General features: G+C 38.1%; 4 protein-coding genes, 2 long non-coding RNA genes and 1 pseudogene across 13 annotated transcripts in view; 2 read left to right on the forward strand and 5 right to left on the reverse strand.

Moving 5' to 3' along the window:
- Positions 1–456, reverse strand: part of LOC136254612 (zinc finger protein 26-like) — a 4,056-nt pseudogene extending 3,600 nt beyond the window's left edge.
- Positions 457–10,519: 10,063 nt separating this feature from the next.
- Positions 10,520–31,389, reverse strand: LOC136255448 (zinc finger protein 431-like). The gene is made up of 5 exons (XM_066048223.1): positions 31,295–31,389; positions 30,841–30,890; positions 28,612–28,730; positions 28,482–28,558; positions 10,520–12,157 (listed from the first exon to the last, which is right to left on the reverse strand). Exons 2-5 carry the CDS (start codon positions 30,859–30,861, stop codon positions 11,031–11,033), a joined length of 1,344 nt encoding a protein of 447 aa, XP_065904295.1. The 5' UTR covers positions 30,862–30,890; positions 31,295–31,389; the 3' UTR covers positions 10,520–11,030.
- Positions 31,390–34,948: 3,559 nt separating this feature from the next.
- Positions 34,949–39,812, reverse strand: LOC136255810 (uncharacterized). The gene is made up of 2 exons (XR_010701115.1): positions 37,874–39,812; positions 34,949–35,153 (listed from the first exon to the last, which is right to left on the reverse strand). It is a non-coding gene; the product is annotated as an uncharacterized lncRNA (long non-coding RNA).
- On the forward strand, positions 37,470–39,554 carry LOC136255782 (uncharacterized). Of its 6 annotated transcripts, XR_010701103.1 has the most exons (7): positions 37,508–38,423; positions 38,470–38,551; positions 38,598–38,732; positions 38,852–39,168; positions 39,225–39,296; positions 39,353–39,386; positions 39,435–39,554. It is a non-coding gene; the product is annotated as an uncharacterized lncRNA (long non-coding RNA). The 6 variants fall into 6 exon arrangements; XR_010701105.1 differs by having other exon boundaries at positions 37,470–38,423; positions 38,603–38,732; positions 38,852–39,296; XR_010701108.1 differs by having other exon boundaries at positions 37,471–38,423; positions 38,470–38,537; positions 38,852–39,296.
- A 1,667-nt stretch (positions 39,813–41,479) lies between the features above and the next one.
- On the reverse strand, positions 41,480–43,698 carry LOC136255420 (uncharacterized). 2 transcript variants are annotated; one of them, XM_066048187.1, is made up of 2 exons: positions 43,248–43,340; positions 41,480–43,201 (listed from the first exon to the last, which is right to left on the reverse strand). In XM_066048187.1, exon 2 carries the CDS (start codon positions 43,192–43,194, stop codon positions 42,073–42,075), a length of 1,122 nt encoding a protein of 373 aa, XP_065904259.1. In that variant the 5' UTR covers positions 43,195–43,201; positions 43,248–43,340; the 3' UTR covers positions 41,480–42,072. The 2 variants fall into 2 exon arrangements, with proteins under 2 accessions (XP_065904259.1, XP_065904250.1); XM_066048178.1 differs by having other exon boundaries at positions 41,480–43,698.
- Positions 43,699–43,864: 166 nt separating this feature from the next.
- LOC136255479 (uncharacterized) lies at positions 43,865–58,470 on the forward strand. Of its 2 annotated transcripts, XM_066048266.1 has the most exons (4): positions 43,865–44,012; positions 48,382–48,486; positions 50,215–50,328; positions 57,347–58,470. In XM_066048266.1, exons 1-4 carry the CDS (start codon positions 44,006–44,008, stop codon positions 58,336–58,338), a joined length of 1,218 nt encoding a protein of 405 aa, XP_065904338.1. In that variant the 5' UTR covers positions 43,865–44,005; the 3' UTR covers positions 58,339–58,470. The 2 variants fall into 2 exon arrangements, with proteins under 2 accessions (XP_065904338.1, XP_065904344.1); XM_066048272.1 differs by lacking the exons at positions 43,865–44,012; positions 48,382–48,486 and adding an exon at positions 50,455–50,483 and having other exon boundaries at positions 50,220–50,328.
- A 2,138-nt stretch (positions 58,471–60,608) lies between these two features.
- LOC136255121 (zinc finger protein 493-like) overlaps positions 60,609–72,089 on the reverse strand; it is a 23,582-nt gene continuing 12,101 nt past the window's right edge. The window contains exons 4-6 of the mRNA XM_066047844.1: positions 63,534–63,814; positions 63,240–63,477; positions 60,609–62,719 (exon numbers count right to left, since the gene is read on the reverse strand). Coding sequence (XP_065903916.1) covers positions 60,702–62,719; positions 63,240–63,477; positions 63,534–63,814 — 2,537 coding nt within the window. The 3' untranslated portion in view covers positions 60,609–60,701. The remainder of the gene's footprint in view (positions 62,720–63,239; positions 63,478–63,533; positions 63,815–72,089) is intronic.

A 72,089-nucleotide genomic window follows, 5' to 3' on the forward strand; every position in this document is an offset into this window, starting at 1 on the left:
GTAGATAAAATGATTTCTACACTAGTGAAGTTACATTTCTGAAAAGAATCACAGCGCTAACCTTCATGGTTTACTAGAACTAAAACCTATGGCAAAATGTACAGTATGGATACGGCATGCAATTATCGTAACATAATGTCTTACCCCCCTGGTAACCAGATGCAGGCGGTGGATGGGAAACAAGAGAATTTATTTGGAGTGGCTTAAGACAAATTTCATTATAATCCTCAGCATATTGATCAAGTAAAGCCTAAAAGTGAAGGGGAGGGAGCTTCAGCCCCCAAATCACCCCCCTCCCCCCCACCCCTTCCCCCCCACCATCCCGGATCTGCCCCTGGGATGATGTAATAATTGTTCCAATCACTTCTGAGAGCAGACTAAGACGAAATCGTACTGATAATGTCTTGGTGACGTATTTGAAACATTGCTGAATGTCTTACTTGACAATTCCGCCATTTCACAAATTCATAACGAACTATAATCGTTCCTGTACCAACGCTTTTAATAGCTCTGTAAAAGATTCCAAGCCCATGGCATTGTTTAACTTTTGAAAAAGCTATCTATTCTAGATTCAGTTCTTTATTGCAATAAGAATTTGAATCATTGGTGTTTATTTCGTCACAAAGTCCGTGAAGCGATCTGATTGGCTCTGCCAACATTCTGGCAGTGGTCACGGAATGTGTGCAACAGTGACCAGATGGTTTATTTGCCGTGCCCACACAAACCGTCTAGCACATGAGACTTGGGAAGGTACTGGATCACTGGAATGGATTGGTGATTTTTGCTTTCAGTGTAATTCATTTTTCAACACTTTGTTAGGAACATTGGCTATTACACTTTCCCCAACACAGTTGTGTCATTATGACTACTTGAGTGTGAGTGTGACATGTCCCAAAACTGTAGTATGCAATATGGGCAGAAATGCCTATTTGGTGTCTTCTCTACCAAATCATTCTATTTTGCAATTAAGATGTGCATATGTACAATGGTGCTAAACCAACTAATACAAACATAAGCACAGCGACCTTCCTTGTTCACTACTTTTTCTTTCTGTGATGTCTAATCGAATTTATAATTCCTTGTAATTGTATTTATACACAATGTGATAGAGTTGTTGTTATATTACATCATATGCACGTAGATCGTGATGTTGAGAGTGTTCCTGACAACTTGAAGGTGATATCACATGATCCACAGGTACATGGCAGAATAGAGCTGTAAGTTGAGTGTGTTGATAGTACTGTACTATATTCTGATTTTTGAAGATGGTAGAATTTACATTCAGTATTCCAGCTTGTGTACAGAGTTGGGGTAGTTACTTTTACAAAGTAACTAATTACTTGTTCCTTTTATCCCATCACGTGTAACTTAGTTGCAGTTACAGTTACTTTTTAAAAGGTAACTAAGTATCTAGTTAATACATATATCCACACAAAAACAGCCAAGCTTTGAAAAAATGGTGCGGCCTTAAAATGCCTTGGTGAAAAAAGTTGTGAAATCAAAGGTGGCGGCCAAGAAATGACTGCAATGATGATAATGCTAATAAATTTTAACAATGCCTCTGTGTGTGGATTTCACTTCTTGTCCAGCTTATAGTTGATTTTGAGGTTTGTTTTTACTCACATTCTTCTTTTCTATGCAGACACAATGATGATTATTGAAGACAGATTTATAATTGTATTGCATTGCATGATTTACTTCAATATTTGATAATATTATTGTAATACTCTAATAAAGTGCACATTTTTATGAGGACTTCTAATACTAGAATGTGGGTAAAAACAAGAATGTGAGTAAATACATAGAATGTTCTAGAACAATCTAGTACTTCTATTAGTAGATCTATGAAATTACAAACGTTTAATCGTAAGCAGATTTAAACTACTTATATATAAAGCAGAAATTAAGTGAGGTAATCATCCAAGATAGCAGTGGTTCAGTGGTTAAGGATGCAGGTGTTAGGTATGGAGATCCCTGGTTCAAACTCTGGCAAGTTTTTTTTGTTTTTTTTTGACATAATTTTTTTTGTACACTTTTCTTTACCATGTGGTGACTGCTCTATTAGAGTATCTCCATCCCGCGATTTTACACTTGTTTGGTTTTTGCTTTACAACTTCGTACCTGTAACTCTACTACTTTTCAAACTATCAACAGGCACTGCTACGATGATCAGCCTATCTACACACCAATTATCAAGTTATTCCTATACTTGGTTTACCCTGTAGCCGTGACAGAAGTTTGATATTTTTTTACGTGAATAAACGCTCATAGCTCCTTGACTATTCCTCAGATTCACAGCACACTTGCTAGGTGAATCCACTGTTACACAGTCTTGTTTGTGCCAAAGATTGAGGCAATCGAGTTACACGTTGGCATTTTATAGCAATTTTTGCAAAGTGTGCGAAAAGAAATTGAACCCCCTGTAGGCCCCCCCCCCGTATGGCATAAGAAGAAAAAATTTAAAATGAAACTTTGAACACACATATCTCATAAATAGCCGTTGCAAATTTAATAAAGTTTGCTGTGTGGCCTACTCTACCTGGCAGACAGCTATAATGAAAAAATGGTGAACTTTGGAGAAGGGGCCATGGAGCTATGCAGCAGCATGCGTGAAAAAGCTGTTTTCTTTCTTCCTGTCAATATACTCATGGTGTGGTGTGCTCGCTTTCTTGGTCGCACAGGTAGTGTGCCTTAATTGATTGGAACCTTGCTATTATATTTGTGACTGGATATGCAAAAACCCGACACAATTGCTCAAGCCTGAATCAATATACTCATGGTGTGGTGTGCTGGCTTTCTTGGCCGCACTGGTAGTGTGCCTTGATTGAAACCTTGCTATTGTATTTGCGACCGGATCTGCAAAAACCGGACACAATTGCTCAAGCCTGAATTATAAAGCATTAAAGGAAAAAATTGGAATAGTTTATTCTTAGTGAAGAAAAGGTCTAACAATAATGTGTATGTATACCGTCTTGTTCACCTACTCAAGAGAAGTATTTTTGGTATACTTTGCCCTATGTAGGGTTCACCAGATGGTTAACATTCTTCAGATTTAACCGTACTTAATAGGTGGCTTCTTTGTTGATGGATAAACCAGATGTGATGAAGTCTGGATCATCACTTGTTTGGTGTCTGTGGACAAAAATCTGTTTTTGGAGTCCAAAATTATGCTCAAATGATGCTGTTTGGATAATGAAGGATTTGGATAATCGAGGTACCTTCTATCCACTCCACTAAAAACCGGGCCTGCGAAAACAGGGCATGTGGGCACAAACTACACCCCGTCACACTACAGGTCATATCTCAGTATTGGAACAGAATATTTGCATTCTGTAACTTGCATTAGAAAGCTACTTTAATGCTTTCTAAGATTTAAAAAGTGCATTGCCATAGCATAGTGGTACAAAATGTTATGAGCGATGACAGTTTGAAAAAGTTGGCAAAAATCATGTGCCCACATGCCCTATTTTCGCAGGCCCAATCATAAAATATGCATCATTTTCAAACAAGCCAAAACATGCAGAACACTACTCTTTTGAGATCTCATGGCACTATAACCTATCATGCTGACTATCAACATTGCTTACATCTACTCATTGCCACTTACTTCAAAGGTTCATAAGAAGAACTGTTTCGTTGTTGTCCAGCAGTCTTCTCTCCTCACAAAGCTTCCAAGTTCAGTGTTTAGAAATGCTACTAAAAGTGACTTGCTAAAAGAAAATTCAATCAAACTGTGAAAATAATGTTCAAATTCCTGCAAGGACTCACGTGATATCTTGCGTGATGTTTCACGTAAATATGAACTGGCGAAGTCGAGGCTACTGTTCTTGCTGAAGCAGTGGGTTGGTGATATAATTAGTCTTGTCGAAATCTGTGCGCGACAAGTGGAGCCAAATCAGCTGCGAGTTGTTGCTGAATGTATGCCTCGGAATGGACATGCCGCCTGACGGCACTGAATGCATCACACCGTGCGCTATTTTCCCAGTGAATTGCCGGGTAAGTTCATGTATACACTGAGCTTAGTCATTGTAAACGGCTATATAACTACAGTCGTAATTTTAGACAGGAATCTCCTATGCCATAGTAGCTTCCTGGGATTAGCTATATACTATGCTTGTGTAGAGCCTCGTAGCTAGCTGGCTTGTTCTAGCTGTACCGTGAACAAGTTGAGCTGAATCCTGAGAAAACAGCTAAAAATGAAAGAGGATTTTTCTCAACATTTCAACCAACCAAGATGGCTGGTGATGACAACAAAGGTTATGGCTTCCTATAATGTATGGTGAAAACTTTGGCTATAAATAATGTGTCAGGCATTTGAATGATTAGTGGGTAAGTAAATACTACAAATGAGTTGATATTTTTGAGGCTCAGCTCAATGCGTACATACATAATTACTATGCATCAATTGATTGATGTGATAATAATATGAGCAGATCTGAGACAACTATGGACCCTACTATATAGTAACTGGGCAGATATATAGAGTTATGTATACTCTGATATAATTGTTGAGTGTTGTAGTTTGCACTGTAAATTGATGGTATGACTCCTGCGGTCACTTAGTATGATGAACTTCACACTTCTGAATTTACATTGTGCCAATGGTCAAAGCTAAATATTACCCATTTAGATACCTTTTTGTGATGTTGAAGGTGTCAGGCAAACTCCAGTTAGGGGCAGGCAATGAAAGATTAGTTTTCAAAACAGGAGAGGAACATGCTTAGGCCCGCAAGGTACGGGCTTAATCTACTTACCCCTGTAGATGCACCATACCATAGATAATGCACGTATCAATGTATTGCCCTACTACCCCCTCGGACATATATGGGGCTACAATGGGCACAACTGAATGTTAAATGCCCCATGGTAGGGCAAACCTATTGTGTCGAATCCCCACAATTGGCTCCAGTTGCAACGTGGGGGATTTGACATAGCGTAGAAAAAATACTTGGATGATTGTCAAATGCCCCATAGTGAAGCAGCAGTTTCATGTCAATTTGCCTTGTAAAGCCCCACTTACATCCGAGGGGAGCGGTAGGGTAACACATTGGTAGGTGCATAATGAGTTTGCATCATAAACCTTGTGTTGAAATTTAGTCTATCTTGCTTTTTTCATGCTTATAGTAGCTAATGTGCTTATCCTCAAACAATAAGGACTGGAAAACTATAAATTGTCTTCTACTTTTATCTATCAACTATCCAATCACTGCTAGTTTATTAAAATTTCCTTTGCTGTTGTAACTTGTTTACCATTATGCTATAACCATTAGTCCCTCCTAGTTTATATGTCTCCTAGCAACAAAAATTGTTATGTCAACAATGTAGGTGAGAACTACAAAAGAAGTTATACTCCAAAATTGTTCATCAACTGCTGCATTATGCTGAATACATTTTGGGAATGGATGCTCACTTTAACAATAATCATAATAGTGGAAGTAAGTGTTTGTTGACATGTTAGTCTGACTATGATTACATGTTTTTAGTTAGCTGTGCCTTATCATACTGTATCCCTTTCTGTATATGCAGGGTGGATACTGATGTTGCGACGGTTGGCGGGTGAGTTTATGGTCAATGGACAAATCACGCAAATAGTGAAGAAAAAATAATACGTGGTACCAAGACCCCACTACTATATTATGAACTCTTGGTGGTACTTCATAGCCAAACACTAGTGTATCTGGCTTCTTGTGCTATTGTAGTCATTTTTTAATTTTATTTTATGGGATGTAAATGTTTACTATTACAATATATCATGCTATCATTAAAGAGTTTCTATAATTGTGGGTGGTTGCACGAGGGTCTATGAAGTGCTGTGACTGAAAGGTGATGCACTGATGCCGCTGGCCTTTTAAGTCAACACTGAAGTTTCACAGGCACTGAAGGGCTGGGGTGGGATTAGAGATGTACACGGGTAATGTAGCAGTAAATTACTTCAACTATCACTACAGCGGGTATGAAACATCTGGCTATGGCTATGTACAGCCCTGCATGGGCCAGAGTCACGCTGACGAGTCAGTGGAGGCATACAGTGGCAAAATTAAAACAAATCAGTGACTGCTCACAATTAAACTAAGAGTTGACAGCACATTGTCTATCAAATCAGCCAGCACGCTATGGCTAATGACCTTGCCTACTTCCACACTGTTTGGGTTTAGGAATTGAGGCGGGTGCCTCACACCTCGATGTCATGGCGGCAAGTTTGAATCTTCAAAGAGCACAAAAGCGATCTCATAAACTAACAAACAACTTTTAGCGAAATTAAATGTACAGATACATCGTGTAAAAAGCCCCTGATAGCCGCAGCCTTTTTACAATACGACTTCATGGTTGAAAGAAAATCGCTTCAATGGGATGCGATGACGAAGAAAATGAAAAAAAGAACGATGCACATTTGAATAAATAATTTAATTAATGCATGGTAAATGGGTGGGCGATGGAACAAACTACTCCAACAATTTGCCTGACTTCGTGTGGTAGTTACTCATTATACAAAGATTACATGCCCCTGGTTTTGAGGTGGAATCTTTTAGTAAGCCTGAGATTTCGCCATGCGGATTTTAAAAGATTGCGTAATCGATCCCTCATGTAAATGACTCACAGTAGTGGTCGCGTGTTTATTATTGTGGATGCACGCTTTGTGCTTCTTGGCGTCACGACTCACTACCGTGAGTCTTGATATACAAGAGTAAAAACATGTTTCTTCTCCAGAACATATGTTTTGAATGGCTTCAGACAACAAAACATGATGTTTATTAAAATAGAAAAACAATTAAAAGGTGGTATTAATCTCTGTATTGCTTTCTCAAAGTGTGTATTAAAAGGAAAATTGAGCCATGTGTTTTGGGGAGTTGTAATTGTTTAAAGAGTGTCAGATTTCTTTATAATCTGTTGTGTCAAATTTTCTTCTGGTGAGTTCCTAATGTCTTACTTTTATTAGAATAAGTACAGTATGCATTGCTTGGTAGATGACATCATTTCCAAACAATATGGAGCTAGATTGGAAAAAGTGTATTATTTGCCAACAGGAACTGTTGAGCCTTTGAAATGCCCATCGCAGGGTCCAGGAACAAGTGAAGATAAATCAGAAGCCTACAGATCCTTTCTGGCCAATGTAGAGCAGTTTCAGGCCATTGGCACACTTCCGACGAATATCTATTTTGAAAATGAAAGTCCTGCTAATTTTTATCACACAGTGCATCTTGGCATAAAAGTTGCCACTTGAAGTACAACAATTCTAAGCTTAAAAAGGCAATGAAAAGAAAATCTTGCATGGATGAGCATGAGTATGAAAGAAGAACTAATAAAAGACAGGCAATTGATATGGATGTTTGCTTGTTTTGTCAGAAAGGAAATGAGGAAGACAATCTTCATCAGGTTCTAACATTTGATGCAGACACAAATATACGAACCATGATTACTGAGCTACAGGATACTATCCTTCTTTCTCGAATTGATGGAGGAGACCTAATTGCAAAAGAAACTAAGTATCACTTGAAATGCTTGGTTAATTTAAGAAATCATTTCAGAAGCCATACCAGAAAGTTAAGCCAGCAACATCAAAACATAGATGAAAAATTGAATGAGTCAAGAACATTTGTAGAGAACTAACGAACTACATTGAAAAATCTGTAGATTCTGGAACTCTCATGTTCAAGCTTTCTGAAATACACTCCCTCTATGTGAATCGTCTTGAAGATCTAGGTATTAACAAACTGGTCAACAAAACCAGACTGAAAGATACTTTGTTGCAGCATTTTCCAGAAGCACAAGAGCAGCATGATGGCAAAAACACCATTATTGTTTTCAAGGAAGGAATGAAAAATATGTTAAAGGAAGCCCTTAAGAAACGAGACTTCTCAGAAGATGCTGCAATACTTGCTAAAGCAGCAGTGATAGTCCGGAATGACATTTTTAACCACCATTGTGTTAGCTTCACTGGTGCATTTCTGCCTAATTGTCAAGAAGATTCTTTGCCCTCCAGCCTTAAATCACTTGTTTCACTAATATTAAATAGTCCCAACTTGAAAGATCAGGACAGACATGAAACACAAGCTTGTCTTACTGCTGCCCAAGTTCTACTGTACAATGTAAAAAGGAAATCACCCTCTAGAAATTATGTGAAAACAAGGCATACTCTGCAGCAAGAGCCACCTATCCCAGTATATATTTACTTGAATATTCATCAAATGACCAGAAGTAAGAAGCTTATTTATCAATTATATCACATGGGAATCAGCATTTCATATGACAGAGTTATGGAACTTGAAGAATGGATTGCCACCTCTGTCTGTGAACAATTTGAAAAAGATGGTGTTGTAGCTCCTACTGGTCTTCGGAAAGGCTTATTTGCTGTTTTTACACAGGATAATATAGACCACAACCCTAGCTCAAACACTGCTGTCAATGCCTTTCATGGCACTGGAATCACTCTTTTCCAATTTCCAACTAAGGCGAACCCTGGTGAATTAAAGCAGACCTCCTGTAACAATACCACCTTCTGGACCCAAGCAGCACTTCCTACCTGATAATTATGCCATGGTCCCAGCTGTAGCTCTGACGGCAAGTGCTATTGATGTACCAATGCATCTAAACAGTAACACAGAACAGCTTCAAACCTACCTGTGTGAGGCTCAATCCAAGGAGAAATTCTGGAGTGAGAATGCACTGACCCTTGTTGAAAAGGAAGAACTTACCAGTGAAGATTGTTTGGTGTGGGCTGCATATCATGCTTCACAGCAACCTCCCATAGAAGATGCTCCAGCTGTGTGTATGCTACTGCCACTTTTCTATGAAAAGGCTGCTACCCCTGCAATGGTAACCCATAACAGATAGCTTAAATCCTAATTGTCCATCCTATCCCAATGTACCACTTGGGATGGGTTGGACAACCTGGGATAATCCCAAGTAGTCCCATCACAGATAGCCCAAATCCCAACTGTCCATCCCATCCCATTTAGGATGGGTAGCATAACCTGGGATAATCCCAAGTATAGTCCCATCACAGATAGCTCAAATCCTAACTGTCCATCCCATCCCATTGACCACTTGGGATGGGCCTAATCCTAACTGTCCATCCCACCCCAATGTACCGCTTGGGATGGGTAGGACAACCTGGGATAATCCCAAGTAGTCCCATCACAGATAGCTCAAATCCCAACTGTCCATCCCATCCCATTGTACTGCTTGGGATGGTATGCCCCAGATTGTCCTTGCCATCCCAAGTAGTACATTGGGATCAATGAAAATCCCGTTGGACATTTGTTGGCAATACTGGACATCCCTCAATAAATGTGACCGGGCCTGTGAAAATAGACCATGTGGGCACATAAAATTAGCCCACTTTCATGTTTCATAACTTCATATGTCATTACACTATGGATGTTAGGCCTGAGTCTAATATGTTCAAAATTTTGCTGAAATTGCTTTCAGGAGTTTCTCAAATTATTTACCCATTATGCTCTTTCAGTTTTCTTATTATGCTTACATTATGCTCCCAAGTTAACAACATTATCTTGGAACATTTTAACAAGTGAATGCTCTATTAGAGTATACTATAAAGTGACTGTTCTATTAGAGATAGGCCTGCACCTATTATGCCAGCATAATTTTCAGAATAATAGGTCACCAATTTCGTGAGAATAATTCCAGAATAATGGGAGGATTCCAGGCATAATTTTAGAATTATCGGACGTTTGCCGGAATAATTGGCGGAAGTAAGGGGTATGTCTATTTTTGATTAGCTATAAGAAAGAGTTAAGTTACTAAGAATCATAATTATATAGCTGGTATTACTATATGAGTGCTGGCTGAAAAGCCTTCTAAAAGAATGCTCAAATAATCTAATAGAGCAGTCAGATCGTTTTATGTTAACTACCTGCAGCCACCAAAAAAAGCCAGGGTAAAAGAGATGTGAAATCCAAGGTGGTGACCAAGAAGTGGCTATGATGGTAGGTTAATGGCAAAAACTTTAAAATGACAATCCAGTGCCTTCTCTAAGTTTCACTAGGAAAATCAGCACTACCTTACCTGAATTGTCATATTGCCGTTGATCTACCATCAAAGCCATTTCTTGATTGCCACTTTGGATTTCACACCCTGGCTATTTAGGGGTCACATCCTTTTTCACAGCTTGGCTGTTATGCTATAGATATCACTTCCTTTTTGTGCTTGGCCAGCTTCGGAGTTTCTTTACTTGTCATTTTCTGTACTGCATAAAGATCAAGAGCTGAATTCTGTATAATGATGCATTTTTAAAAACAATAATTTAATGTTGCATGAAAATTGTTACATGAACTCAGTGAGTCTTCAGGAAGGGAAAATAGCTGACAGTGATGGGGAATACTGACTGAAGTTGAATTTCTTGTTAATCTCTCACATAGGTGGGGGCCATGGCCCCACACTTTTATCGGACAATGCTTGCAAGAAAATGGAGATACTCTAATAGAGCAGTCAGCCACTCTTATAGAACAGTCACCTTTACATTCCTGCAAAACAATTTAAGTGTTTACAAATAACTTTTATATAGTATCTTTGATTCCATGCATAATACAAACAACTGTAGCTATAAATGAAAAGGTAATTGTAATACACAACATTGTGTTTGCCCAGTTGAGTTCTTAAATATAAAGAGCATTGTTATGTAACACATACATTAATATGACAAGTGTGTGGATTGTCTCCTGAATGGATTGAACTTAGTTCTTCCAGGTACGTTCTTCCAGTACTGTGAATGTATATTAACATTAGAGTAACTCTTCTATATGAGTTCTAGAAATATTCATAGATTACCACCTATTGTGAACACTTCACTACAACATTCACATAGGTAACTGCTTCTCTCTTGCATGAGTTCTTAAGTGTCTTCGTAGACTACTTTTATCTGCAAATGCTTTACTACAACATTGACAAGTAAATGGCTTCTCTCCTGTATGGATTCTTAAATGTGTTTGTAGACTTCCAGATTGTGCAAATGCTTTACTACAAACTTGACATTGATAGGGCTTTTCTCCTGTATGGGTCCTCAAATGTGTTCATAGATTACCAGATGTTACAAATGTTCTACTACAATATCGACAAGCGTAGGGCTTCTCCCCTGTATGAGTTCTTAAATGTACTCGTAGGTAATTACATTGCTTGAACGCTTTACTGCAATATCGGCATTGGTATGGCTTCCCTGTTGTATGTGTTCTTAAATGTGCTTTTAGAATACTAGACTGTGTGAATGCTCTACCACAATCTTGACATAAGTATGGTTTCTCTCCCGTATGAGTTCTTACATGTGCTCTTAGAAAACTAAGTGATGGAAATGTCTTACTACAATATTGACATGCATAAGGCCTCTCTCCCGTATGAGTTCTTAAATGATTCTGTAGGGAACCATGTTGCACAAAAGCTTTACCGCAATACTGGCATTGATATGGCTTCTCCCCAGTATGAATTCTTGAATGTGCTCGTAGACTACTAGTAGTTGCAAACGCTTTACTACAATACTGACAATGGAAGGGCTTCTCTCCTGTGTGAGTTCTTAAATGTTTTCGTAGACTACCAAGTTCTGCAAATGCTTTACTACAAACTTGACATTGATAAGGCTTTTCTCCTGTATGGGTCCTCAAATGTATTTGTAGATTACCAGATGTTACAAATGTTTTACTACAATATCGACAAGCATATGGCTTCTCTCCAGTATGAATTCTTAAATGTTTTTCCAGGTCACATTGACGTGTGAATGCTTTGATACAACATTGACATTGGTATGGCTTTTCTCCTGTATGGGTTCTTATATGCATTTTTAGATTACCAGATGTTGTAAATGTTTTTCTACAATAATGACACTGGTACGGCTTTTCTCCTGTATGAGTCCTTACATGTACTTGTAGATTACTACGTGATATAAATGCTTTACTGCAATATTCACATTGGTAGGGCCTCATCTCTTTAGATTTTTTGGTGAGCATCTTTGCTGTAACATTTAGGGTCAGAGACGTTTGCTCATGTTTCCTAATATGTTGTTGAAAGTTGATCAGTGTAGTGAACACTTCTCCACATTTTCCACACTTGAACACTTGTGGATTAGCATCACAACATGATGTACTATGCTTCAAATCAATATCTTTACTCAGAAACTCTGTTTGACAATGTCCACAAGTGCACCGAGGAGCTAGTGTGGACACACATGAATAAGTATGGTAATATGTATGCACTATAAAGGCTTGCATTTCAATGGCTGTCAATGTTATGCTATTTTCAAAAACTAGGATTGCATTTACAGTAACTAGTGTACATATTTGAAAAACCAATTGCATGAGACAAATAGTTTGAAGCTTCATTCAGTTTCATAATATTTAAATGCTGCTTTACCCCACCAAAGCTTCGTTACCACAGACACTAACAAGTTAACTGGTTGAACAAGTATTGTGACTCCTTGTGGAAGCTGCCATTAATCTATATATATATAAGCAGCACCAAATTCACCTGAATTGTCGTTATTAAAATTTTCATCATTAACTTACCATCACAGCCATTTCTTGGCCGCCACCTTGGATTTCACATATTTTTTCACCATAGCCTTTTTGAGGGCCGCACTCTTCTTTTTACAGCTTGGCTGTTTTGGACTAGATTTCACTTCTTTTTGTATTTGTAAGCCAGCTTTGAGGCTTTTTAACCTATGTTTTTTTTCTTTACCACAGGAAGAAGAGAAAGATGAAGCAGATTTTAAATACTTTAACTAATTCTGATTTTATCAATAAACATACAAATTATATATATATATATATATATATATATATAATACATATATTTATTACATGTCAATTATTCCCTATGGATAACTTTTTTTGCAGCTGATCTCTCTAGTGGGTAACTTGAAATGTAGCTGAACTCTCTACAGGATGGTTTGCTTGTAGATGAACTCTCTACAGGTGATTTGTTTCTAGCTGATATCTATAGGGTGACTTGTATCTAGCTGATCTCTCCTTTTTTCTAGCTGATCTCTCTACAGGGTAACTTGAAATGTAGCTGAACTCTCTACAGGGTGGTTTCTTTGTAACTGAACTCTCCACAGGGTGATTTGTTTCTATCTAATCTCTCTACAGGGTTGCTTATCTCTCTAAAGGGTGATTTGTTTTTGTCGCTGAACTCTTTACAGGTCACTGGCTTCTAGCTGATCTCTCTACAGGGTGACTTGTTTGTAGTTGAACTATCTGCAGGGTGATTTGTTCGTAGCTGAACTCTCTACAGGGTGATCCTTCTAGTTGATCTCTCTACATGATGACTTGTTTGTAGCTGAACTCTCTACAGGGTGATTTGTTTGTAGCTGAACTCTCTACAGGGTGATTTGTTTGTAGCTGAATTCTCTACAGGATGATTTGTTTGCATGCAGTTGAACTCTCTACATGATGGTTTCTTTGTAGGTGAACTCTCTACAAGGTGACTTCTTCTAGCTAAACTCTCTTCAGGGTGATTTTTCCGTAGCTGAACTCTCTACAGGGTGATTTGTTTGCAGCTGAACTCTTTACATGATAGTTTCTTTTTAGCTGAACTCTCTACAAGGTTACTTCTTCTAGCTGATCCCTCTACAGGGTGACTTGTTTGTAACTGAACTCCCTACATGATGGTTTCTTTGTAGCTGAACTCTCTACAAGCTAACTTCTTCTAGCTGATCTTTCTACAGGGTGATTTATTAGTAGCTGAATTCTCTACAGGGTGGTTTGTTTGCAGCTGAACTCTCTACATGGTGGTTTCTTTGTAGCTGAACTCTCTACAAGGTGACTTTTTCTAGCTGAACTATCTACAGGGTGGCTTGCTTGCAGCTGAACTGTCTACAATATCAACTGGTTGCTGCTGAACTCCCTACAGCATAATTAGCATTGTAACAGAAATCTACAAACTAGCTGAATGCTCTATTAGGGTGACTGTTCTATTAGAGTATTTCGATGGCTTTGGAATCTTAGCTCAGTGGTTTGTAATCTGATTGCTCTGTACTACTGCAAGGACTTTCTACGATGAGTATTCCAGCTACATACCAATTTTCAGCTCACTGCTCTAAGTAATTTGCCTGGTAGGCATAAAAATTATTGGTACTTTTATTCACGAATCTCAATCGTGCAATTGTTACACACCTTCGGTTTCGCATCATATCTCCATGATCTTTATTTCGATAGCTTTCAAAACACCTAAAGGCACTCCTACTATGGTTGATCTATCTACAAAACAATTTTCATCTCATTCCATGAAGCGGTTTGCCCTGTAGGCGTGACAACAAATTGATCTTGTTTTATGCAAATAATTGGTCATAAATCCTTAACTGTTCATCAAATTTGCACCAAATTTGATACTAGGATTCACCTTTGGACTCCCTATCTGTGTGCCAAATTTCAAGGCAATCGAAGTACGTGTTTGTGTTTTATAGCAATGTTTGCAAGTGTGCGAAAAGACGTATTGTGTGTTTTGATATATATATATATATATCTAATCAAAAACAGCCAAGCTGTAAAAAACGGTGCGGCCCCCAAAAAGGCCATGGTGAAAAAAGATGTGAAATCCAAGGTGGCGGCCAAGAAATGGCTGTGATGGTAGGTTAATGGTTAAATTTTAATAACGACAATTCAGGTGAATTTGGTGCAAAGACCAAGTGGCACAAAATTCACCTGAATTGTCGTTATTAAAATGTAGCCATTAACCTACCATCACAGCCATTTCTTGGCCGCCACCTTGGATTTCACATCTTTTTTCACCATGGCCTTTTGGGGGCCGCACCTTTTTTTTACAGCTTGGCTGTTTTTGATTAGATATCACTTCTTTTTGTATTTGTATACTGCAAAGCCGGCCTATGGCTGGCTTTGAGGCTTTTTTAACCCATGTGTTTTTTTCTTTACCACAGAAAGAAGTAAAGAACTTAAAGAAGATTTGTAATACTTCAATTATTTTTGATTTTATTAGTAATTATACAAATTATATACATATCAAGACACACGGTAGTGTGTCGTGCGGCCCAAGAAGCCGGCGCGCAACCCCGTGAGTATATTGACAGGAAGAAAGAAAACGCAATTTTCGCACCTCCGTAGCTCTGTGCTGCCTTGATGAAACAAGACAATTTTTGCTGTGTACATTCCCTCCAACTTCAGTACTCCACACTCCAAATTTTAGCGAAATCGCTTAAGGCATTCCTGAGATATGCGACTTCAAAAATTGGCTTAGTTTCTTCGTTTTTTTTTTTTTTCTTCTTATTTTTCTTCCTCTTTTCGCACACTTACAAAAACTGCTATAAAACGCAAACGCGTTATCCGATTGCCTTGAAATTTGGCACACAGAAGGGGAGTATACAGGCGCATCTCTGTACCAACTTTGGCTGGAATACCATAAACAGGCAAAGAGTTATGAGCGATTATGCACGAAAAATAACACCAATATGTTGTCACGCCTACAGGGTAAACCGCGTATGGGAAGAAGCTGAAAATCGGTGGGTGAATAGGTTAACTATTGAACCTCAAACCTTTTGTGGTTTGAAAGAAATCGAGCTAAAAACCAGGAAGATACAGCGAAAACATCAACAGTGTGTAACAATTACGCAATCAAGATTAGCTAATTTTTATTATTATTATTATTATTATGCTTGCCGCGCCTACCAGATAAACCACTTGGGGTAATGCTTTGAAAATCGCTGTACAGATGGAGTTATCATCTTAGAAAGGCTCTTCAATGGTGTAGAAAAATCAGACTTAAAGCCACGGAGTTATAACACGAAATCCAACTTGGTATAGCAAGTGCGAGATCGAGATACTCTAATAGAGCAGTCATCCTAATAGAGCAGTCACCCTGAACAGAATTCAAGAGATCAGTTAGAAATAAGTAACCTGTATAGAGATCAGCTACAAACAAATCACCCTGTAGAGAGTTCAGCTACAAACAATTCACCCTGTTCAGACATCAGTTAGAAGAAGTTTTCTTGTAGAGAGTTCAGTTACAAACAAATCACCCTGTTGAAAGATCAGCTAGAAGATGTCACCTTATAGATAGTTCAGTTACAAAGAAACCACCATGTAGAGAATTCAGCTACAAACTAGTGACCCTGTAGATACATCAGCTAGAAGAAGTTACCTTGTAGAGAGTTCAGCTACAAAGAAACCATTCTGTAAAGAGCTCAGCTGCAAACAAATCACCTATACAGAATTCAGCTACAAACAAATCACCCTGTAGAGAGATTAGCTAGAAGAAGTTACCTTATAGGGAGTTCAGCTATGAACAGATCACCCTGTAGAGAGTTCAGCTACAAACAAATCACCCTGTAGAGAGTTCAGCTACAAACAAATCACCTGTAGAGAGTTCAGTTACAAAGAAACCACCATGTAGAGAGTTCAGCTGCAAAAAAAATCAATCACTCTGTTGAGAGTTCAACTAGAAGAAGTCACCTTGTAGAGAGTTAAGCTGCAAATAAATCACCCTGTAGAGAATTCAGCTACAAACAAATCACCCTGTAGAAAGATCAGCTAGAAGAAGTTACCTTGTAGAGAGTTCAGCTACAAAGAAACCACCATGTAGAGAGTTCAGCTGCAAACAAATCACCTGTAGAGAGTTCAGCTAGAAACAAGTCACCCTGTAGAGAGATCAGCTAAAAACAAGTCACCCTGTAGAGAGTTCAGCTAGAAGAAGTCACATTGTAGAGAGTTCAGCTACAAAGAAACTACCACGTAGAGAGTTCAGCTGCAAACAAATCATCCTGTAGAGAGTTCAGCTAGAAGAAGTCACCTTTTAGAGAGTTCAGCTACAAAGCAACCACCATGTAAAGAGTTCAGCTGCAAAAAACTCAATCACCTTGTAGAAAGATCGGCTAGAAGAAGTTACCTTGTAGAGAGTTCAGCTACAAAGAAACCACCATGTAGAGAGTTCAGCTGCAAACAAATCACCTATAGAGAGTTCAGCTAGAAACAAGTCACCCTGTAGAGAGTTCAGCTAGAAGAAGTCACATTGTAGAGAGTTCAGCTACAATGAAACTCCCATGTAGAGAGTTCAGCTGCAAACAAATCACCCTGTAGAGAACTCAGCTACAAACAAATACGCAGTGTAAAAAGATCAGCTAGAAGAAGTTACCTTGTAGAGAGTTCAGCTACAATGAAACCACCATGTAGAGAGTTCAGCTACAAACAAATCACCTGTAGAGAGTTCAGCTAGAAACAAGTCACCCTGTAGAGAGATCAGCTAGAAACAAGTCACCTTGTAGAGAGTTCAGCTAGAAGAAGTCACGTTGTAGAGAGTTCAGCTACAAAGAAACCACCATTTAGAGAGTTCAGCTGCAAACAAATCACCCAGTAGAAAGTTCAGCTATGAACAGATCACCCTGTTGAGAGTTCAGTTAGAAACAAGGAATCCTGTAGAGAGATCACATAGAAGTATCACCTTGTAGAGAGTTCAGCTACAAACAAATCACCCTGTAGAGAGATCAGCTAGAAGAAGTCACCTTGTAGAGAGTTCAGCTATAAAGAAACCACCATGTAGAGAATTCAGCTGCAAACAAACACCCTGTAGAGAACTCAGCTACAAATAAATCTCCCTGTAGAAAGATCAGCTGGAAGAAGTTACCTTGTAGGGATTTCAGCTACAAACAAATCACCCTGTAGAGAGTTCAGCTACAAAGAAACCATTCTGTAAAGAGCTCAGCTGCAAACAAATCACTTGTACAGAATTCAGCTACAAACAAATCACCCTGTAGAGAGATCAGCTAGAAGAAATTACCTTGTAGATAGTCCAGCTACAAACAAATCACCCTGTAGAAAGATCAGTTAGAAGAAGTTACCTTGGAGAAAGTTCAGCTACAAAGAAACCATTTTGTAAAGAGCTCAGCTGCAAACAAATCACCTGTACAGAATTCAACTACGAACAAATCACCCTGTAGAGAGATCAGTTATAAGAAGTTACCTTGTAGATAGTTCAGCTACAAACAAATCTCCCTGTAGAGAGATCAGCTAGAAGAAATTACCTTGTAGAGAGTTCAGCTACAAAGAAACCACCATGTAGAGAGTTCAGCTGCAAAGAAATCACCCTGTAGAAAATTCTGCCAGAAACAAATTGCCCTGTAGAAAGATCAGTTAGAAGAAGTTACCTTTTAGAGAGTTCAGCTACAAAGAAACCATTCTGTAAAGAGCTCAGCTGCAAACAAATCACCTATACAGATTTCAGCTATAAACACATCACCCTGTAGAGAGATCAGCTAGAAGAAGTTACCTTGTAGATCGTTCAGCTACAAACAATTCACCCTGTAGAGAGAGCAATTAGAAGAAGTCACCTTGTAGAGTGTTCAGTTACAAAGAAACCACCATGGAGATTTCTGTAATCAATATATGTGACCGGATTTGCGAAAAGGGGTCTTCCACACACATCCAATTCCGTAACCGTTGGAGACCATAACTCAGTGTTCAAGTAACATATTAACCTAAAAATTTCACCACGTATTCAGCTATAGTGGTGCTCACCACTGTCCAAAATTCAAGGCAATAGCTCTTTCCAATCTGAAGTTATCAATTGTCAAAGTTGGCAAATTGGATGTGTGTGGAAGACCCCTTTTCGCAAATCCGGTCACATATGTATTATACAGTATATATAATTTGTACATTTACTGATAAAATATTTAAAGTACATCTACTTAATCTTTTCTTCTTCCTGTAGTAAAGAAAAAAACATAGGTTAAAAAAGTCCCAAAGCTGGCCATAGGCCGGCTTTGGGGTATACAAATACAAAAAGAAATGAAATCTAATCCAAAACAGCCAAGCTGCAAAAAAAGTGTGCGGCCCTCAGAAAGGCTATGGTGAAAAAAGATGTGAAATCCAAGGTGGCGGCCAAGAAATGGCTGTGATGGTAGGTTAATGGTAAAAATTTTAATAATGACAATTTAGGTAAATTTTGCGAAGCGGCACAAAAATTCACCTGAATTGCCGTTATTAAAATTTTTACCATTAACCTACCATCACAGCCATTTCTTGGCCGCCACCTTGGATTTCACATGTTTTTTCACCATAGCCTTTCTGAGGGCCGCACACTTTTTTTACAGCTTGGCTGTTTTGGATTAGATATTTATTACATGCCCATTATTCCCCACAGGATATTTTTTTGCAGCTGATCTCTCTACTGGGTGACTTGAAATGTAGCTGAACTATATACAGGATGGTTTCTTTGTAGCTGAACTCTCTACAAGGTGACCTCTTCTAGCTGGTCTCTCTACAGGGTGATTTGTTTGCAGCTAAACTCTCTACATGGTGGTTTCTTTGTAGCTGAACTCTCTACATGATGGTTTCTTTGTAGCTGAACTCTCTATAAGGTGACTTCGTCTAGCTGAACTCTCCACAGGGTGATTTTTTTGTAGCTAAACTCTCTACAGGGTGATTTGTTTGCAGCTGAACTCTCTACATGATGGTTTCTTTGTAGCTGAACTCTCTACAAGGTGACTTTGTCCAGCTGATCTCTCTACGGGTTGATTTGTTTCTAGCTGAACTCTCTACAGGTGATTTGTTTGCAGCTAAACTCTCTACATGGTGGTTTCTTTGTAGCTGAACTCCCTACATGATGGTTTCTTTGTAGCTGAACTCTCTACAAGGTAACTTCTTCTCTACAGGTTGATTTGTTGTAGTTGAATTCTCTACAAGGTGGTTTGTTTGAGGCTGAACTCTCTACATGGCGGTTTCTTTGTAACTGAACACTCTCCAAGGTGACTTCTTCTAGCTGATCTTTCTACAGGGTGAATTGTTTGTAGCTGAACTCTATACAGAGTGATTTGTTTGCAGCTGAACTCTCTACATGATGGTTTCTTTGTAACTGAACACTCTCCAAGGTGACTTCTTCTAGCTGATCTTTCTACAGGGTGAATTGTTTGTAGCTGAACTATCTACAAGGTAACTTCTTCTAGCTGATCTCTCTACAGGGTGATTTATTTTTAACTGAACTCTCTACATGATGGTTTCTTTGTAGCTGAACTCTCTACAAGGTGACTTCTTCTAGCTGATCCCTCTACAGGGGGATTTATTTGTAGTTGAACTCTCTACAAGTGATTTATTTGCAGCTGAACTCTTTATGTGGTGGTTTCTTTTTAGCTGAACTCTCTACAAGGTGACTTCTTCTAGCTGATCTTTCTACTGGGTGATTTGTTTACAGCTGAACTCTCTACATGGTGGTTTCTTTATTGCTGAACTCTCTACAAGGTGAATTCTTTTACCTGATCTCTCTACAGGGTAATTTGTTTGTAACTGAACTCTGTACAAGGTGCGTTTTTGTGGGTGATCTCACTGCAGGTTGATTTGTTTGTAGCTGAAATCACTAAAGGGTGATTTGTTTGCAGCTGAACTCCTTGCATCGTGTCTAGTTTCTAGCTGATCTCTCTACAGGGTGATTTGTTTGTAGCTGATCTCTCTACAAGTTGATTTGTGTGTAGCTGATCTCTCTGCAGGTTGATTAATTTGTAGCCGATCTCTCTACAGTGTAATTTGTTTGTAGCTGAACTGTCTATAAGGTGATTTGTTTGTAGCTGATCTCTCTGCAGGTTGATTTGTTTTAACTGAACTCTCTACAGGGTGATTTACTTGTAGCTGAACTCCTTACATTGTGTCTAGTTTCTAGCTGATCTCTCTACAGGGTGATTTGTTCGTAGCTGATCTCTCTACAAGTTGATTTGTGTGTAGCTGATCTTTCTACAGGTTGATTTGTTTGTAGCCGATCTCTCTATAGGGTAATTTGTTTGTAGCTGAACTCTGTACAAGGTGCTTTTTTGTAGGTGATCTCACTGCAGGTTGATTTGTTTGTAGCTGAACTCACTAAAGGGTGATTTGCTAGTAGCTGAACTGCTTAAATTGTGTCTAGTTTCTAGCTGATCTCTCTACAGGGTGATTTGTGTGTAGCTAATCTCTCTACAAGTTGATTTGAGTGTAGCTGATCTCTCTGCAGGTTGATTAATTTGTAGCCGATCTCTCTACAGGGTAATTTGTTTGTAGCTGAACTGTCAATAAGGTGATTTGTTTGTAGCTGATCTCTCTGCAGGTTGATTTGTTTTAGCTGAACTCTCTACAGGCTGATTTACTTGTAGCTGAACTCCTTACATTGTGTCTAGTTTCTAGCTGATCTCTCTACAGGTTGATTTGTTTGTAGCCGATCTCACTACAGGGTAATTTGTTTGTAGCTGAACTCTCTATAAGGTGATTTGTTTGCAGCTGAACTCTCTACATGGTGGTTTCTTTATTGTTGAACTCTCTACAGGGTGTTTTGCTTGTAACTGAACTCTCTGCAGGGTGATTTGTTTCTAGCTTATCTCTCTACAGGTTGATTTGTGTGTAACTGGTCTCTGTACAAGCTGATTTTTTTGTATCTGATCTCTCTGCAGGTTGATTTGTTTGTAGCTGATCTCTCTACAAGTTGATTTGTTTGTTGCTGATCACTCTAAAAGTTGATTTGTTTGTAGCTAAACTCTCTGCAAAATGTTTTGTGTGTAGCTGACCTCTCTTCAGGGTGATTTGTTTCTAGCTGATTGCTCTACAGGTTGATTTGTTTGTAGATGAACTCTCTACAGGGTAATTTGCTTGTAGCTGAACTCCTTACATTGTGTCTAGTTTGTAGCTGATCTCTCTACAGGGTGATTTGTTTGTAACTGATCTCTATACAAGTTGATTAGTGTGTAGCTAATCTCTCTGCAGGGTGATTTGTTTGTAGCCGATCTCTCTACAAGGTAATTTGTTTGTAGCTGAACTATCTATAAGGTGATTTGTTTGTAGCTGATCTCTCTGCAGGGTGATTTGTTTCTAGCTTATCTCTCTACAGGTTGATTTGTGTGTAACTGATCTCTCTACAAGCTGATTTGTTTGTAGCTGATCTCTCTGCAGGTTGATTTGTTTCTAGATGATCTCTCTACAGGTTGATTTGTTTGTTGCTGATCGCTCTAAAGGTTGATTTGTTTTAGCTGAACTCTCTACAGGGTGATTTGTTTCTAGCTTATCTCTCTACAGGTTGATTTGTGTGTAACTGATCTCTCTACAAGCTGATTTGTTTGTAGCTGATCTCTCTGCAGGTTGATTTGTTTCTAGATGATCTCTCTACATGTTGATTTGTTTGTTGCTGATCGCTCTAAAGGTTAATTTGTTTGTAGCTGAACTCTCTGCAAAGTGTTTTGTTTGTAGTTGATCTCTCTACAAAATGATTTTTTGTAGCTGACCTCTCTTCAGGGTGATTTGTTTCTAGTTGATATCTCTACAGGGTGATTTTTTGTAGCTGACCTCTCTTCAGGGTGATTTGTTTCTAGCTGATCGCTCTACAGGTTGGTTTGTTTGTAGCTGAACTCTCAACAGGGTGATTTGCTTGTAGCTGAACTCCTTACATTGTGTCTAGTTTCTAGCTGATCTCTCTACAGGGTGATTTGTTTGTAGCTGATCTCTCTACAAGTTGATTTGTGTGTAGCTGATCTCTCTGCAGGTTGATTTGTTTTAGCTGAACTCTCTACAGGGTGATTTGCTTGTAGCTGAACTCCTTACATTGTGTCTAGTTTCTAGCTGATCTCTCTACAGGGTAATTTGTTTTAGCTGAACTCTCTACAGGGTGATTGCTTGTAGCTGAACTCCTTACATTGTGTCTAGTTTCTAGCTGATGTCTCTACATGCAGGGTGATTTTTTTAGAGCTGATCTCTACACAAGTTGATTTGTGTGTAGCTGATCTCTCTGCAGGTTGATTTGTTTGTAGCTGATCTCTCTACAGGGTAATTTGTTTGTAGCTGAACTCTCTATAAGGTGATTTGTTTGTAGCTGATCTCTCTGCAGGTTGATTTGTTTTAGCTGAACTCTCTACAGGGTGATTGCTTGTAGCTGAACTCCTTACATTGTGTCTAGTTTCTAGCTGATGTCTCTACATGCAGGGTGATTTTTTTAGAGCTGATCTCTACACAAGTTGATTTGTGTGTAGCTGATCTCTCTGCAGGTTGATTTGTTTGTAGCCGATCTCTCTACAGGGTAATTTGTTTGTAGCTGAACTCTCTATAAGGTGATTTGTTTGTAGCTGATCTCTCTGCAGGTTGATTTGTTTTAGCTGAACTCTCTACAGGGTGATTGCTTGTAGCTGAACTCCTTACATTGTGTCTAGTTTCTAGCTGATGTCTCTACATGCAGGGTGATTTTTTTAGAGCTGATCTCTCTACAAGTTGATTTGTGTGTAGCTGATCTGTCTGCAGGTTGATTTGTTTGTAGCCGATCTCTCTACAGGGTAATTTGTTTGTAGCTGAACTCTCTATAAGGTGATTTGTTTGTAGCTGATCTCTCTGCAGGTTGATTTGTTTTAACTGAACTCTCTACAGGGTGATTGCTTGTAGCTGAACTCCTTACATTGTGTCTAGTTTCTAGTTGATGTCTCTACAGGGTGATGTTTTGTAGCTGAACTCTCTACAGGGTGATTTGTTTCTAGCTTATCTCTCTACAGGTAGATTTGTGTTGATTTGATTGCTCTAAAGGTTGATTTGTTGTAGCTGAGCACTCTGCAAAGTGTTTTATTTGTAGCTGATCTCTCTACAGGGTAATTTGTTTGTAGCTGAACTCTCTCCACAGTGACTTGTGCGTAGCTGAATTCTGTGTAGCTGAATTCTCTAGAGAGTGACTTAATTGTAGCTGAATTCTCTACAGGGTGCATGACTTGTTTATAGCTGAACTTTCTTCAGTGTGACTTGTAATGTTCTGAATCTCTATAGTGATATATTTGCTTAACTCTCCTCATGGTGACTTGCTTCTTGCTGAACTGTTTATAAGATTAACTGTTTGCAGCTAAACTCCCTACAGAATAACTTGTGATGTAATAAAGTTCTATAATCGAGTAAAGAAATTAGCCGAATGCTCTATTAGGGTGACTGTTCTATTAGAGTATCTCGATCTCGCATTTGCTACACAGAGTTGGCTTTAGAATCATAACTCAGTGGTTTGTACTCCGATTCTTCTGTACTACTGCAAGGACTTTCTATGAAGACTATTCCAGCTATACATCGATTTTCAGCTCATTGCTCTAAGCGGTTTGCCTAATAGGCGTGAAAATTAATACATTTTTATTCGTAAAAATCGATCACGTAATTGTGACACAGGTTGGGTTTTGTGTCATATCTCCACGGTCTTTATCTCGATTCCTTTCAAACCACCAAAAGGCACTCCTACGATGGCTACTCCAACAATGTTCAACTCATTCCATGAAGCGGTTTACCCTGTAGGCGTGACAACAAATTGATCTTGTTTTACGCGAATAATCGGTCATAACTCCTGAACCATTCATCGGATTTGTACCAAATTTGATGCTAGGATTTGCCTTTGGACTCCCTTTCTGTGTGTCACATTTCATGGCGATCGGAGTACGCGTTTGCTTGTTATAGCAATTTTTGCAAGTGTGCGAAAAGACGAAGAAGAAAAAAACGAAGAAAAAAAAACAAAACTTTGGCAACTTGTATCACGGAAATGGCTGGAGTTATTTCCTTCAAATTTGGAATGTAGACTCCCCTGGCTGGCGGGCAACTGTGTAGCAAATTTGGTTCCAATCGGATAAGTGATCACTGAGATACAAAGGTGTGAAAATGACGTTTTCGTTCTTCCTGTCAATATACTCACGGGTGTGGCGCACCGGCTTCTTGGGCCGCACGACACACTACCGTGTGTCTTGATATATATATTTGGTTAGTTAGTTTAAACAATGGTTGTACTGGAACTATAACAAAGTGTAGGAGTTTGTACTACATTGTACACCCTAATAACCATCAATTGCGTTCATTAATTTTTGACGTGAAATTTGTAACAAAGTTTTGAAGCTTTGGTAACATTTTCAAAAGAAGCTTTGGAGGATGTATTTGTACATTCATTCCAACCCTAATGCACACCAACGGCAATCTTTGGCTGGCTGTGGGCAAGAATTTTACTGAAATTGTTTTTGTAAAAACATATGTGTGTACATGTGTACCACCAAATTACCTATTATACATTTGCCCATATGCACCCATATGAGCAAAACCATTAAAATATCAAAAGCAGTCAGCATGTGAGAAACAAAGTCTTCTTAAAATATCTAAACAGGTAAACTTTGGTTCAAAAGTGGTTTCATTTTCCAGTTTAAAATATGGGTGTACTGACTCTTAGATGGTGTTTGATGGTGTTGCATATATCGATGGTGTGTATATATATATATATATATATATATATATATATGCACATATGATCAGTACATATATAGTGGAGTTTCATCATGCATATATAGCAGTATTTACGTACTTTTTCAGTAGCAGAGGTTATCATGTATATCAAAGTATTTGGCCAAATTCACCGTGAGACAATGAACTAGCGGATGTGCAAATGGGAAGCTGGTTGGAAATGCTATTCCAAGGAGTACTTACAACTGTGGGACACAATTCGAAGATCTCGTCAGCTCGATTTTTATTGCATGATGGTACGAGCTGACCTCCATCTCAGGTAGAATATCTTAAGCTATTTGATCTGTCATCATTGTCCAGTCATTAATCTTGGCTTGTGTAGGCAGACTTTCCTAACTCTATTAGCCAAAACCACAATATTAAGTTTATTCATTAGGCTACTTGGAAAGGCTGTATAACTGCTGTAATAACAATCACTCATTTCTTTAAGAAGCCTTAAAGAAAGGTGTCTAACATTTCATTCTATATATTTTTCTTGTAATCTGACACGTAAATCTCTATTCATTATATTGAGATGGCAAGTAGGAAGTGTAGTTTCTCTGTACCAGAATCATCTGCAAGTTCAAGCCAGAAAGTGAGAAAATTCTCAAGGGCTTTTTGGACAAGTGAAAGAGGGAAAATGAAGTACCTCACCAGACAATGACATGGCTATGCTGTGAAATTGAAGAGTTATGTTGCATCACTTCACTGTTCTGTATGTAAAAGGTTTGAACAACACATACACTTGTGAAGGAACTTCTCCAGAGATTGGATTACTGGCTAAACAAAAAGTTAAGTAATGTGATTGATCATGCCACAAGTGATACACACAAGACTACTATGTCACTCAAAACTAAAGGATGAACAGGTAAGATAAAAGTGATCTGTAGTATAAAGCTCTGCCATTGGTCAGTTCCTTTTAAATCTTGATGACGGTACTAGGCAGAGAATGAGGAAAGGTTTGACATTTGCTATATAATGGGCTAAGGAAAGCATCTCATTTGCCAAATACCCTGCAATTATAGAACTTGAGAGCAGGCACGGTGTGCTGGGTCCAGCTGTATGACTATGAAAATGACTAACTTATTATTAATAATATGCCTAAAAACTTAAAAAACATCAATCTTACAGTACTCATTTTTCAAAAATTTCCTGGGGGAGCATGCCCCCAGACCTTCCTATGCACGTCCCCTATCATGTCTGACCATCATGATAATATGTCAGATCAATTTTTGGTATGGACTGACAAAGTGTCAGACCACTTTAAAATAATTATAATTGTCTTCTCTGGTATCTATGTAGCTACTCACTGTGCTCATGTGATCATCTAAAATAATTGGAAAAAATAGTTTGGAAAATTGAACGCTATTCGCCAAACTTTTTTACCACCAAATTTTTTTACCATACGGTAGTATAACGTGTAAATTTATACATTGTTGGAGAGTAGCTCGCTACCTTTTTAGAATTAGCTAACTTAACTAACATCAACTAAAACTGAAATAGAGATCCAAGCAACGAAACATGAATGAGATACTGTATATGAATGATTACAATACAACATAATTATATGGCAAAATCCCTACAAGGGGCACACTATTACAATTTGTTCACTCAGAGAGGACTCCCACATAACTATGTACTGTATTTAACCCTATTATAGTCAGATTCAAATAAATGCCAGGTCCTAAATGAAGACTATTGTAAGGGCAGATATGACACTAATAATAAGGCGCTTACTTTATACAGCTAATGAAACTGATGACTTGTTACAAGGATGTCAACAAGAAGCAACAAGATTTTTTTAGCTGGTTCACCAGCAGATTATAAGAGAGTCTCAATGGATAAAGTTATCTATTCTATATCTCTTGTTTCACTTTTTATCACTTGGATCACTTGAATAGTTCAATTAAAAGGAAAAATTAAGAAATTTAGTTGGATAAAGGATCAAAGAAAAAAAGGAGTGACACTAGGGAAAACTGTAGTTAAAAAGTTGTGAAACAAGGAAGATTGCCTATACCTGCAGATATACTAGTGGACATTAAATAAGCATCACCCCGAGAAATAGGGTCTGGCACAGCCACATCGCACTATTGCAAATTGACACCTTACCTGCAGATATACTAGTGGACATTAAATAAGCATCACCCCGAGAAATAGGGTCTGGCACAGCCACATCACACTATTGCAAATTGACACCTTACCTGCAGATATACTAGTGGACATTAAATAAGCATCACCCCGAGAAATAGGGTCTGGCACAGCCACATCACACTATTGCAAATTGACACCTTGCGTTGTTAGTGAAAAGAACCGGAATGCAAAGGAGGACAAAGGCAATGCATGTACGTAGCTAATGTAAGTTGGCAAAAAGGTACATCTCAGGATGAAGTTATGTAGAACAGTGAAGAAATCAAGCCAGTAGGCTTATCTATTGTCGAGCTATGCTTGGCTGGAGGCAACAGTTATGTAGTTAGTTTCTTAGTCAGTCAGCATAAATTCCGTTAAATAGATAATTTTTAAAATTCTGTTAGAAGGGTCCAGGGTTAGTCTGAAGACAATTTTGGGCTTGCCTAACCAATGCTGCCAAGCTGTCATGAAGGGTGGTGATATTTTTGGCTGGAAAAGCCCAATTCTTCACGATCCCTAATATACCTGTACAGTACTATGTTACTACAGTGCCAGAAATAACAATCGGCAATTGGCTATTTTCCAAGCAAATTCCCATTTTGACAGACCATTTGGTGAGTTATTTGGTCGAACATCTGACCAGCAGCAGAAGCCACAGTAAAGCTCTACCTACTTAATCAAGTGTAAAAATTTGCCATTGCCAAATAATGATATGAATAAAATTCAATCAGGCTATAGCCAGTGTCATGCCAAAATTAGCTACTCAGCATTGTGAAGGGATCACATGATCAAGTGTGAGGTTCTAATACTTTAGTGTACACTGTGAGGACGAAATTGTGACTGTGTGTTGCTCCGTGAAAAACAAAGGCATAGGGTGGAAAGAGTTTACAGAAGGTTCTGCCAAGCAAAGGAGTTTATAAGTGACTTGTCACAATACTGGTTTTGGTGGGCTGCAGATAGAATAATGCTAGATGCTACCTCCTCAGGATATATACAGTGATTCAAATAGTAATCTTGAAGGAAATGGTAGAAAACCAATATCATCAGATTAGGATTCATGGACAAGCCAACTGCTGAACCGGAAGACGTGACATCTGGCAACATGGATGATAATCTATGATGTAACACTACCATTAAATCTTTTGCTTCACTACTTTTAGTGTATACTGCACTCACACATGTACTCACCATCATCTGATACAACTGGTTCCTCATAATGAGTAGTTCCTTTCTTAGCTAATCTCTTTGATCTCCTACACTTTATCCTAATCCAATAAGACACAAGTACATACTGTAAATGACTAGAATATATACAAACCTTTTGTTCACAACAATCTTATCAGTTTTACTCCTCTTTGGTGTATTAGTGATAGCTTTATCATTATCACATGATGGTCTACTCCTTTTGGCTGAACGTGTCTTTATAACTCTTTTAGACTGAAATAATAGTCACATGTGATATAGTCTCCAAACAACTATTGTACCATATCTTTCAGGTTGATTGCAAAAACGTGGAACAGAAATGTGATCAAACACATGACCCGTGATATGAATATCTTGAGCTAGCAAGGATTGTAATTAAACGTTTGCAAGCAAAACCTGATGTACTGTAAGATAACTTTTATATATAGGCTAAATACACAAATTTTCATCAGAAAATCATTTTAAACACTCATATGAAATGTGCACGTAGTGATGTTATGGTGTTACATTTTGCAAGCAGCCTGAAAATATGGTAAACAATGATAGATACATGCGGTGCAAAGCAGTTTTGATTGAACTCCCTTTTCAAATTGTGGCTTAGTATTGGCAATAGATTTTGTAAAAAACAATTACCCAACAACACTATTAAAAGCAATATATGCTCAGACTATTATTATTTGTTGTATTGTGCAGACCTCAAAAAGAGTGTGGTGCACAAAAGAAACAATAGTACAATTACAATCATAAATTATTACTAAATAACTAATTGAATAGTGTCTAGACCAGCTAGGTTGTGCATGAATTGTTCAATCTCTGTCGAGTTGATCACATGTTGGGGTAAGAAATTCCAAATTTTAATAGCGGGGATGGAAAAAAGAGAAAATTTGTAAGAGTCAATCCTTGTCACTGGTGGCGTAAATCTTCTATTGTGTCCTCTGGTATGGTAGATGTCAGGGTTAAGAACAAGGAGATTGTCAGTATTTATATCAACCTGGCAGTTTATGATCTTATATAACATTATAGCCTTCTGTTTATTTCTACATCTGGTTAATGTGGGCCAGCTCAGGTTGGATAACATTTCAGTCACACTTGCGTACCAGGAATAATTATTAGTTACAAATCTCGCTGCACGCCTTTGAACATTTTCGATGGTATCAATGTCTCCCAGTGCTTGCATATTCTAATATAGGTTTAACAAGAGCCTTGTAACAATTACTTTTTGGTTTGGGGGGGACAGTTGCTTACATTACGTTGTAAAAAGCATTTTACATTGTTGACTTTCTTAGTTATTAGTTTGATATGGATAAATTCAGATGTACAACCATATGTACATAATATTATACAATCTCTTCAGTTTTCTAAAGATTCAATATGCCATCCAATCAAAAACTTATTAGTCACAATTCAGCTAAACATAGCTCACCAATAGAAATGTAATTTCTGAAATGTTTAAAAGATCATAACACCAGTGGTGTAACTAGACTTGTACCGACACCAGGGCCCAGTGCAATAAATTGAAGTCGTATTCACAAGCAAAGCTATTAAAGTAGTCGAATTATCAAAACGATAATTATTTCTAGAGGCGCTTATATCGATAACCTGGAAGTTTGAAGTGATTTCACAATAACGAAAGGTAATATAGCTGTTTTGCAGCCAAAAATGTGTGCCGTTGTCAAGGTCTTTATTCAGTGAAATAGTCTTTTCCTACTACTCTATTGCTAATTCCGTGGGCGTGACTTGATTGCTGACACCCGGGCCTGGGCCCGGGTAGGCCCGGGTTTAGTTACGCCACAACACCCAATAAAATACAGTTGAATACAGTTTCAATAAATTATCCTACAGTTTTATCTTATAGCAGACTAGACTATCAGTAAAATACTACTCTAAACACAGTTTATAACACATACTGGGACCTCCATCATTCTTCATACCACACAGATAAATTGCAAAAGTGTTGAGACAATCCAGTGTGTTTGGATAACTGATGACCAACCATTTTCATATACTATACATCGAGACTCTGTAATGTACTTATTAGCAAAATACCAGTCACTTTAGTACTCACCTAATTGAGGATACAGCCCACTGTATTATCAGAGTACAGGCAATGCCAATTAATCACTTCGAAATGATCAGGCCTTCATTTACATAGGAAATGACTCAAGAAGGGAAAAATAAGGTTTTATGAGAGTAAGGGGAGGGGGGAAAGGAAGGTCCAAACATGGCCTGTTTCTCTTGTGTGAGTTCTACTGCACAAGAGTATTCCCTTAACAAAAAGTCCCTGACTAGCACAATAAATATCAGCACTCAATTTACAGTTCAAGTTAATTATTCTACCAGGTACCTGTGGATCATGTGATGCCATCGTCAGGGGAACACTCTCAACATTATGATCTACACATCACATAACACACAATAACAAAACAACTCTATCACACTATATAAATATCAGTACTGTGTAAAACTGATAAAACTATTGCCATATTACTGGCTAATTAATTATTCATATAAACTCACACCCCCTCTGGCCTTGTGCAATTTCATTAACTTGGTATAGTCTCACTCCCTAGTGCCAAGACTACCTTTTCTTTTGTGTGGGCATGGGAAGTAAAACAGCTTGGTGGATCTCTGTAAGTTTTACAAAAAGATGTAGATCAGACTACACAAAAATGGCTATGGAGATCCACCAGGCCATTTTTCTTCCTGCCCCTGGCCTGTACTACACTAAAAGGAGAAAAAGCTGTCTGGGTAGCCAAACCACTTTTTTCTGGTTGGGTATATATAACATTGACACTTACTTTGAAGACTGTAGTTCGCATTGAAAACCGCCGTTTATCAGCACTTTCTCTCGCTGAAATCAATTAAAGCACACCATGCGTCATGTGGTATGCGGTTTGGGCGGCGTGCGCTCAAAGCATGTCGGAGAGACTGAATACTCGAAATACTCTAATAGAGCAGTTAGTAGCTTGGCACTATGCTACCTGATCAATTTTATCAAGAGTTCATAATTAATTAGGCACCGACCTATTATACTGTTTATCGTACAGGAGTCGCGGCTGCAGCACTCCAGAAAAGTGAACTTGAGGAAGTAAAATCAAGAGTTAATAATAGTGGTGGGAAGAGTATCCAACACTGAAATCATTCCATAGAAACCCTTTGACTTCCTATGAATACAACTACACCACGCGCTCATTTTTGACAGACCACTTCATTCAAAATAATTTCACTATGTTAAAATCTCAATGTAAGAGAATCTTTGATTTAGCAGCGGCAATTTCAATATCCTCTTCTAGGAGAATATTTATGGCGAAGAGCTGCCAAGAATGGTGTGTGGACTTTTGAACATTATGTTGGCAAGACATTTTTCATAATTAATTGTGTGTGATTTGTTTTTTGTTAATTGTACTCCTTGCCATGCCCACCTGTGGGGCTTTTTATGCCCTATTTTTGTGGTAGCATGTGTCCGAGGACATTTGATTGTAATTGTTTGTGTCATCAATAATACTGATGGTTCTTCTCTCTACAGGCAGAGCTCTCAACTCTCACGCATTGCGCGTGAGACACACGCATTTGACTCCAATCTCACTCTTGGTTTTGCAACTCACGCATGGTTTTGCAAAAATCTCATGCATTTTTCAGAAACAGACTGTCTAGCTTTATAATGTAGTCTCTATTAACTTACAATCCAAGCCCGTTACAATCTTTGTACCCCGCGACAACGATCCGTATACTTTCATACTCAGTTGAGATTTCGTAGTGAACGGCACCGGCTCTCTTGTATCACATGCAAATACACGTACAGCTGCACTGTGATGCTGCAGCAAATTTAATTTTTATCTCTAAGGCTTCCTATAGTGAATAGCACCCAATATTATTCACAGTGGTTGTTTACTTGTAATATCTGGTTAGCTCAGTACAAGTTACTCCCCTTTCACAGTGGCCTTTGTGCCAGCATTGCTGGTTATGGTGTTTTCTTTGTGTATTGAATACAACAAAGCTCACAGTAGCAAACAATAACTCTATAGACTATGTTACATACTGTAGCTAAATAGTATAGTTGTATACCATGCAAGTGAGTTGTTTTTACTGCTTTATCACTTACATTAATAATAATATTTTAAGATGCTCTCAAATCTGTATAGTCTAGCTATTTTTCAAAATTTTCCCAGGGTACATGGCCACCAGACCCCTTAGCTAAGTATGTTTTGCACACTGTCGGATGTTCACCAGCATGTCTCACTCCTACATACTTATTTCTCACTCATTTTAAACTCAGTCATCACTCTAAGGTAACTGACAGGTTGAGAGCTCTGCATACAGGGTTGGACACTCTCCCTATACCACTATTATTAGCTAACTCTTTGATAATACTAATGACATTTTGGTTAGTTAAACGAAAAGGTCTATTAGCACCTGTTTGTTTCGTCTTAATTAAAAGTCGGTCAATGTGATAATCACCTGAAACAACGAAACTATACTTATAGAGAGTATGCAAGGGGCGTGGCCTTACGCATGCGTATAATTCTCCGTAATTAGGAGTGGAAAATCGCTAGGTTACGGCAGGTGCGCTGTAGTGTTTTGTTGTAGTGTTGTAGGATTTCTGTGCATTTGTTTTTGTGTACAAACAACTAATTGATACTAATGAGTGCTGATTTGAAATATAAGTATTATTTGGAGCCATAGGCGGATCTAGGAGGCACTGTCAGGGGGGGCCAAGGGGGGGCAAAAAGTTTTAGTGTACAACAGTGTCTATTCCACTAAGAGGAATTCTAGTACACAGGTTATACTCAGTTGCATAATTATATTCAGTATAGCTGGATGAATGATAGACATACAATTTTAAGATTGTAATTAGAGAAAAATTTTTAAAATTAGACTTCCTAGGTTTGAATTTGGGAGCATTTTTGGTAACATTTAGCTAAAACGTGTATGCTTGCAATTTATATAAAGATTAGTTAACCTATCTGAGATAAAACCTGTTTGATGGTAAAGTGTAATAAATCAAAATATAAAGGTGTAGCTAGTATTGTTATGACATTAGAATTGTGACTGTTCTATTAGAGTAGTGACTGCTCTATTAGAGTATCTCGATCTTGGCACAATAACTTAAACTTACTTTCTTTAGTGTACAGTATAATTGTAAAGTATATTTATAACTGTTGTCTTCTATTTTCACAGGAGATACTAGCACTGTATACGGAATGGACGCTGTCCGCGAATCATTTCACTTGGCGGACCGAGGCGGACTGTATACGGGTGTAAACCCGTGCGGTGCCCGCCTAATGGCTTCCTCCACTACGCGGATACAACGCCTATACCCGCAAAGCAACTTATTCTACAACGCGGACAAGACGGAAGTAACGGGTAGATAATTATAGTAGCTACAGGCTCCCACAATGATGTATCTATAGGGCTAAAACCACAGATTCAGAATTATAGCCCATGCGCGTTATAGCTTGAGGCCTGCACTCACTACTGTCCACTTTACCAGTCAGGTACTGGAAGGTGAACATTGGATGCAAAACCTGTACGAAATGCTTATCACGAGCCTGGACACATAGAGGCCAATGAACGACTGATAAGAAAAATCGGGAGTATCGATGCCGGAGTTTAGGTATTAATGGTGAAACTGGCGCCTGGGCACTTGAAAGCAGGCGACCACTGTGTCTCGGTGCTGGAAACACTTTGCACATGATGCATCAGCTAGCATGAGACCCCTCCTCGCCACAGATTATACCCCAGCACTCGTGTTTAGTGGCAAGTACCGCGGGTGCGGTTACCATTAGCTGCAAGAGTGCCAGACCTGCAGTTCTGTGGCATATTATGGCACAATATACCTACATCAACTTTTTAAAGCTAGCCCCACCCCCGGAATCCCGATACACTTACTGGGGATTTGACCATCTACATCCTGGAGCTTTTGATGGTGGCGGTCAAAAATCATTTTGATAAATTAATTCCCCTCAGAAACCCCCTTTTGAGGTGGGAATATAGTGGGGTTTTAGCTTCAGTACTGGGAAATTTGACACTAGACCTTCTCAAATCTGCTGTATTCCCCACCCTACCTGGAGTGGGACATGAATAGTACATTGAAGTTTGGTAGAACTCACCATAAAAGCTGTCATATTAACAAATACTTGAATTGGAGCTATGACATCATGGGAAGTGTGGCTTCATGGACCAAGTAACTAAACTAACTTCGTAACAGTATACATCCCCCCTTCTTCAATAAGACACTCAGAACATTGTTTGTCATGCATTAATCAATTATAAATTATTATACTTCTTTCATTCGTGTTTCCCGTTTATGGTATGTATTGTCCAACTTGACAGCAGCTCATGGTTATAGGCTAGCTTCAATCATATGGCAAAGTTGTTAGCCCAGTTGCATACCTTTACCACGTCCAGTATGTGCATAGACAGGTGACATATATAATTATTATGACAATAACTTCACTGTGACAGTTCATTTAGCCTGCAAACAGAAACAAACAACTCAATATGTAGTAGTTTCAATAGCCGTATGTGTCCAACTCAGCAAAATCCTCGTATGTGTCCAACTCAGCAAAATCCTCGTATGTGTCCAACTCAGCAAAATCCTCATATGTGTCCAACTCAGCAAAATCCTCGGCATATCACAAAGCACCACTGCTGGACCTGTATAAGTGTTGTATATGTACAATTCATTAATTATCAAACCTGACAAACACATAATGGACAAATCACATGCTGGAAGGAATGATGTGGCGGACACGGCTTTACAATACAATCATTGTTATACAATTGCTTTACTTTCAGCAGGTAGTACATATGAATAATAGTTAGCATATTATACAGTTACTGTGGGCTTTTCCCACCACCCCTGCATACCATCCCACAATTCAGCTCCATTTCACAGTTTTAACTATGCCACTAATACAAGCTTGGAGTTCCACATGCCAGACAAGTGGGCAGTTTAAATCTTGCTACACAGTCACAACATTAAAGAATACTTATAAGCATTTGATCTGATTAATGCACAGTAAAGAGGAAATTGTTCATTTTCAATATCAGTGGATATATAATTAACATCTTGCAGAGGAGGCTGGTCATGCTACATCAAACATCTTATGGTCTCCAAAATTGTTCAAACCATTCAACTGTGATGCTAAAAATTATTGAATTTAATTATTTTAAAAGGACTCTGGGAACCATAGATTATGGTTCCCAGAACCCTACTCAACACTTGTTTGGCTTTCGTAACTAATAAACAAATGCTACGAACATTATGCATACCCACTTAAAAGTGTCAAAGGACTCCATATGGACAATGATATTTTCAGTGCCCCGTTTGGTCCTGCAGGCAATGTCGTAGAGCTATGACACATGGCGAACCATGAGCTCCTCCGGTTTAGGGTAGTAAAGATCAATCACCCTATCTCATACACACTTATGTTAATCCAGTTTGGTAAATCAACTAAGTACTTACACACACACACACACACAGACGCACACCCACAAACCAGGAATATGGCAGGAAACACCAACAAAATAGTTATGAGAAATCTTGATAGCTGAGATTTCTGAAAACTTTCATGTTTTCAAAGCTGCAAACAGTGAGCTGCGTACCCACTGATTTTTCCTGTCTAAAGATGGGACATCTTGACAGGACATGCCAACAAAAGATGGGACATCTTGATGGCTGAAAATCATGAGTACAGAGCTAAAGCTTGTACCGTTTTGCAACTGCGAACATCGTAATAACATTGATATTGATAAACAGTTACGTACCCACTGATTTTTCCTGCCTAAAGATGGGACATCTTGACAGGACTTGCCAACAAAAGATGGGACATCTTGATGGCTGAAAATCATGAGTACAGAGCTAAAGCTTGTACGGCTTTGAAACTGCGAACACCGTAATAACATATTGATAAACAGCTACGTACCCACTGATTTTTCCTGACTAAAGATGGGACATCTTGACAGGACTTTCCAACAAAAGATGGGACATCTTGATGGCTGAAATCATGAGTACAGAGCTATAGCTTGTACCGTTTTGCAACTGCGAACATTGTAATAACATTGACATCGATAAACAGCTACGTACCCACTGATTTTTCCTGCCTAAAGATGGGACATCTTGACAAGACTTGCCAACAAAAGATGGGACATCTTGATGGCTGAAAATCATGAGTACACAGCCAAAGCTTGTACGGCTTTGAAACTGAAAACACCGTAATAACACTGATATTGATAAACAGCTACGTGCTCACTGATTTTTCCTGCCTAAAGATGGGACATCTTGACAGGACTTGCCAACAAAAGATGGGACATCTTGATGGCTGAAAATCATGAGTACAGAGCTAAAGCTTGTACGGCTTTGAAACTGCGAACACCGTAATAACATATTGATAAACAGCTACGTACCCACTGATTTTTCCTGACTAAAGATGGGACATCTTGACAGGACTTTCCAACAAAAGATGGGACATCTTGATGGCTGAAATCATGAGTACAGAGCTATAGCTTGTACCGTTTTGCAACTGCGAACATTGTAATAACATTGACATCGATAAACAGCTACGTACCCACTGATTTTTCCTGCCTAAAGATGGGACATCTTGACAAGACTTGCCAACAAAAGATGGGACATCTTGATGGCTGAAAATCATGAGTACACAGCCAAAGCTTGTACGGCTTTGAAACTGAAAACACCGTAATAACACTGATATTGATAAACAGCTACGTGCTCACTGATTTTTCCTGCCTAAAGATGGGACATCTTGACAAGACTTGCCAACAAAAGATGGGACATCTTGATGGCTGAAAATCATGAGTACACAGCCAAAGCTTGTACGGCTTTGAAACTGAAAACACCGTAATAACACTGATATTGATAAACAGCTACGTGCTCACTGATTTTTCCTGCCTAAAGATGGGACATCTTGACAGGACTTGCCAACAAAAGATGGGACATCTTGATGGCTGAAAATCATGAGTACAGAGCTAAAGCTTGTACGGCTTTGAAACTGCGAACACCGTAATAACACTGATATTGATAAACAGCTATGTACCCACTGATTTTTCCTGCCTAAAGATGGGACGTCTTGACAGGACTTGCCAACAAAAGATGGGACATCTTGATGGCTGAAAATCATGAGTACAGAGCTAAAGCTTGCAGTTTATAAAACTGTGAGCATTGTAATAACATAAAATGAGATATCTTGAAAGCTAAAAACCATGAGTACAAAGTTAATTTGTATATTATCAAACATAGAACGTCTTTGAAGTGGCCTATTTTCTTCATTGCTTTACAGATACATATATGGAATTACGATGTGGGTTAGGTTTACACCTCTTGAGTTCACCAAAGACTTAAATACAGGTCGGCTCACCATTTTTTTGTTCTAGTGAGGGTACGGAGAGTATACTATCTAACAGGATATCTCGTCGGATGTGTCAGTCACTCTGAGGATAGCTACATGTTAGCCGCTAGCTCAGTACGTCGGTAACGAAGAGACGGTTGTTTCTTCCGTTTATCGTCCAATACTTGAACACAATACAGTAGCAGAATGATAGGTACCACACGAGGTCTAAAGATTGTTCTGGAATTATTTTAACAGATGCGCACCTTTTAACTGGTGGAGGCGTGCGCACAACAAACCATCTTTGATCATCAAAATCACGTGCGGTTTCTTTTTGACGGAAGTGATTGGATACTGACGCTAAGCAGTCTAACGCAGCCGGATTGTTGAAGAAAACTAGGGTTAAACATGGCGCAACATTGGCGCTACTCAATACCAATGATTGCGACGATACTTTCATGGAATTTGGGGGTTTTTGGGTGCTTGGCAGCTGAGACGTAATGGCGCTTGACTGAGCAGATCTAGATGTGAAGGATACCATCGTGTCAAACACCTCAGATTGTTTTCGCCAATCGATACGGTGAAATACGTATTGTTTTTAATAACTGTTTTATGTATTATAACAGACATTCCGGGTAGAGAGAACTACCGTCCTAGTCTGCTTTCTTCTGTTAGAACACTAAGCTGTGTGATGGTATGTACTCTTTGGTAAGTATAGTTGTGTTTTGGTTGGTAAGCCATGGCTGTTTTGTAGTGTAGTCGCAGTTTATTGCACCGTGCCCTTAGTGGATGATTTCAGCCCAATATCTGCTATGTTGCTGGGATGCAATCGTACCATGGGCTGTTTGGCTGTCGTAAGGATTTTAGTTACCTACTATTCAAATTCATGGTAAGACTTGTTTTAGTGTAGCTTGATATAATTTAATGTGTTTCTCTGTGTACCAGTTGTCTAGCCAGCTTTCCAACAGTAGTTCAGTGCTATCAAATGATTTTGCCTTTATCTTTTAGGATTTCCTACAAGATATTTTACAGCATTAGCATCTCAATGGAATTTCCTTGCCACTACTTGCAATAAGCTGTCAAGTACTCAATAACTGAAACACCAGAGACTGTTAACAGAATCCTATGGCATTAAGCCAGTCTTTGGAAGCCAGATTGTTGCAAGCTGATCGTAGCAGTATGATGACCCCTCTGGCACATGATGGCAGACATCAACCACAAAACAAACTCTTTACCTTACCCAGAAACTTCTAATGGATATTCCACTTTCTGCTAACGTCAAAGTCAACTTGTAAACAGTGGTAGCTGATGGACACGTGACTATGGTACGTGCTGATAGTGTGTAACTATTTTCTTTCCATTATGTATAGGCTTTTTCCAGGTGTTGTCGTGTTTGCAACAAAGAACTATTCACACAAGTAGTGTTCACATCTGGTACTTTGGCATGTGCTAGGTTAGTGTATAGTAATGTGCAGTTTGTGATACACTGTAATGTATGTTTTTCTTCAGGTTGAACTTGCTTTGCTTCGAACAGTTATTCAAGGTACATGTGTAGTGTGTAGCTGCATCATCTTACTTTTGTTATTGACAGAACTGGAACGTTGGAGTGCATGGAGCTAAGAATGTTATGTAAAAGAATGAACAAGACATTTTTATTTTTATTGTGGAATTTATGCATTTTAAATTATGCTCTCACGTGACAAAAACTGAATTCATTATCGGACACAGCGGCCCGCGCGTAGGATCCAGCGTGACCCTTTAGGCTCATTGGCGGACATCGGATAGGTGCTTACGGAGAACTAGGCGGTTTATTGATGGCACCGTACGGATTTCATCGCGGGTGAGACGCGTACATCCGCGTACAAGTGGTCCCAAACGGGGTACTAACAGTAGTCCGCGTACGCCTACGCGGATAACCGCATCTCAACCGTCTGCTCCCACTATGCGGTGTCTAATCCCCTTGGTACGTTGTCCGCAATCAAGGTGCGTTATTGCAGTGTTTCCCATTGGCTTTCTATACTTCTGAATACAGTGTGAATGATTCCAGTTTCTGGTATCAATATAGTACTGTGAGTCCAAGAGGGCAAGGGAAGGGCCAGGGGGGGCACAGCACCCCTTGGCCCCCCCTCAGATCCGCCTATGTTTGGAGCTGTCTGAAGAGTCGCGTAAGAGATATGATGAGAAGATAGATTTACTTGGTGGTGTAGATCCATACTTTCGTATGGACGCTAAATCCACAAGTAGTGCTGTTGAATGGATGGATTGGCCAGATGTTATGCATGGAGATATCTTCAACTATCTAATCCTCACGCCAGGCTACACATTTGAGCAGCTATTGGCCTACAAGAGTCTAGATGGATATAACTTCTTCATAAATGGATGGGTCACAAACGTTGTTGTAACACATCTGAACATACAACCAAGAAGTTTTTTGTTCACTGCAGCTGTAAAGCACTCTCAGAAGCTTTCTTTACCATCATTACAGGTCTGGGTAGCCATTAAGCCATGTGGAGAAGTAATGTGTGCACATTGTACGTGCATGGCTGGAGTAGGGGAAGTGTGTTCACATGTAGCAGCAGTCCTGTTTGCTGCTGAAGGTAATACCTTAATCAAGAGGCAGTTCAGTGTCACATCCTTGCCATGTTCTTGGTTACCTGCCAAGTTTAAATTTGTTTCATTTAGTAAGGTCGCTGATATTGACTTTAAAACACCGAACCAAAAAAGGAAAGTAGCTTTAAGAACTAGTGAACCTGAGCCTAAGAGAAAGGCATTTACATTTGCACCACCTACAGACACTGACCTATCTGTGCTTCATTCCCAGTTGTCTACCACTAGTGGGAATCCTGTTATGCTGTCCCATACTGAAGGCTTTAGTGACCCTTACATACCAACTGCTAGATTACCCAATTTTCCTAAGTCGCTGACTGAGCTTTTTGACCCCAATACCATTGCACTGGCATACCCTGAGCTACTACAAAAGTGTGATGAAGTCTATGACAATCTGTTTATCACTGCAGATCAGGCTGAGTTAGTAGAAAGGCATACCAGAAAGCAATCAAGTTCACGAGTCTGGTTTCAGCAAAGAGCTGGACGTGTCACAGCTTCCAAATTGAAGAATGTCCTAAGTACAAACATTTCACAACCATCAACATCACTGATTAAGTCCATTTGCTATCCAGACAAGCAGAGGTTTACTTCTGCAGCATGCTCATATGGATGCAAGCATGAAGATGCAGCTCGGAATGAATATATGTATGAAATGAAGAAAAAGCACTCAGATTTTAAAATTTCTGAAGTTGGCTTAGTGCTGCACCCACTGTATCCATTCCTTGGTGCCACTCCTGATGGTTTAGTAAGCTGTAGCTGTCATGGTGATGGCACACTTGAGATAAAATGCCCGTATTCCGGTAGAGAAAAGGATCTGGAACAGGTTGCAGAGGAGAACTCGAACTTTTTTTTTGGTGCAAGATGACGATGGAATTTTAAGGTTAAAGGAGACACACCAATATTACTACCAGGTACAGATGCAGATGAAGTTTTGCAATGTACAATACTGTGATTTTGTAGTATGGAACAAGGATGTCTGGATTAATCAAAGAATTGAGCTAAAGAGTGAATTTATTGACGATGCCATTTCTAGAACTGAATCATTTATACAGTTAGGAATTCTTCCTGAACTTGTTGGAAAATGGTACACCAATCCTGGCAAGTCATCACACACCGAACAGCTACTGAATGATGATACTGAGTCTACTGATCAGGTTGTTGTCGATGAAATATCTTGTGAGGACAGTGATTTTGTGGAAAGCCTGGGAGTCACAGGTGTGGAGAACCAGGAAGTTATGGAGATCCAGCCAACTACAGACAGCCAGCAATTTGTGAATAGTGATGACAGAGAATCTAGTGACCAAGATGAGCAGTGGTGTTATTGCGGAAAGGGCGAGTCAGAGGGTAGTATGATCGGTTGTGACAATGATGCTTGTCCCAGACAATGGTTTCACTTGTCATGCTTGCACTTGACTCTAGATCAAGTACCCAAAGGGAAGTGGTATTGTCCTGAATGTAGACATAAGAAAACACAAAAGTAATGTTTTGTACTTGTGTACTAAATATGGCTATATATTGTTGCAGATTATACCATATACTGCATGCATACAGTATGTAATTAAATTCTGAAATGATCATATCATACACTATATGAATTTTTATTCTGGCAAATTAATATACATTTAATCAGGTGATACAACAGAATCACAGCAATTACACAAAGCACAACATATAGTTAATATTTTATCTATTGTTGATAATTGTTCAGTGTCATCACAAGTTAACATACATATAGGTAATGTAGACTGAAGTATAGTATATTTTTGCCTCACCATGCCAATAACTCTTTCTACATGAATACGGACCCTTGAAAGCCTACGTGCAGCATCCACTTCAATCTTGGTCAACTGCTTCTTGCCCCTTGTGAAAGGGGGCAATTTTACCTCAGCACAATACAATCCAATTGACTCTTGAATTGTAAACCCACGATCAGCTAAAACAACATCACCTGGTAGTAACTTGCTTAGTAACCCAGAGTTCTCAGTTATGTGAACATCAGAGGTTCTTCCTCCCCATCCTTGAGATATAAAAGCAATAGATCCTTGAGGAGTAATTCCTATGAGATATTTCACAGTATTGTGATGTTTGTAGTTTGACCAAGTCTGAGCCCGTGCTGGAAGAGATGTAGGGCGTTCAATAAAAATCTCAAAGCAGTCAATTATTACCACACATTTCTGGAAGTGTTTCCGGAACTCAGTTGGCATTGTTTTTATCAATTCACCCCTTTCTGGCCACTGTATCAAATAGGATAGTTTGGTATATAAAACATTCATCCATCTGCTAAAATATCTAGATATGGTGGATTGACACACACCAAATCGATAAGATAAATCTTGATCACCCAGGTTCAGGCGGAGTTTCATTAACGCAATGAAAAACTGCTCAAATGGAGTTTTCTTACCACCTGAAAAACAGTCTGGCAATCCTTTTGAAACAAAATCAAAAATAATCTTCAAAACTTCATATGATGGTAGGCCAGTGTAGTACTTAACTCTTTTGTCATCATTCTTTAATACCGCTTCTTTTATACCAGTTCTGGATTTATAGTCATCAATCACAGTTTGTAGAATCTTATTTTGCGTTGTAAGATCTTCAACTTGTTTCTCTAACTTCTTCACACGCTCCTTCAATTCCCAACATTCCTTGGATTTTGTGGCTTGCTCAAAGTAACTTTGCAAAGTAATACCACTATTGGCTTTCTTCAGTTTCTTGCCATGCCCAGTTCTAATTGATGCTGCAGTCATTACTTGACTGTTAACTGATGGTACATTACTACTAGTTTTTGCATTAGCCTCACCTAATGGCTCTACTCGCTGGGTGGAATTCTCACTTCTCTTCCTCTTAGTAGCTTTCCTTCTCTCATACCTACTTAAACTTTCCTCCAACTTCCGTTTCTGTGGCGAAGAAACATGCTGAAAAACACTTGGAACATAGTCGGGAGATAAAGGATCGCTACTTTTTTCACCTGAGATAAAATGTTCACTACAAATCCAAGTATTTTGCGTGGGCTCCCAACGTTCACGACGAATTGCACTAATCCATCTTGCTCTTGTTTCAGGCTCCGGTGGAAATTTATACCAATGAATTCCATTCCCTTTCACAAAGACATTGTGACAGCCAACAGCGCAGCAGCTCTTTACCATATCCTTTGTTGCTGGGTAGATCTATAATATAATCTATGGTGTTAGCTACTTAGTGCAAAAACACTTCGTGGGGCCACGCCTATGCCACACCGACTAGTTAACAACTTGAATTAGCAAGTCCACAGAAACCCTACAACACTACAACAAAACACTATACAATGCACCTGCCGTAACCTAGCGATTTTCCACTCCTAATTACGGAGAATTATACGCATGCGTAAGGCCACGCCCCTTGCATACTCTCTATATGGTCACTCGTCGGCGCGTTGGAGTTGATCGCAATCACAAGCACGTAGTGACGCTTCTGTGTAACCTTTATTTGGTGACCTGATTTATAACTTTATGAGGTTTGGCACACGTAGTACTACTAGACTACTAAACAGCGGAGTGGACGATTGCTAAGGTGGCTAGTATGGAAGGTACGTGCGTATCGAATGTACGGATTACACTGACGAGCTTGTCACTTTGTGTGTTTCAATGCTAAGTACGTTAGGCCACTTTGTAGTGATTTAGCCTCGGATTTACCTAGGGGTTGCCTTTTTAAGGCGTGGTCGTTTTCCCGTAAATTTTCCACATACTTTCCGAGTTCGCTAAGTCAAAAATGTATTACGGCTATTGGAGAAAATGAACGTTTTGGTTAACTTTAGCAAGCAAGAGTTAGCCAGCCTTCAGAACAGAAAGTATGTTATAGAGAAAAGTTCGAGCTATAACATATCCAGCGTGTAAGGTGATGGCTGAGCGAGAAGATGATTTTCTCTCAATCTCGGATTTTTGGAAAGCGATAAAACTCGCTGAAAACATTCTTTGTAAGACTTTGCTACTACTTAGAATGATAGACTGGATGATTTTAACTCACCTTGTACCTTTGAAGAATCAAAAACGTTTGTCAAACTATTTTAAAAAATGGGTTTTTTGTTGACTTCTTGACCAACATTGTAATCATGCGTAAAACGGAAAGTCGCGTTTTCTCGCGTTACACAAGGGACACGCCCTAAATAGGCAACCCGTCTATAAGTAAAAGTTTTTTTTCATGCAGTAGCTTTTGCTTTTCAAGAGATTTATGTCAACATCAGAAACAAAATTGATACATTTTCCTAAATGCCCACTCCTGGCCCCACTGTTATTTGCTATCATTTATACTAATGAACTGACAAAACTCTACAAAATCGAGCCCGTACACAATGGCCCAGAGAAGCAAAATGATTCAGATGGCAAATTCCCCACATCTCAGTGGGGGAACTGACATTTTGTTGGTATATCCCCCTGTTTAGCCTGTAATGGTAATAAAAATGATAGGTGCATAAACAGTAAGCTTACACTGGTTGCAAATGCCTAAGCTGGGGTGACAAATCCTCTGACAATCCTCAACTGCTGTCCATATAATTTAAGAGAACAGTTACATGAGGTATTTTTACAACTGGCATGGGTGTCCTGGTCAACTGAGTAGGTTTGACTATGTATAAGGACTTCACATTGTGCGTGTGTGTGTGTGTGTGAGAGAGAGAGAGTGGCAGCATAGCCAAGTGACTATAGCATTGGCCTGGAAATCAAAAGAGGTTCCCAGTTCGATGCTTGGTTTTGCCAAATTTGTGTTATTTCCTTGAACAAGAAACTTTACTCACATTGCTCCAGTCTATCCAGCTGTTAAATGGGTACCTGGTGGCCTGGTGTCAACTGGAGAAGCAGCCCACCTAGGTGTAACATCAATGGGTACCTGCATGGTATTAACTGGGGAAGCAAATGCCAACTGTACAGTGGGTGAAGGTCCAGTTGGAGCACCACAGGTATCCCAGTGCTGGTTCACTGGGTAGGCACAACCATGCTAGCACTATAGCTGAAGGCTTTGCTGCGTGTGTGTTGTGTGTGTGTGGCACTAGACCAAGACCATGCCAAGACTGAGACTATGTCTGGCTGATGCATCCTGGTGATAAAAATTGTACATAAATACAATAATTATTTTACAATCACAACAGCTCTGTACTCTAATTACAACTATATATATAATATACGTCATATAAGGCCAAAGTCAATGCAGGCATAGTCTCAGTCTCAGACCAAGACTATCCCTAATTAAGTTATACCAAACCAATACTGCCAAGGTGCCAGGATGGAGTTGTGAAGCTGGTTTTTGGATGAATTGTTTTGGCTAGGAAAACCCAAATCTCCAAGATCCCTAATAATAAAGTACTACCATACTGTTTGAGATGAGAGAGCCCTTTGGTAATTTTTTAACTACCTTCAACTCTACTCATTCTGAAAGACAATTGGTGGTTAGTTTCAGTAGCTATTTGGATTGTAAAATGGTGAGGATAAATGGTTTGGTCAAACAGTATACCATGTCAGCGTTGAAACCGGGTCGGATCATCCGGGTCAACCTGGTCACATTTTCTCCGGGTCTGACCCGAATTGGATCACGTGAGAAACGAAATTGTTCGTTTGACGATGTGGAAACTTATAAACGCTATCGCGTAGCTCTTTCGTGAGCCACGCCCGCTTATCACGTTACAAACATATGCTCAGCCACGCCCATTTATTAGTAAGTGCAGTATGTAGCAGGAAACTGAGGGTATCTATGGTGAGGGTTAGCTATTGTCAGTAGGTTACCTTTTTTTTTTTTTTTTTTTGGTCTTTAACCTACAGCTAGGCTGAAGTTGCAATTCTAAAAGTCTGGATCCGCCCCTGTTTACTCAACACGAATCGAACGCTCGAAGCATAGCTCTTATCACACGCCTCGGCTTTAATTAATCCGGGTCAGTGGGTCATCCGGGTCAGCAGTAGTGACCCGGTTTCAACGCTGTACCATGTACCATAGCAGGGGCGGATCCAGACTTATAGAAAGGGGAGGTCAAAAATGAACTGAGGCACTACATTGTCTCTGGTTTGATAAGGTGAGACCAAAAAAAAAAAAAAAAAAGGTCACAGCCAGCTGACAATAGCTGCCCACCTCACCAACCACACATTTATAGCTGATAAAGTACATTAAAATCCTTAAATAGCTCACTAGTGACAAACTAGGAGAATGCTAGTATATACTCTTTTATAGATATTTAACACCTAGGATAACATGTTTATTCATATTCACTGGGGTTTTTTTTTGTAAAACTAACTTGTAAACTTTTATTCCCTCTTGAAACATGTTTCATCTGTGTCCCTCCTTTGCTACCATTTTAACTAACACATGCTACTTGGCACATCATTCTTGTTTATTGATGCCAATGTATGCTGCTCCATTTAATCAGACATTAATTTAAATAGGTATTGCCCATCAAGTGTGGTATGCTCATGATGCTGCTGCCAACACAGTAGTGTTAATACATCAGTTTATTTTATGTTATAGTTCCCATCCTCTTAATGTAAGTTGTTTTGCACTATGGGGTATCAGAGTTGAAATTCATACAACTCAGATATTTGATGAGCAGTGTAATCTATCAAAGGAACATTAAAATTGTATTATAAAATCGTTGCTCTTATTTCTTATGTCAAACCAGCAAAAACTTTTGCCTATTGAGGTATCCATCATTAAAAGAACTGCTTAAAAATGTCTTACTCATGCATGCTGAGAATCATTTCAACCTACAATTCTATGCAGATGTTTGTGAAAGTATTATGTGTAGTTTGTATGCAGTACAGTATGTTCATGTGTTCACACTGCTCTATATGATGTGTTCAATCCGACCCTCCCTCTATTATTATTTTGAACTCTTGGTTCATCTGTGTGACAATAATGCTGCAATAAAACACAACAAAACAGTATGTGATTCTCTGCTTTGATTGATTTATGAAGAAAATGCTTGTAATCAGTAGTTCATGGTTATTTAACTGTGTTGCTAAACACATGTACACAGAGGTGTAGCCAGAACCCGGGACACCTGGGCCCAGCCCTGGGAATATTATTCGAGATACTCTTCAAAATCGAGATACTCTATTAGAGCAGTCACACGAAGCAGTGTAGCAACAAGCTACATGATATAAGGAGATAATATTATAGTTGGTGGAGGGCAGCTGTTGTGAACAGGTAATCACCTTTTTTTTTCTTCCCCTTACAGCTAAGCTAGGCCCTGGCATCACCAAAAGTCTGGCTAAGCCCTGGCATGTACATACATTTTTCAAGTTTTACCTGTGCCATATTGTATTATGTAATGCTTTATGAAGAGTTGTAGTTGTTTATGTGTGATTATTTGTGACTGAATTTTTGAAAATTGCCCATATGGGCATATTTGCTGTTTGACAGCTAAATTATTTAACTTCTAAATAGAGCATTCAATATGCATTTCTGCCAACTTATGGATTGAATAATCCATTTATACCTTGAATAATTGAATTATGTACTAGACAAACTTTGAAAAACATCTTTTTGCCATGAAAATTTCAATTATTTCATTCATGACAATTTTCCAAAATTCAGTTGCATTTCGCTTATTGTTTATTTGAGCCTATATGTGACTGGATTTTCAAAAAGGTACCTTTTTCTCACACACAATTTGACCCATTATTTGAGCTTTGAAGCTTTATAACTTTTTGATCATTTCGCATAATTGCCTGAAATGGTAGCTACAGTGTCTGGCAGCATTTTGATACTAAGAGCAATTTAATCAGCATAAGGAGTCAAGTTAAGTGTTACATCATTTTATTTGCTAGTATGTAAAATGTGTGGAAAAGGTGCCTTTTCACAAATCCAGTCACATATACATTATCTATCATATCAAAGTATGAACTAGTAAACATATTCATCTCTTTGTGTAGTACATACTATTGTTTATCTCGGTTCTACATAATATGAATTTACAGAATCAGCAAAATTAAATGCTGTTCACATGGATGATAAAGAAGACTATGTTATGGTAGATATCCATTCTTGTAGTGACATGAACAATGGATCCAATAATACGACCAGTAAGAATTCTAGTATATGTATAATTATATTATAGGACTCAAACTAATACTACAAGTACTCAAGTATGCATTAAGGATTTTGGTGCTTAAACTGATACTTGAGTACTCGTTGAGATCACGTGACCTAGCACATGTTTTGCCATCAGGGAGTGGCACAATGAAGGCTATAGAGTTTGATTGGAATAATTTGTTGTCAGGAACACTAACATCAGTACTTTAATATAGTGTGTGTGTCATTGCTGTTACTTGAAAAGCTGTAAACTGCTTAAGGTCAGTATAAAAATATGCTAAATCGGTATGATTACAAGTAGCTAGACTAACCGTGAGTACTCGATCATTAACTCTAGAGAATACTCGAATACTAAAATATCATGATCATTTTCATCCTTATTAAATATTATACTGCATGCTTATTTCTTTTGTATAGCTATCAATAAAAATGAGTAGAACAATAACTTCTAATAGCCCAGTCAGTATAATGTACTCAAACTATAAGCATCCATAAGCTAGTATATATACGTAGCAGTTAAATATATAATATGATAGGGTTCTTAATGTATGGACTCCTATAAGTATTCTCATTATATAACTACACTATAATGCAGGGGCGGATGCAAAGGGGATCAAGGGAGCTATCCCCCCCCCCCCCCCCCCCCCCAAAAAAAAAACTTTTAGTATACCAAGATCGAGATACTCTAATAAGCAATCACAGTATTAGAGCAGTGTGTAGTGAGCTATTTAAGGATTTTTTTTGTACTTTATCAGGGATAAATGCGTAGTTGTAGTTGGTGATCATGAGGTGGGCAGCTATTGTCAGCTGGCTGTGACCTTTTATTTATTTATTTTATTATTTTGGTCTCACCTTGCCAAACTAGAGACAATGTAGTGCCTCAGTTCATTTTTACCCCCCTTTTCCATAAGTCTGGATCCACCCCTGCTATAATGTACAAGGAATATTAAGTAAATTCCTGGCCATGTAGATGTCATAAGGAAGAAAATCCATCCCTCCTGGAGGAGACTGAGTGTGGCACTCGACTAGACATTGGGTGGCCTGCAGTTCAAATCCTGGGGTAGGAGGGATTTTTTTCCTGTCTTTGGCCCTTTACTGTTTCACCTTATTGTTAGCTAAGTTAAGTAGTCATTACAAAAGTCTCCAGTTCCTGTTAGGATAATCCAAAGGCTGCAGTACATGTTGCAGTCAGACCTTTAGTGCTGGACACTGTAAAGTACTAATAAGAATAAATGCTTAGGTTTAAAGGAAGAAAATCTGTCCTTCCTGGAGGAGACTGAATGTGGCACTCGACTAGACATTGGGTGGCCTGCAGTTCGAATTCTGGGGTAGGATGGATTTTTTTTCCTTTCTTTGGCCCTTTTCTGTTTCACTTTATTGTTAGCTAAGTTAAGTCATTACAATTAAAAGTCTCCAGTTCCTGTTAGGTTAGGATAATCCAAAGACTGCAGCACATGTTGCTGTCAGAACTTCAGTGCTGGACACTGTCAAGTACTAATAAGAATAAGATATTGATGCCCATAATTTTTACTGTATCGTTAGTTGGGATTATAGTACACTCTTTTTAATTTTTAACGTTTTAAAACTTTTATTAGCACTTAATAGTGGTACTCCTCCAATACCAAGCTACTAATAAAACTGTTATTGAAATACTTATCCATGAAATAAATCTACACTTTATAAGTACAATTTCTAATACTTGTTTTTGTATATTTTAGCTTTATCTACCTGTGATCCTAATTCTTGTCAGAGTGAAGGTGCTTGCAGTGATGTAGTCAACTCATTAACATGTGATCAGTCCCTTGATATTACTGGTGCAATATGTGATACAAGTGAGTATGAATGTTTTATGTTGTAAGCTTCATATTGATATACAGTATAATACTTTGGCCTGTACCAATGTATATATAGCTTAGTCTGAGTTTGACCTTATTGTACATTTATATGGCAACCTGCAGGGAAGAATTCAGAATAGCATCGTACAGTAGTAAGCACAACTTGATGTATTCATAGTTATGGTTGTAATTGTAAACATTTACACTTGGGTCTGTCATGCTGTGTTGTACTAAAATTACGAACACTATGAATATACCTATGTTGCGTATTTGTTTGCATGTAGCAGATTGACAATGTATTGTCTATTTTGTTTAGCTATTAAACTTACACAAGTGCATGGTTTAGGTATTGGAAAACATCAAGTCTGTTTGTACAGTTTTTAAGAAACAGTTAATGCTAGGCAGGAGTCTATTATGCTTATTGAGCTTTCAATATTATTCTTTCTGGAAAATCTTTTTAAATTTACCTATTCCAAAAATTATTTCTAAAATTTGTGCAAAAACAAGCATATTAGTTAGAGTTTTACCTAAGTTACTGCTATATTAGAATTACAGACTCGAAGTTGACTATAGTATAAATGACTGCTCTATTGGGGTAAGTAACTGCTCTATTAGAGTATCTTGATCTTTTCAACCATTTTTATGCTTGCACTGTCTCAGTATTTATCCAAAAGATTTTTGTATCACACTGCAAGAAAAACTTATAATTTTATTCCTAGAACTCATCCAATTATTCTGGAATATTCCCGAATTCCTTCCACTACCTATTATTCCCAAAATTATTACAGCATAATAGATGTGTCCCTAGTTAGCGCTTGTTGTGCCATATAAATAAACTGTAAGTAATACAGTATAGTGTCTTGTAGGATGGCATTGTTCTTACATTGGTGGTGCTATATGTAGTTACGTAGATAAACGCAATTTACAGTAACTGTACTACAACGTGAATGGGGCTTACTTTCAGTTGTACACATGTTTTGCCATTATTTATTGATAAAAGTAATTCATTTACTGTAACATTTGGCTAAATGTTTAACGTTGATGCTATAACAGTAGCTCACATGCAGTAGGATGTAGGGAAGCAGCCACACAGCCTGTTAGTAACTGACTTTTAACACTAAACTTGCTGATTTTATGTGTGTATGTAATATATATGAAATAGTTATACCACGGGCACGAGTGCTTTGCCTGATATATACACACAAGCCCAGGCCCGAGGGCGTATATACAGGCAAAACACAAGTTCCCGTGGTATAACTAATATGTTCTACTTTAGCATGCAGACTTGCCTAATTGGCAAAATGTTTAGTTACTATACCCTTCTCTTATATAGGGAACTAAGTAGGCTGTGATTGTGGGATTGAATTTTGCCAAGAAAAAGTGATTGTGGGATTTAATTTTAATACATCAAACAGTTTGATTTTACTTTTGTTAATATAGCAATGTTAAGAGACTAGTGTTAATTATGTTACTTTAATTACTACATTTACAAAAGCAAAAAACAAACTATAACTGTTGATGTATTATAATTAATTCCCACAATCACAGCTTGTTTGGCAAAATTCAAACCCACAATCACAACTTGCTTGCTTCCCTATATATGAGAAGAGAGATAAAGTATAACAACAAAGAAATCTAATGATTTCTGGATATAGTGTGCACTCCTATTAGTCTGGTAGATATAACTGAAAAAAGGGGTGAACCCAGAAAAAATTCGAAGAAAGCTGATTTTGGTATCATTAGAAAGCAAGTTTTTCATAGAATAACATAAGTGTGGAAAATTTTTTATGGCCAATTTAGTGTTGAGGCATATGCGACTGGATTCAGGAAAGTGGATCTTCCATACATATGTATCGTATCCAATTTACCAACTTTAACAACTCATAATTTCAGATTGGAAAATGGTATTGACTGGAAATTTGATCAGTAGTGAGCACCAGCATCACTTATTAGGTGGAGAAAATTTCAGATTAATATTCAACTTGAACACTAAGTTGTGGTTTCTCAATCGGATGCATTTGCAAACCTATTTTTGCAAATCTGGTAATTTGTGACCAACAAAATGTGTTATCCTTATTTCATAAGAAACAGTTTCCTTAGCACTTCTGCAACTCTCTCCTCCACATTTTGCAACACACTAATAATCCATGTTTGCAACAAGAGCATAATATTGTTTAGCTACCACATGGATTTGCAGTGGAAAGCTGGAATTTATATTGTACAAAATTAATATGTATGATCTATGGGACTGGTCCCGTGTCTATCATCATTGGTTGCAGCCTTAATCCTTCTAGTTTCCAGCCCCATATTAAGTTCCCTCCAATGAATAACTTCTTGCACCAACTAAAACCATTGATTCTGAAAACTCCATCCAACTGCAAGCCAGGGTTAGCACACTTTCACAGCTCATATGTGTAATAACTTTCTGATGCCACCATTTCCATGTACTTTGTTTGTGTACCTGAGACTCCTCAATGAATCAGACTGATTCCCATCAAACCCCAACCTTTTCAACATGTGCAACTGTTGCATTATAGAATCCATCATTAACTTTTCAATCGTTTGCACATCATATGATTGCTGATTAGGCCGACTATACCTATTCAAATGTTGCAAACATTGTATCACAGTCACCCCAGGCATGTGAAAAGAGGACCTACATATGTGCCCAATAACGTCATCATTTTTCCAAATCTTCAAATGTTTTACAACCTCTGAATGAAAAGAGATACGTACTTGTCATGTTCTGCTCCCAGCATGCACCAGTAGCACAAGAACTTCATTGTTGTCAGCAACTACTACATCCACTCTACTTCCTTCAACTGAAGTGCGCATTGGACCATCAGTATGTCAGAATCTCCATGTGTACAATCAGTGTGTAGGGCTGTCAGCATCTCCAGGTATGTTATGGTATGTGCAGGTGCAGATATTAAGTCAAGTAAATCTATGGAAGCATAGAAAAGTCAGGAAGCTTTCTTGCAAATGAAAAGAGCAAACATCCCAATATCTGAGAGATGATGACCAGGTTGTGCATCAGAGTAATTTGGATGCTGACACACTGATAGTTCAATGTGCACTTCAATTTGCAATTGAAGGAAGTAAAGTGTGTTGTAGCTGATGACACTGATGTTCTTGTCCTCCTGCATGGTGCACCAGAGCATAGCAAGTATATATTTTCTTTCAGAGGTTGGGAAACATTTGAGCATTAGAAAATCAATGACATTATTGGGCACATAGGTCCTATTGTAACGTCATAATTACATCTTCTCTTTTCGCATGCTTGCATGGAGTGGCTGTGATACAACATCTGCAACATTTGAACAGGGTAAAGTTGGCCTAATCAAGAAGAAAATGATGTGCAGATGATTGCAAGAGCAACGCACTTTCACAACTTGTATGTGCATCTACAAGCTATTCATTAGAAGGAACTTAATGACTAATTTGATCCATTACCATAATGGAGCTGGAAACTAGAAGGATTGAGGCTGTATGCAATTGATGATAACAGATATGGGACTAGCACCAGAAGTCTTAACTTAAATTTGTACAATATAAATGCAAGCTTTCTACTGCAAATCCATGTGGTAACTATGTTATGCTCTCAGTGTAATCATGGATTAAAGTATGTTGCAGCATGTGGCAGTTGCAGGGCATAGAGTTGCAGAAGTGCTGAGGAAACTGTTTACAATAATCGTGACAAATATAATTGTTCGAACTTACATGATGATAGGCACCTTTTTATTTCTATTACCAGTCTTATTCCTATTTCATACAGCTGATATTGATTGCAATGAATTTCTTATGGGAAAATATTTTAAGGATGATATATACATTTTTGTTAGCCAAAAATGACCAGATTTGCAAAAATAGGTCTACCAAATGCATTTAATAAAGAGGTTAGTGTACAAGGTGAATATCAATCTGAAATTTTCTGCAACTAATAAGTGATGCTGGTGCTCACTGCTGATCAAATTTCAAGTCAATACCATTTCCAATCTGAAGTTATGAGTTGTAAAAATTGGTAAGTTGGATGTGTGTGGAAGATCCACTTTCCTGAATCCAGTCACATATGCCTCAATACTAAATTGGCCATAAAACATTTTCTCCTAGGTGAATTTTAGAGGATTTTGGATATGTTATTCTATGAAAAATTTGCTTTCTAATGATACCAAAATCAGCTTTCTTCGAATTTTTTCCAGGTCCAACCTTAAATCTACCGGACTAATAGGTGTGTAACGCACTGGCTTAATGAGATATACGCACTGGTACAGTGCGTATATCTCGTGAACTAGTGCAATATGTGATATATATGCACTGGCTTTCCTTTGATCTAAGGTGTGAAAGTGGTATATTAGAGCATTGGTACATGCCACCATTTCATATTCACAACAACATGAATCAACGCATTGGGATTGAAGCATTAAAGATCATGTCCTAAAGTATAATGTAGCATGCATTGTGATATATTTTGCATGAACCTTATTCCACCATCATGCCAGCCTAATAATTAAAGTGATGTGAACATGACGGTTAGCTAAACAGCAGAACTGCATGTAAGCTAAACTAATAATTATCAAGACATGTGCAAATTATGTATCATGCAGGTACTGTAATAGTGTGGTCAACAAAGCGGAGTATTTAAAGCAGTACTATTTGTTGTAGCAAACAAATTAAGGTTTGAGCAAAACTAACTTAGCACACAGATGCACACTTCATGGCTAATTGTTTTTTAAAGTAGTTAACATCACAAAGGATTGGAGTTACAACTTGCTCAACTAGAACACATGGGGACAAACACACAGACAAACAAACGTGCACCCAAATGGCCTGCCCTATACCTATCAAATGTACTATTGTACTATATACTTTTCCAACAGTCCATACATGAGACAAAAAAAGTCGAGTTAAAGAAAGTATGCACCAAAAAGGTATATAAAACAGATAAAAAGTTTTGTCACAGGCAGGATTTAAACTCTCACCCTACACAGCAGTAACCACAACAACTTTGCACATAGTATATTATACTATGCTAAATCACTGCTGTTAGACCTTTAGTGCTGGTCACTGCTAAACATAATGATTATTATATAATAACAACTACAAAAAATTTGTGATGGCTTTCTTTCATAATGGAAATCATCCATATTTTTCATAGTGGCTACTTTGATCGTAGAGGTGCTTTTGTACAGTTCTTGATTTGTAATACTATGTAACGAGTTGAACAGTGCTGACAATGAAGCATAATGGATATTTCACTTTTCAGACGATAGTTGGTGTAATTGGGGCATGCCCATTTCTGATGTAGTAGCGTGGATTGCAGAGGTGTTTTTGGAACAGTTCTTGATTCGTAATGCTGTGTAATGGGTCTAACATAGCAGACAATGAAGGTAATAGATACCTCACTTTTTAGATGATAATTGATAAAGCTGGGGCATGTGGTGACATTTTTAGCTCACCAGTCATAATTCATTAACAAACAAGTACACAATAAAATTGGAATTTTCAACTAGAGTAGGGACCATAGCACATCAATGAAAGTACTGAAACAAGCTGGAGTAGTGCATGATATTAAATCACAGCAAACACTTAGAAGTGTTATAATTATCCCTACTGTGCATTTTCGTTATGGTATATTGAGCACAGTAGGGATATAACACTTCTTATTGTCTTACTGTGTTTTAATATCATGGACTACTCCAGCTTGTTTTTATCGATGTGCTATTGTCCATACTCTAGTTGAAAATTACCACCAAATTGACACTGTCAACAATAGACACGGCTTCATTAAAAGTTTGGAAAAAAAGCTGTAATGGATAAATTGCACTTTTATGGCTTCCCCATAGGAATTTATGATGGAAATTTTGATTAGCCATAAGTCAAGCAGTACTACAAGTGAGCCAAATTTCAAGATCATGTGTAATTCCATTCATAATCACATAGTGGTTTAATTTGCCATACATTAGTCCCAATAGTAGGAGTGCAATTAATCCCAAATCGCACAGCCTTGTTTCTGTAATTGCACTGTAAAGTAGCCAATAAAACAGCAGAATAACAGAAGCCTTTTAAGTGCAACAAGAAAGTGATATAATGAATAGCCAATCAAATAAGCTGACAATAGAAGCCTTTTAAGTGCAACATGTGTAGATATTTTGAGTAGCCAATCAGAATTGCTGACAGGTGAAGCCTTTTAAGTGCAACAACAAATGATGTAATACAAAGAAGGATGATGTAATCACCTGGTAGAAGTTAATGGCCACATAGAACTGGATAGATGTGTACTACAAACCACGAAGGGTGGTCACTATGTGATTAGTAGGCAATCACACGCATTTTCGTGCAATTATGGAATAATTGTACTCGTAACAGCCAAAATTACACTCGGCTTCGCCTCGTGCAATTTTAACTGTTACTCGTACAATTATTCCCTAATTGCACTCAAATGTGTGTGATTACCTATACTAATCATGAGTTATTAAACGTTTTTGAGCTCAACGTGAACATATTATAGATGACTGGCACATACTTCTGTGTCATATGGGTGGGGTGGACCAATATTAGTATGTCAAATGAAAGAGCAAAATAATATTGTAGACTACCCAATAATGGGGAAACAATAAAGCTATAAGTGTACCTGCATGATATGTACTTCCAAGCTTCTGTCCAAAATTGTGGGAAAAGCATGTGCAAGATGAAAAAATGATAGTCATTCCAAAACAGCTAAACTGAGAAAAGTTGCAGTCTTCAAATAACCAACCAGGGTTGATGGTGGCCAAGAAATAGCTGCAATATTTTTATTACAGTTTTAATAATGATATGTCTACACACTGTCATAATTACCAACTGATATCATTCCAGCCATTTCTTGACTGCCACCATTAATACAAGGGTTTAATGCTAGCTACATGTTTTGAATATCGCATCCTATCTTCACATTAAAGTCTTGGAATGGATGCATTTAACATAAAATAGAATAAGATTGGTTTTTACACAGCCAAATGTTGTGTTTTGTTAATAGCCATGGATTCACTGATAGTTTCAGCTGGCACAGATTCTTTAGTTGTTGACCGTTCATCATTGCTATCCATACTTTCAGAAGATGAACAGCTGAGGTCATTCATGATTGAGAACTCTGTCATATTTCAACAGATATCTCTTCAATTACACGATACTTTGATTGAATGTGGGAAAGTTTATGAAAGAGTTCAAGGAAAGCTTACACAGCTTGGTGACAAGTTACCTCAAGTGATTGAACAAGCTGAGTGCATCAAAACTTGCATTGACGAGTATCACAAAAATTCCACAAAGGCTAGCGTAGCTGGGTCATCAACAAGTATGGTTGGTGGAGCTCTTATGCTTGGCGGGCTTATTGGTGCTCCTTATACATTTGGTGCTAGCCTCGGTTTTACCTTCACCGGTGCACTATTGGCAGGTGCTGGTGGTGTAACCACAGCAGGAGCTAAGATTTTCAATTATTTTCAGTCCAACAAAGGAAACAATGAAGTGCAAAAAATGGTTGAAGAGGTCAAAGTTCTATGCAAGGAAGCTCAGTCTGAGTATGAGGAGTTTCAAAGATGCTGTGAAAAGCTGGGAAATGAATCACTGAAAGTATGCCCAGCCTTACATGCCAAAACTAAAACAGAAAAGGCTTTCCTTGGTTTTAATATATTTGGGTTCTTCCATAACTCACCATCAACAGCTATTCACACAGCTTACGGCAGTAAGGTTGCCTTTGCTTTTGTCCATGCTTTAGGTACTGCTGTATTTGGAAATGAATCTACTACCACAATGGCCACCTTTACTAATTTGGCCGTTGCAATGAAAACTATTGGTGGCACAGTCATAGTGGTTGGTGGTTTGATAATTAATTCTGTTGCTGTTGGATATGCTGCACATCAACTGGTTAGTGATGAAAAGTGTCCGACATCTGAAGGAATAGCAAAACAGATAGAAGAACTGAAACTATTGCAAAACAAGATTAAAGAGATTTTAACTGTATCTAGTTGTTAGATTACCATTTATATTGGTACTGTGTGTGGAGAAGTATCAAAACTGTTTTGTGTGCAATTGTATAATTATTAGGTATGCTTACACTGTATGTAGAGGTATGATACATTATATTAAATCTATTTTAATTATGTAATTACAAGTCACCGTTGATAATTCTAGTACTACTACAGGCAAGCATCAACAAATATGATGGAGTGTGGTGAAATATCAACAGTCAGAGTAGTGCAAACCTGCAGGAAAATTATATTATAATACGATATTATATATAATACAAGTTTAAGGAAGACTTAATTTAAGTTCAATTAGGGATCATAGAAAAAATGTATGGAGACAAGGGAGTTTGCCTATACATGCAGATATACTACATGTAATCCCTAATTGGACATTACATATAGTAGAGTGGCATAGTGCAATAGTTGTCAACTTTTTATTCAATTATGAAACTTTCCATACAAGTTGTACTCCTTGTGACATAATTTTATGGACATAGCGTCATCACATATTTGACTTTTGGTGACCTTTACAGCTATTTTTGTATTGAAAATTCATCCTTTTGTTTTATCTCCCTGAGGCATCATTTTGCACAGTGTGCTGCAAAAACAAACTACTTGGCTTTTATTTGAAGTCAATAGGGGATTGCATTCCGAAGTTATGATCATTTATATTAACCATGAAATTCTACGAATCACTTGCCCATTAGTAATTTCCACCCCAAGGGCAAAGAATTAATAATAGGACTTACAAAAATGATCATAACTTTGTAGTGGAATGAGATACAAACTTCAAACAAAAGTCTATAGTTCTTATAGAGCAACACCTTCAATTTGATACCATGTTTTAACAGTATAAAATAATGCCTTAGGGATTAATGATTAATTTTCAGTGAAAAGATGGCTCTAAAGGTCACATCTGTGATGGCACTATATGTGACTGGATTTGTGAAAGGGTACCTTTTCCAAACATTTTACATACCAGCAAATAAAATGATGTAACCCTTGAGTCCTTGTACTGATTAACTTGCTCTTGGTTTCAAAATGTAACCAGATACTGTAGCTACACTCGTGAAAGATTTCAGGCAATTATAAGCCATGACAATAAAGTTATGACACTTCAAAGTTCAAGAAATGGGTCACATTTTGTGTGTGAAAAAGGTATGCAAATCCGGTCACATATCAAAAAACATGTCACACGGAGCACAATTTGTGTGGAAAGTTTCATAATTGTATTACAAAGTGCACAAAATGCCCATTTTTTGGCCACTCTATTCACATATTACTCCAAATCAGCTTGTTTCAGTACTTTTATCATGGTCCCATGCACGTTGTCCCTATGTACTGTAGTTTAAAATCCCTAATTTTTTCTTATACATGTACAGTTACAGTGGATTAGGAAACTTACTCATAAGTACATGTTAAGGGAGAACAAGGTCAAGAATATTAAAGATCAAGATACTCTATAATAAAGCGAGATTAGTAGCCTATAACTACTCTAACAGAACATTCATGGATTTGAGAATGCAATTTTTAAGGAATGATATAAATATAAGACTATAACTTGAATAAGTTAGCTTGCAGCTAAATCTTAAGTTTTTTCTAGTTTAAATTGATAATAGCTATGTAGCTATACATTATGGGCCATGCACTACAATATCTGACCAGTCATAAACCATAATTGACATTTGTGACTTAGAGGCAACAAATCATGAATTGAAAAATAATCTTACTTGGTCTGAACATGTAAAGTGAATTACCAACAATGCTAACAGGACCAAAGGTTTTCTGTGTAACTTGCATAATTAACTTCCCAAATGGAATTATAAGTAATTGTTAGCTAGAAGGCGATGGTAAAGATTATGCAGCAATATTATTATTTGGTCACCATGCACACACTCACAAAAGAATATCAATATGATAGAAAGAAGTCAGAGACAAACAGCAAGATTTGCGATGAATAACGTCTCCTCTTCTACCAGTGTTACACAAATGCTAACTGGCTGACCCTTGCTAAATGTAGAGAACAATAGAAAGCTATTAGAATACTATAATAACCTTGTTGACATCTCAGAAAACTCTTACCTAACTAACACCTAGGTATATCCATGCTACATGATACAAGAGGCCATAGCAAGACGTTTATAAAACCATGCAGTAACACGAATCGATTCCTCCTTCTTTTCCTCTGCTATCAAACTCTGGAATTCTGACTCTAAGGACAACGATCAATTTAAGCAAACACTATAGCAACAATTATATAAGTATATATAGCTAATGGTAAGTCTAACAGGTAAATGTTGGAATAGAAATAGCTTTTACAGGTTATGTGTTACTTAATACAAAAAAAGGGATAACAGTTATTTACTTATTTCACACCAGTGGGTGAGTCTTCAGATGTCTCTTCAAAACATCAGATCTTGCAAAACTTTTACTGCAATATTGGCAATGGTAAGGCTTCTCTCCAGTATGAGTTCGTATATGTGTTCGTAGATTACCAAGCTGTGTAAATGATCTACTACAATGCTGGCATAGGTACGGTTTCTCTCCTGTATGAGTGCGTAAATGTGTATTTAGTGCACGATTCCCTATGAATGACTTTTGGCAGTACCGACAATGGTAGGGCTTTACTCCAATATGAGTAGCCATATGTTGCTTAAGATAAGATGAGGAACAGTTTCTACTGTGGCTATGACAGTTATACTGCTTCTCTGAACTGTGAGCTTTCAAATGCTTTGCTAACAAGCTGTTAAGTGAAAAACCCTTTGAGCATTGCTGACATTTGAATGGCTTCTCACTTTTATGGACAGTAGCTAAGTGAATTTTAAGACCACCATGTGTTTTAAATCTTTTACAGCAATACTGACAATCACAATGGTTTTCAGCATGGATCCTTACATGATGCTGTAAAACAGTAGATCTTGAAAATGCTTTGCTGCAATATTGACATTTGAATGGCATTTCCTTAGGATGCATTCTCAGATGATCACGCAGAAGATTAGATCTTGTGAATGTCTTACTGCAGTATTGACATTGATATGGCTTTTCTCTGGTATGCAATGTAACATGTACTGTTAGTGTAGAACTTGCTCTAAATGTTTTCTGACAGTACTGACATTGGTAAGGCTTCTCTCCTGTATGAGTCTTTATATGGTACTGAAGACCATAAGATGATGTGAACACTTTACTGCAATAGTCACACTTAAAATGCTTATGATTTTTTCTATGAGTTCTCAGATGATACTGCAGATCATCAGAAATTGTGAATGCCTCACTGCAATATTGACATTGGTATGATTGCTGTTTTATATGAATTCTTACATGTGCTTTTAATGCAGAGTTTCCTCTAAATGTTTTCTGGCAGTATTGACATTGGTAATGCTTCTCTCCTGCATGAACTTTCAAATGAATCCTAAGAGCACTTGACTGTTCAAACACTTCACTACAATACTGACATCGGTAGGTCTTTTCTTTCTTATGAATCCATAGGTGTTTCCTTAGCACAGAATTGCATGCGAATGCTTTGTGGCAATGTTGGCATCGGTAAGACTTCTTCCCTCTGTGAGTTTTCAAATGATATTGTAAATGATTCGATCTTGTAAACATCCTACTACAATATTGACAAGGCTTTTCTCCTTTACGTGAATGCAAACGAACTTTAAGCACACTGCTATACCTAAACCCTTTTTGACATTGACAAGGATTCCCTTTCGAATGAATCCTTACATGACTTTTAAGACTAGAAGATGACGTGAATGATTTGCTACATGACTTAGAATTGTAAGGTATTTCACTTATATGATTACGTAGATGTATTGTCAATGATTGTTTTGAGGCAAAAGCTTTATGACAATATAGACACTGATGGGGCTTTTCACTTGTGTGAATTAGCAAATGACATTTCAGTGCGCTTTTCCTTTTAAATGTTAGAGTGCAATACTGACACAAGTAAGGCTTCTCTTCTGTATTGGATTTTATGTGCGATTGTGGACTATCTAGTCCCATAAATGTCTTACTGTATTGCCGACATTCATAAGCACGGTTTTCATTGTGAGTTTGTAAGCACTCCTCATTTTGTGTAAAAGAATTGTCACAGAATTCACATTGGAAGTGTTCACTATCACCAGCTGGTATTGGTGTCTGTGATGTTGAAGAATTGGAAACTTCTTGAGAGCCTGAGAATGTGGATGTGGGATGGTTTCTTTTATTTTGTTCATGTCTCTTGATATGTTGTTGAAGGTTGATCAGTGTAGTAAACATTTTTCCACATTTTCCACACTTGAACACTTGTGGATTAGTATCATGACAAGCTTGACTGTACTTTAAGTGAAGATCAAAATTGTACTTTGCCACAAATTGTGATTGGCAGTGAGCACAAGTGTAGTTGGCATCTGTATACACAAAAATAGATGAAAGTGCAGCTATACAATAGCTCTCTACTACCTCTTACAGTAACATAAGCACTTCATACTCTATTGTGGCATCTATTATATACATACCCATAGAAAATTTGATACAAAAATTAATTTCCTGGTAATATGGTTTCTTGCATGAAGATGTTTACTAGGAAGATGGAGATAAAAGTATAGACAAGGTGCAGAGGCAAGCACTACTTGGAACCCAACAAGCACTCATGAATTTGTTATCATATCATGAAATGGTGGTTATACGATGCATAGACAGCCTTAAAACTGTGGTCAGGCTAGCAGACAGGCAGGCAGGCAAACTAAAAACTGGTGGGTATTCATTTTAAAATTCCGTACTCATGATTTAATTATTTTTTAGTTTATTAGTAAAAGTAATTTTTGTCACAGATGGTTTTTATAGTGACAGAATTTGACAAGCACCGTCCATATTTCTTTGGGGGATTCTGCTATATTGTGTAAGTGAAAATACAGCATATAACCTTACTAATAATTTGGTCCACTGGTAGTCCCAATCGTTTGACATACTGCTCACCATACCATACTAATAGTTCTGTGCCTGGTAGAATATCCTTTATGGCATAGCAGTAAATATTACCCTGGTATTGGAATGATAATAAATTCTGTTCTTTTTCATGTCTAGCACAATTGATAAATCTCAACCAATTAGCATGTTCCTCATTCTTTCCATCAATGTAATATGCTACAGTACCAGTTCTTTTAACCTAGAGAGTAAATGAAATATTATGATACTATAACTTATACGTTATCACAATATCACCTCCCAGAAGTAGCTTGTATCAGTATCATCAGTTACATTTTCTTTCTGTATCACTTCTCCCTTGTAGGGACCAATCCTAGTCCTTCTGGGTATTAACTCTTTGGCAAACACCCCCTTTCCAGCATTCATAATGGAGGACATCTTCACTGTAACTTGTAGTGGTACTGGTACACTGGTAAAGGATTTTGAGTCTTGGTCCCACCCCCGGGATTCATCCAATGGTATTAGAGGACCATGTACTGGACAATCACCATGGTATGATTTATCACAAGCAACACAAACTGGAAACAAAATAACAATATCAACATGCCATAGGTAAATCATGCCACACACACATGGTATAACTTACAAAGATCAATATCAGCTCTTTTATATCTTAAATGTAACTGAATATTGCATTCTGGTAACATGTCAGATTTACATAATATGCAATCGTTAGCTATTTACATCAGTTCTGTGTACTATTTCTGAGATATAACTCATAATCTTCTAGCTACCAAAAGTGACATTTGTATATCAACGTAATGTTAGCAAATTTGAAGGTATCTTTATTCAGCTACTCTGAATTATTCATCTGTAAATTCAATGTTTACATAAGATCGAATTACTCTAATGCAGCATTCATTCACGTGAATCATACGAAAGATTGTTAAACAAAGGTTTTTTGCACAAAAATAAAGCGAACTACAGTATAACAAACAATAGTTACTAATTATATTTATGTCATGTTAAAGTGTCCTCATAGCATCTTGCCAGTTGATGGTACCAATCAGCAAAGAAGCAGACAAGGTATTCCAGACATGATCAGCAGATACGCTCCACCTGTGTAAAAATCGATCCAGTGACTTAAAGTTCCAGGGACAGCTAGACAGTAATCTTTAGCTGGGTCGTCAAGTACAGACAAATGAGGAGACTGTATTGTGTTGCATGTGGCAAAATGTAGACAGAAGGTCTGCAGGTTTCCACAGCCTTCGCCATTGAGTGATTTACAAATACCAGCCAAAGGCTGCTGCCTGGCGACAGGAAGATAAGGATGGAAGGCACACTATGATGTTGATGAGAATCCAATCAACACAAAAGAGTGTTGGCAGTACCATAATACAATACGTGACCATATTCTAAACAAAAACGAATGAAAGCTTTGCGCATACGTAAGCGATAAACATCCAAAAACTGGCATAGGCTTAATCTCGCCAGACTTTCATTGCCACAACAGTAAACTATCTGAGATGGTTTCAAGTGTTTAAGGCTCTGATATCCAACGCCTATGTGCTATAGTATTAACACATTGGGATAAAACAGCAAAAATTAGAAAAAAAATTTTTTACAAGAGAAACTTAGCCAACAAGATGATTAGTGATGACAGCAAAGGTGAGAAATGTGCAGTTTGGTTCGATCACAATGTTTGAACAGGGTCATTACAGACTATGCATTATGGCTTCCCTTATACGAAATTTATGGTAAAAACTTTTGGTTGGTTGTAAATCAAATCAGCAAGAACCCCTCATACTCATGCATTTCATTTTGATTACATTTCTTTATCTACATAAACAAACAAATGGTTAACCAACATTTTAGCCTAGAAGCCGAGAGCTTTAGAACTTACAGTGCTACAAAGTGGTAACAACAGACTGATTTGCACAGTGAGTCACTATAGAAGAATAACTATAACTTATGATTGTAGTTTTGTGCAGAGATTTACCTTTTACCATCACGCTCCTTGTGAACAGGCAGATCCATTGCTGCATGGGTAAGTTATGTCTTATATACAGTATTCTTCCTATATATGACCAGAACAAATGTGAAAACTGTGAAACAGGACAAGAGGGAACCACATGTGTACCGAGATGTAAATTAAATCTCACACCATCTGTTTCCTTGGGAGCTCTGACACAAAACAAAAAAATTAATTTTGAACTGCAACTAATTAAGTGACAAATGTAAATAATTTTAAGTGTCTGGATAACATGTCAGACCACTGAATAGAATGGCTGGACATGCAATTTGTTGTCAGGGTATATAGACTGTGTGACTTCGTACATTACACTATTTATGTAGAGGCATGCACAGGGCCGCCGAGAGACTTTAGGGGGCCCAAGGCAAGTTAAGAATGTAGGACCCTATAACTGATGTAGATTAGTAGGGGATCTGGGGGCATGCCCCCCAGGAAAGTTTTGAAAATTAGACCCTCTGAGAATGAATATGAGAGTGATTTGAGTAGTTTATCACAGTATAATATGACTGTTTGTATTACTCTATCAGCAGGGTATCTGAAGCTTAAATTAATAGCTTTTACTAGCTGTCATGCAATGCCACCTAGGAATTTTCTAAATACTGCATCCTTAATGTGAGATTGATTATTTATGTATTGTTTGCAGCAGGATTATCAAAGGAAGTTTCCAACAGAACACAAGTTTGTAATACTAGTGGAGGTGTCTGGGGGTGCAGCCCCAGCCGCTGAAAGATCTTAATGGTCCAAAACTCAACAGATTGCTGTAATATAACTTATGGATGAATTATTGTGATACTTTGTATAACTCACAGCTGGGACAGTTATCTACTGGCAGATGGTCTACACATGTACAGAAGAATTTTGCAGTGACAAATTAGAGTTTTTGCTATACAGTTTAATAAGTATATTGAGGATATTTGTACACCCAAGTGCATAATATAAAATTATGTACCCATACATGACTAAAAATACAACTACAGACCATAATAGTGATAAGCTCATTCTCATCACTCACAGTATTTGTAATGCTACAATGTCTGTTTTAGAAATTCAATGCTCTTTCCAACAGTAAAGTTTCTTGTAGCATTAATCCATTAGTACTTGTATTTGGACATTTAGAGTGTACTTGATTGCTCTATTAGAGTATATAGGTGACTGTTCTATTAGAGTATATTGATTTTGATCTAAGTCACAGTGCTCTTTAAGTGCTATATCATTATATTAAGAGCAGTGGCATGTAATGATTTGCTGACCCTGGAACTATGCTGGATATTGAATGTGCTAGATAATTGATGCTATCTGTTAGTACTGTTACTGTGACCTGAGACTTCCTGTGTCTTCGAGTCTACAGAGAAGATTTACACTGTTTTATGTTCTTTTATTGTATGCATGAACTTCTATGGGGCCCCAGGGCAATTTGTCCCATTCCCCCCCCCCCCCCCCCCCCCCCCTTGTTGGTGGCCCTGGGCATGCAACTGGGTGTGAAGCATGCCAATCTATGGGGATCTGGGGGCATGCCCCTCCCCAGGAAAATTTTAATAGACCCTCTGAAATTGAATCTGTGAGTAATTCAGCTATCTATTAATATATTACGTACATTTTCAATTTTTATACACAAACCAAATTTACCATCATTAGGCTGTTTATCAGCTGCATACATTTTTTAAACAAACAAAACAAAGTATTGTTTGTAACTAAATTTATTATTGTACAGTACATTATCAATATGCTGAGAAGTACAGAGAAGGTGACAATGATATGTGATCATAAGTGCAAGATAGATCATAAGTAAATCAATATACTATAATTTGGAAAGGTTCAATGTATAAAACTTTAGCTCTTTGCATAACTTGGTAATCCATGTTAGACTAGTTCCAGAGTGTCTTGCTTAAAAATATTAATGTATACAACTAACAAGGTACATTTCAAAATTACAGTATGGTAATACAAGTAAACAAGTGATTTACAATTATTTAATAGTGAATACTGATAATATGATAGTTAAACTTTACAGATAAAGAAGTGAAAATACAATTGACAGCAAAAAATGTACATGTAGTATTACGGTAACCAAGTTAAACTGTGCTTAGTCTTTGTCAGATTCACTTTCAACATCAAACCAACAATCCCACTGCTGAATTGCTGTGCATTCTTCTTCCTCTTCTTCAGTGTCAGCATCAGATGACCCTAGGTTTCATGGTCGATATGTTTTTCGTGGCTGCTGATTCACTCTCCTAGTTGTGCAGCAATCAGACCACCACTATTCTATTGCAACATCAGGACAAAATTGCCTAGTAGTGGTCCTTCTATGTAGATTTCCAGTAGGTCATTTAGTGTGTCATTGTCTACTACGAGAAGTCCTCATGACTTTCAGTGAGAAGATTTGTTCAACCCTGCCAATGAAAAATGACAAGCTAAATGCAAGGGCACACAGCTTGAGGAGACTCAGCCTGTTACCCTTATCGTGGAAAGTATGAAGCTTGTACCAGACCTTCCGATACTCAATATCTAAATAGCTTCGTGCATACTCCACAGCTTCCTCAACCTCATCCTGAGAGTGGCAATCACTACACTCTAAGCCTCAAAGGAATTCTAAAATCTGAAGCAAGGTAGTAGAGGTGTACCGATATACCGATACATATCGTATCGGTGGCCGATATAGACATTTCTACTATATCGGTGGGAGCCGATATTGCTGCTAAAAACCGATACGACACAGCGATATACAACTGAACTATCTTGAGGACACTGTCCAATGATCGATCAAGCCACATTATAAACTCTATTATTTAGCTAACAAGGGCAGGAAACAGTAGTTATCTTCCTTGTCTAAAAGCAGTACGCTACACGAAGCCATCTAAGTGACGCTGCGTGAAGCCATCTAAGTGCATGGATACTTGCTGTTTTGTTGTCACAAAGCTTATCAATCATACAACAAACACTCATAGTGGTGGGCCTGGGGAAACAGCAATAAGATGAACCAAGAGCACAGCATAAAAAACCAGCCATCTCTACAAGTCATTAAAATGTGGAGTAATCTGGACTAATCTTGACAGGGGCATGTATTAAAAGATTTGTGGGTGCCTTATAGTCTGAGCTATCAATAGAGGCCACACCACCATAGGTAACCAAGCATAGCCAATAATCTTATTCAGTAGTTTCTTCAGTAGTTAAAATAAAGTTGAACATGGCATATGTGGTTCCTCAAATATAAATAGCTACACTTAGTTATATCGGTATATTGGATTGGTATCGGTGTTCAGACTCAGTATATCGGTTTATATCGGATTGGTTCAAAATTTCCCTATCGGTACACCTCTACAAGGTGGTCCATAGATTCTTTGACTTCACACAAGGATTTATCATCATCATTATCAGACAGATTGGCATCTTTACAGTCCGAGTTGGTTGTAGCACTACTAGCAATATGAATTAGCTTTGTCCATAACTGTGTCTCAAGAAAAACTACTAGTGCACGCAATAGCTTGATGTCATACCACATCAACTGCTCCCTCATCTTCTCATCAAGTCTGGTGAGATCTTGCACATCATCTTGCTTCAACTTTACTTGAACAGCATCACTGAAATTCCATAGCTCAGCTCCTTGATAAGACTTCTTCCTCAATCTTGCACAACAGAAGCTCACCTCTTGCAAATTCTTCACAACTTCTTCTCTTCTTCGGTGACTTTTCATAAAAGTAGGACAGACGTGGCAGCATCTCATCAATACCATTAAAAAGACTGCTGGTAAGGGCATTTTTTGAAGCCAGCTCAAGGCGATGGGCATAACACCATGACCACACTAGCCATGGATGGGAATTCAGCATCATGCCTTTCATTCCATTATGCTCTGCAACATTCACAAAGGCTCCATCAGTCCCTCCATCTACCAAGACTGACTTTCCTTCAGCGATGACAGTGTTCTCATCTAGAATATCTGTTATTCCTAGTGGTTGCAGGGACTGAGAAAGGCACTTCACAAGCCCACTTGCATTTGCTTTCTCAGAAGATGCTAAACTAAAAAATCTAGTGGATGACTTCATCTCTTCAGCAGCATCATCTTTCACACAGGTAAGAACAACTACCAGCTCCTGTTCAATGTCAGTGCTGCCACCATTAAATAACTATTAAAAATATTGCCACAGAGCAACTTGAGAAACTGCGGATGCTGGACTTGTGCAATATAGTGTGTAAACAGCATTGCTGATGGTGCAGTTCTGTAAGCATGGCCCAGTTCAACTCCATGGCGCAATTCTAGTTTCGCACAGTGAAACAAATTTCTCAAAGATGATACCCTCTTTGACCATGAAGTAGCAAACATTGAACTTTATTCGCATTCTTGAGTGATCTAAATCATGTAGCATCTTGAGGGCATGAGCAATTGGGGCGTACTGTACAACTACGTAGCATCCTGCTTTCCCTTGCTTGCGCTGTGCGAAGCTCAGCCATGGCTTTCTTGTGCTGTTCTGAGGTAGTGTGGTCTAACATGTTGCTTGCTCGCTGGTTGTCCAATCCATTTATCCACATGTTCGTGCAATTCTTCATCAAGCAAATCTTGCTCTGGTACTCCCTGCAGGCTGAACAATACAGACGTGTGATGAGATTCTTGTCCACTTTGTCTACCTCGCATTTTAGCCACGATAGTGATTGGTGCTCACTGTTGGATTTCTGCTGCCACTTTTCGAATGTCGAAACAGATATTTGCTGCTTGTTTTTCTTTGTATTGGCTGTAGAACTGCCAAAACTGCCAAAACTCAAGACCTGCCGTAATGTTCACTCACTAGGGTGCTTTTGACCTACCACTTGACCGACTGTGGTGTAATATGTTCGGTCATGTGACACTTATGTCTGGTTTTTGTCTGGTGTCCAATCAACCGTTATATTTGTCACTGGGTAATACTGAGTTTTTTTGCTGTTAGCACCTTCCTTCATGTTGAAATGAACACTACGGATTGTATTATAACTTGTAGTATTTAATGTAAAACTAGGCTTGCATAAACATGTGGAATTCTTGCAGATCTGATCACAATTATGTATCAGGTCAAGCAGTACTATAATTGAGTCAAATTATAAGACCTTATGTAGCACCATTCTTGTGTAGTTATTCAGTGGTTTTGAGGGCTAAGCACATATACTACAGATTATGCACAAAAGTGCTCAGAAAAGTGAATAGATGATACAGGGATCCACTCATACCACTCTAATAGAACAAACAGTTATTTTTGTAGAATTGATAAAATACTCTAAATAGAGCAGTATTCAATAATTGGGAGTTAGATTCATTCAGAAGGTCCTATAATTACAAGGACACAAAAATTGGAATTTTCAACTGGAACAGTAGGGATATAACACTTCTTATTGTTTTACTGTGATTTAATATCATGCACTACTCCAGCTTGTTTCAGCACGTTTATCGTTGTGCTATGGTCCCTACTCTAGTTGAAAATTCCAATTTTTGTGTACTTGTTTGTTAATTTTTTGTGAAAAATTATTATGACTGATGAACCCACATCAAAATAAAGAATTTGCCCCATGCACTCCAGCTATACACATCAATTATCAATTATCATCTGAATAATTAAGTGTCCATTATGCTTTGTTGTTAGCTATGTTCAACCTGTTACACAGCATTATGAATCAAGAGTAGCTGTTTGAAATGCACCTCTGCAATCAAAGTAGCCACTATGAAAATTATGGACAATTTCCATTAGAAGGGAAGCCATCAGACGTTACCACCAAATTGACACCTTTCACTGTCAGCAAAGATGGACACAAAGGAGGACCTTGGTAAGTCCATGAAGAATGCATTGTAGGTATGGCGGTATGCCAAAAAGGCAGATGTTTGGCTAAAGCGACATCAAACAGTGAAAAATCAAGCCCGTAGCCTTAGCCATTATCGTTGTATGAAGGCATCAGTGTCGGTCAGTCAGTCACTAGAAAACTTTGTTTAATACTTTTAAAAAATCCATAGCAACTTGTTGAAAGTGTTTTGGGTCAATCTAAAGGCTTGTTTGGGCTTAGTTTTACCTAACCAATACCGCCTCATTGTCATCAGGGAAAAGTGAGGCTGGTTTTGGGTGATGTTTTTTTCATGTACCATGCCAGCGTTGAAACCGGGTCGGGTCATCTGGGTCAACTGGGTACACATTTTGTCCGGGTAATCCGGGTCAGACCCTCTTTAAAAATACCCAGATTGGATCACGTGAAAATCAAATTATTTATTTGGATGGTATGGAAGTGTATAAACGCGTCATAGTCAAGTCCTGATGCAACTCAGCTTGTTCGTGAACAATGTACATTTATCGGACGACTTCCTGCAACCATACGTGCAGCCACGCCCATTTATCGGTGATATTAAAGCATACAGGTATGTACGAAACCATGCTCATAGTTTGCCTGCTGGCTTATATGGAGCCACGCCCACTAATCGATTGTTATTGCACAAGATAGGTCAAGGCTAGTTTCTTTCGTGAGCCATGCCAACTTTATGGTTGGAAATTACTAGGCCCCGGCCGATTATGGCAGCATAATTTAAAGCATAATAGGTGACCAAAAGCATCAAGCATAATGCCAGCATATTAGGGACGATATTTGAAATTTTAATTAAAATGCGTGGCAGTACGCGCGCCTGAAAGAAAGCAGATAATCACTGCTAATAGTATTATTAGTGCATTTCATATTTAAAAACATATTAAACCGTTTCTTTGTTGGTTATTCACACTTTGCAGAAATAAGATTGAGATACTCTAATAGAGCAGTCAGGAAAGGCTGATGTACTCTAATAAAACAGCCAGTTCTAGAGCATAATTTTGAGTATAATAGGT

This window comes from Dysidea avara, chromosome 1, assembly GCF_963678975.1.
Source record: "Dysidea avara chromosome 1, odDysAvar1.4, whole genome shotgun sequence".
Taxonomy (NCBI): domain Eukaryota; kingdom Metazoa; phylum Porifera; class Demospongiae; order Dictyoceratida; family Dysideidae; genus Dysidea; species Dysidea avara.

Coding starts and splice junctions, on each gene's coding strand:
- LOC136255448 (XM_066048223.1), bottom strand. CDS start 30,861: ATGGCATCACATGATCCACAG. Junction 28,559..28,611: donor AAGATTGTTGTGAACAAAAG/GTTTGTATATAT, acceptor TTATTGGATTAG/GATAAAGTGTAGGAGATCAA. Junction 12,158..28,481: donor ACCAGTTGTATCAGATGATG/GTGAGTACATGT, acceptor TGTCCACACTAG/CTCCTCGGTGCACTTGTGGA.
- LOC136255420 (XM_066048178.1), bottom strand. CDS start 43,593: ATGGTAAAGAGCTGCTGCGCTGTTGGCTGTCACAATGTCTTTGTGAAA.
- LOC136255479 (XM_066048266.1), top strand. Junction 48,487..50,214: donor TGGATCCAATAATACGACCA/GTAAGAATTCTA, acceptor TGTATATTTTAG/CTTTATCTACCTGTGATCCT. Junction 50,329..57,346: donor TGGTGCAATATGTGATACAA/GTGAGTATGAAT, acceptor TTTTGTTAATAG/CCATGGATTCACTGATAGTT.